The sequence below is a fragment of the Kogia breviceps genome, chromosome 1 (genome assembly GCF_026419965.1).
Source record: "Kogia breviceps isolate mKogBre1 chromosome 1, mKogBre1 haplotype 1, whole genome shotgun sequence".
NCBI lineage: Eukaryota > Metazoa > Chordata > Mammalia > Artiodactyla > Physeteridae > Kogia > Kogia breviceps.
The window spans coordinates 127945152-128003984 of NC_081310.1; the positions used below are offsets into that span (position 1 = coordinate 127945152).

Sequence of the window (58833 nt, forward strand, 5' to 3'; positions counted from 1 at the left end):
TCACGGGCTTAGTTGCTCCGCGGCATGTGGGATCTTCCCGGACCAGGGCACGAACCCGTGTCTCCTGCATCGGCAGGCGGATTCTCAACCACTGCGCCACCAGGGAAGCCCGCCTATTGATGTTTAAAAAGGAGAATCCCTAAGATACAAAATACCTTTCAAAATGTACTTTTCTTCTAGGATCCACTGGTACTCATAGCAATGTAATCTAGACCACAAGTGTGAGGATCTGGTGGAAACTATTGATGCTCACACATCATATTTCTGTAGTGAAATGCAGTGCTCTACATGAATCTATAATCCACAAGTTCCAACCAGTGGACTACTGTCTTTCAAGTTACTTTATTTTTTTGCTGTGAGATCACAAATCATACTTAACTGGATATATGGTAACATAAATATATTATCCCAACTAATTTATAGTTTTCTGACAACCTGTTTTGAGACTTGGAAAAGAATGTCCTTAAGTGTATCAGACCCAATAAATTTTAAATTTTAAAAAGAAAATGTGAGTGTATAGAAATGCCACTGATTTTTGTATGTTGATTTTGTATCCTATAGCTTTACTTAATTCTTTTATTAGTTCTAACAGTTTTTTTTGTGGAGTCTTTGGGGTTTTCTGTATGTAAGGTCATGTCATCTGCTAACAGAGATAATTTGGCTTCTTTTTGATTTGTATGCTGTTCCTTTTTCTTGCCTAACTGCAGTTTTAATTTACTTATATCTTTTAACACCTCTTTCCGTAATGTTTTATACTTTTCTAGGTAGAGGTCTTGCACAATTTTGATAGATTTATTCATGGATATTTGATATTTCATGTTTCTAAAAAGAAATGAGCTATTAAGCCATGAAAAGACATGGAATAATCTTAAATGCATATTGCTAAGTGAAAAAAGTCAACCTGATAGGGTATATACTGCAGGATTCCAACTATATGACATTTTGGAAAAGGCAAAACTATGAAGATAGTAAAAAAGATTAGTAGTTGCCAGGGGTTAGGGAGGAATGCAGGATGAATGGGAAGATTTTTCGGTCAGTAAAACGACTCTGTATTATACAATGGAGAGTACATGTCATTATAATTGCCAAAACCCATAGAATGTACAGCACCAAGAATAAACCCTAATGTAAGCTAGGTGATAATAATGTGTCAATGTAGGTTCATTGATTACAACAAATGTACCACTCTGGTATGGGATGTTGATATTTGGGGAGGCTCTGCATGTGTAGGGACAGGGAGTATATGGAACTCTGTATTTTCTGCTCAATTTTTCTGCAAACATAAAACTACTCTAAAAATGTTATATTCATTAAATATTTTGCTTTTATATTTTAATATAAAATGTTGACTATTTTAGAATAAAAATAACTTTTTAGAAGCATAAAAATTTTAAATTTTTGTTTAACATTGACTTTAATCTACTTTTTAAATATATATATTAAAATTTCATGTGCTCTGAATACAACTTACTACACTTATTTTGAATCTTTAAGATCATTACTCTCAACAGAACAGAAATTATGTGAAAATCTTGATTATAATAGCATGATTTTGCTGAAATAAAGACAAGATAAACAAATTTGATGGAATAATAAAAAACACAAAAAATCCAAACAAATCATTAACGTCTTTGTAATAATAAGTGTAATCATCTTAATAGTTCGTTGCTATTCAGTTATAAAAACTATAGCCTCGGACTTCCCTGGTTGCCAGTGCAGGGAACCTGGTCTGGGAAGATCTTGCTGCGGAGCAACTGGGCCTGTGTGCTGCAACTGCTGAGCCCGTGTGCCTAGAGCCCGTGCTGCGCAACAAGAGAAGCCATCGCAACGAGAACCCCGAGCACCGCAACGAAGAGTAGACCCCTCTCGCTGCAATGGGAGAAAGCCACACTCAGCAATGAAGACCCAATGCAACCAAAAATAAATAAATAAATAAATAAATAAATAAACTCAAAACTATAGCCTTACACACACACAGAGATACATTTATCTATTTAGTCACTATGAAGTATATTTTTCAAGATAGAGAAGAATTTGTTGGCTTGGTTATAACTTTGAAATATTTAGACTTGGACGAGGGTGAAGTCTGGGATCCCTGGTCTGGGGTCCTGGTTAGGAGGGTTCAGGCCTGGCTTCTGGGATCCGGGTTTCCAGCAGGAAGGTGGCCCGGGGACTAGGCTAGGAGTTGGTATGCCACTCTGGGGGCTTGAAAATGCCACCAACAACTTCACCCCTGCTAAGGGACTTCTCACTGCATTTCTAAGCCGCTTTTCCAGAGCTTCTCCTCTGAGGATCTTCTGCTCGCGTGGGAGGTGAGGAGCCCAGAAGAACCAAAGCGGGTTCCAGTAACCCAGCTTCTAAAGCCCTGGTGTCGCAGACGCTTGTGCTAGGGAGCGTCTGGCGGTTTATAAATCACTTAGGAGTGCTTTCAAAATATCGTGTGTGCTGTGCGACAGCCCTGTGAAGTATTCAGAACAGGTATTAAGTCCGTTTAGAGACCTCCCATCACCCTTGGCCAAGAGGGCTTAATGGACTTGCCCAAGGTCACATGGCTGACTTGTGATAGAGCTGCGACTACAAGGGCCATTCTTTCATACTTAGTTTTATACTTTGGGCCATTAGGAAAAAGTAGGTTAGGGTCAGATTGCTGAAAATGGCAGATTTAGGATTGTTCGGAAGTAAAACCGGCCACTAGTTCCCCATCCCCCACCCTCTTCCTTTAACAAAGAGATGTGCCCATTATTAAAGGAAAACAGAAAAGACCCGTTCATCCATTTCATAAACTGCAGGAATCGCAATGCCTGAGGGTTGAGGCAGGTAGAGTAAATGTGGTGGAAGACTTTCAGGGTGGTAAGGAACGGGAAATCATAGAGCGTGTGTAAAGAGAGTAGCTGATTCTCAAATCCAGCCTGCTTTCCCCCTGTATGAATACAGGCCCACTGTGGCCAAAGGTTCCATTTCTTAAGAGAAGCCAGAAATCTGGATGTTTTTAATAATACGGCATTTCCCAAATTTCTAAAGTGTAGGCCAAATAAATTTACCTGTGGGACTCCAGTATGCACCTTCTATCAAAGTAGATGATGTGGTTCTATCCCCACCCCTATTCCTTTATCCAGCTTTTAATGAAATGTAGGCAGAAACATTAGAAAATATGCTTTAGGCAAAAGACTTTGGGCTTAAAATCTTCCATTTTTTTTTCTTCCTGTCTGCTATTTCAAGAGAAGCTATTTCTGTCAACATTAAAACAGTGCTCTGGGTTTGGGCATTTTTGTTGCATAACCCACTAAGCTAAAATTCTTTGTCCGGAGACCTGATCTTTTTTTTTGGCGGTACGCGGGCCTCTCACCGTTGTGGCCTCTCCCGTTGCGGAGCACAGGCTTCGGATGCACAGGCTCAGCGGCTATGGCTCACAGGCCCAGCCACTCCGCGGCATGTGGGATCTTCCCAGACCGGGGCACGAACCCGTGTCCCCTGCATCGGCAGGCGGACTCTCAAGCACTGCGCCACCAGGGAAGCCCCAGAGACTTGATCTTTAAAGCACATTCCAGCTCAGTGGAAGTCAGATTATATGTCAGACCATTGATGTAGTGTGACAACTGGGGATTTCCATTTCGAAATAAGTGGACCATTCTCCTTAGTGTGGGGATTCACCGTGGAGTCTCATTTATACAATATTTGAATTGTATTTTTTCAAGCTAAATAACTGAGAAATGTAGTCATTTCATACAATTCAAAACTGCAATCAGCCTAACATACAAACTTGGGGCCTAATACATCTTCACCTCATGACAACACAGGAATAAATGAAGTCTCTTGTGATCAGTTTGGGAGCCAATTTACCACAATTGCTGTGGGTTAAAAAAAAAAAATCACTTCTGTGTACCCAAATAACCTGACGTGATATGGAAGTTGTTAATTAGTTGAAAGCATAGGCTTCCTCTCAAAAATTATGTGTAACACTAAGCAATGTGTTCTTTAATTTTTCACCAGCACATAATAAAAATTTGAGTATTGTTTGATCTTCTCAGAATGTTAACTCTACAATATTCTATGACAAACATATTACTAATAAGAATGCAAAAACATTGTATTACTAATAACGAGAATGCCAAGCATTTACAAACACTACCAAAAGATGTTGATATTAACTGTCAGATTGTATCCTCCCAGCAACTTCATGAGTTAAAACTTAGTGTCCTTAAACCGATTTGTAGGCAGAAAATGAGATACTGATCAGTGGAAAACTATATTGAGACTTCTAGTCTCAGTTTTGCACTCATTTCACTTTGGCTTCCTGTTGAAAAATAAAATCTCTAGGAAAAAAAAAAATTAAACTTCAGGTGTGTGGACTTCCATTTGTGCCCTGCCCTGGGTCCTGCAAATGTTAGGGGAGGCTCTGGAGATGTCAGGAAGCCTGTGATGTTGGAAACCATCTTTGCATCATAAGGAGAAAATCTACCCGATAACAGAGCCAACTCAGAGAAAAGCAGAGGCAAGAAATGGAGAACGAGACTGAGAATTAGTGATATGATTAACGTCTCTGGGTCCTGAAGATCTACCCATGAAAGTTCAGTTCCTTACGATAGTAGATTCCCACTTTTTTTTGCTCGAGTTTTCTGTCATTGGTATCAAGTGTCATCCTGATTTGGTTCAGGAAAATTTGATACTTTAATATGCAGAGTTAGCAGCAGGAGTGACAAGATAGCAGTAGGTAAGGAGAATGAGAAGGAGCTGAACTGAGGTTTTGAAAAATGGGGCATGAGTGAATTGTGGCAGTAAAAGAAATATGAATGCCTCTCCAGGAATGTAAATGTAAAATATCACTTCTTAGCCTTATACCTAAGAGCAACCTAGTAGTCCACAGATAAACTAAAAACTGGTTCACAACATTTGTATGAATATGTATATGCTGTTTTCTGGAGAGAGATTTCATAGCTATTCACAGATCCTCAAAAACAAAACAAAACAAAACTGAGCTCCCATAATAAGAAATACTGCCCTACTAAATGGGGAAGGCTTCTGAAATAGTGGTGGGATGTAAAATCGAAAAGCTGTACTTTAGAGAGATTATAAAATCACTAATTATGGCAGTGACTCTCAGATTACATACCACAACCACCTGCATCACAGTCACCTGGGGCTCTTGTTTCTAATTCACATTCACAGCCCCCATCCAGACTCAGTGAACCAGAATCTCTGGGGGCAGGGCCTACAACACTCCATTTGGAGTGTATGATAGGTCAATATTTTGAAATTTTACATGACTTTCCCACTTGATTGATAATTCTGCAGAATTTTATGTGGAAAGCATATTCTTTCAGAATTTCAAACGCATTGTTTCATTGTCTCTGAGCTTTAGATGTTGCTGTTGAGAAATCTGATGACACTCTGATTCCTGATACTTTGTGATTTTTTTTCTCTCTGGAAGCTCTTAGGATCTATTCTTTGCCCTTTCCTTCTGAAAACTCCTGTCCTTCATTCCTGGAATTTTTCTTGAATTACTTAATTGATGATTTCTTCCCATCTGGACTGCTCTTCCAATTTTCTTTCTTTTTGAAGAGTATTTTTGTGTTACTTTGCTCAAATCTTCTGTGATTTTTCCCTCATTTCTGTGATCTTCTTTCTAATTTCCAAGAACTCTTTCTAGTACCACCCTGCTTTTAAAAAAATTTCATCCTGTTGTGGCTTCATCTTCTCTTGCCTTTCTGGGGATATTACTGAGAGGTTGGTTTTTTTTTTTTGTTTTTTTTTTTAAATGTCCTCCCTACAGTGTTTGTTTCCTCCATATTCCTTTTTCTGTTGTTCCTTTTATATTATTCAATTGTTTGTTGTCCATGATTAAAAGTAAGAGATAAAAAGTAAAGAGGGAGCTCTGAGTGGGTGCCTGGTGTTTCTGATTTTAAATTTTGCTATAGGATGATCTCTGGGGGCATGTTGCCAATATCTTTGGTCAGGCACAAAGTCAGTTATATCCTATTTTAGGTATGGTACCCCGAGCAAGTACCAGAGAATTCACCCTCCCCAGAGCATTAAACTTCCAAACTTCAGCTTGGGTGGGAGAGGGGCAGCTGCCCAGAGACAAAAGGCTGGAGAAAGGATCTAGAGATTTCACTGCTTCTCAAGCAGCTTTCACCTATTCCCCTTTATTTTCGGACATCCTAACCTCCATCTCCCCTTCACCCCTAATTCCTGAGGCACCTCTTGTAGTTCCGGAACCTTTTGAAGATTCTGTGGTTCAAACTGCGTTGTATCTCAAGTTTCCGCACTGGTGGGTCCTGGGGCACTAACCCCTCATACTTGTGCTTTCAAGCTTCCAAAATGTTGCTGTCATCTCCCTTCCCTTGTGGGTTGATGTTTTCACTGGAGTTTAAGCATGGGAGGAGGCGAAATTAGAGGCCATATTCGAACCGCTATCTTAATTCAACAGATATCCGTATCTTCAAAATCTTTGGGCGAGGGCTTCCCTGGTGGCGCAGTGGTTGAGAGTCCGCCTGCCGAGGCAGGGGACATGGGCTTGTGCCCCGGTCCGGGAAGATCCCACATGCCGTGGAGCGGCTGGGCCCGTGAGCCATGGCTGCTGAGCCTGCGCATCCGGAGCCTGTGCTCCGCAACGGGAGAGGCCACAACAGTGAGAGGCCCGCGTAAAGAAAAAAAAAAAAAAAAAAAAAAATCTTTGGGCCATTCCAACCATGTAGCACAGTCATCCCTTCCAAGGCGTTCTACTTCTCCATTTTGAGGACTCCCTCCAGTTTCAGACTCCACAAGGAGGACACAAACAACTATGACACAGAGCCAAAGAGGCACATAGATGGTAGGCGATATACACTTGAGCCAACTGTCTGACGGGCACCGAGGCCCCGGCTCCCTGGGCTCGACGTGCTAGGGGCACTGCGGCCTCTGTCCCTTTCTCCCGAAGCCCCAGATCCCCCGGACTTGGCGACCGCTCAGCTCCTCCCCTGCCCAGCCAGGGAGCTCGGCCCGGCCCCTCCCCTCCCCTCCGTAAAGCAGGCACTGCCCGGGAATCCGGGACAGCGCTGCTGATTGGTGAGCCGCTAGCATGGCCTGGCCGCAGCTCCGGAGCCGGGGCCCCGTTTTCTCGCTGCACGGGGCCCCGGGGCTCGCTCCTCTTCTGCTGCCGCTGCTCCTGGCGCTGCGCGTCGGGCTCGGGGTGACTGCCAGTGCCAGGCCCCAGCGCTGTGCCGTCCCATCACCCATCGCCCCGACTTCGAGGTCAGTGGCCTCTCTCTCCTCTGACGCTCCGGGTCTGGTCCTCAATGCCCTAAGAGGAGTTACAGTAGAATAACCGAGCCCGAGAAAGAGGTGTTGGGGGCACAAAGCCAGCTTTGACCGCTCGCGGAGGGGCCTTTCTGTCCACGGATTTCCTTCAGCCTTAAAGATGAGGAAATTTGGGCTCAGAGAGGTTGAGTAACTCCTCCCAGGTCTCACAGTAAGTATTCCAACCCAGATCCGACGCCAAGTGCAAGTTCCTTGCATTGCCCTGCTGTGCCTCTCCCCAGGCAGTCTGGCCAGACAAGCAAGGAGGCTGGTAAGGAGATACTCCCTAAGTAGCAAGACCCATAGGTTTCCAAGAGAATTGAGGATGAGTTTGAAAGAATCTCAGCACTCCCACGGTCCAGTGGAAGACTGAACGTTCTGCTTACTTTGCTTTTCTATACCTGCCACACAAGAAGGGGGATAAAAATAGGTCTTTAAGTAAAAATTCCGTCTACCCTCCTAAGAATTTATAAGGCCTTGGGCAGCTTTAAGCAAACACCCCTTTGGAGGTAATGTGAAGACCACTTGTCTGCCTAGAGTTTGATGACTGCACCAGGAACTGGACACATCAGGCAGGTGGAAAAGTTCAGTCCAAAAGAGCAATTCTTGTGTAAACATAGTGACAATTGCCAGTTCTTAATCTAGCAGATTACATCTGAGGCAGGGACATTTAAATGTCAGTTAAAAAAGTAATATAAATTGCTTAGAAAAAGTAAAAACTGTGGAAGTGTTTACGGAGAACCTGCCTAATGTGTAAGCCTAACATCTGAAAGACTTTCTGTAGCACCCAATACCTCTTAGTCGGTTAGGCGGCATCCGTGGGCATTTAGAAAACCAATTATGCAAAGAAGCCAAATTTTGTTCATTTGTATGCTGGTGGTTAATGGTCTTTTCTCTCTACTGACCTGTATTTTTCAAAGACAAAGACTAGACTGCATTACTTTTTCCCTTATATATTCAATTGGTTCATCAAGCTATTTTTTAGTATTTCTATTATATCACAAGCTCTCTGTATATTTTTAATATATTCAATTTTAGTTATCAGAACTGAAATAGGGGTAAGGTTTGTGACATAAATATGATTCTAAGAAGTCTAAAAACAATGGGCTGTTCAGTTTCACATTTTGTAATTTTTATTATTTCAGTGGGTAACTGCCTAGTAGAAAAGTGGGTTATGCACAGTTAATTCTGAAAAATAAACAAAAAACCAAAAAAGAAACAGAAAATTAGGAAAAGCCTGGTTTAATTTTTATAGCTAGCTCTCCCCACCCTCACCCATCCATTCTCCTCACAGTGGCCCAGTGATCATAGATATCGCTCTCTCTTTCTCTCTCCCCCCTCTCCCTGTATGTCTATCTGTCTCTCTCATGTTTTAATGTAAATCTTATGATCCTCTGCTTAAAATACTTTAATGCTTCCCATTCATCTCAGGAGAAAATAGAAACTCCTCAGTGGTCTACAAAGCCCTACGTGATCTTGCCACCACCTACCTCAGTAGTTTCATCTGTTTCCATGTACTTTCAGGATTTCTGTGCTTCAGCCTCACTGACCTTCTTTTGGCTCCAGAAATTCAGAATTCTCCTGAGGTATTGAGACCTTTGCCCTTTTTTGTTCCCTCTTCTGAGAATGCTCTTTTTTGTGTATTGGTACCCCTCCTCTGTCCTGTCTAGGTCATTGCCCAGATTTCAGTCCTCCCCTAAAGAGTGTAGCCCGCAGGTAAGTTTTCCTGCCCTACCAGGGTCGCAGGTCCCCTTTATATGCTGTCATGGTGCGCTGCATTTCCATGTAGCCCTTAACACTATTGCATTAAATAACCAATGGACCCGGTCTGTGTCACTAATGCCTAACAATATACTCTGCCTATACCTTATTGGGATTCAATAAATATTTGCTTAATCAATGAATTAACACCTTATTTGGGATAAAGTAAAAATGATCAGTGCTTCTAATATTAACTGTGGCGAAAAAAATACAGGAGAAACATAACATCAACCACCTTAGTATTTAACTTGAGTACTAGTCTAAGAAGTAAGGTTCACCAGAAATCATTCATAGCAAATGCAGTATCTTTGAGTCCATCTGCAGTGGCCAGAAACTTGAGTATTTTCAGCCTCCTCCCTTTCTGTAACCTTACTCATTCAGTGGGTCAGAGTCCTGTTAATTTTGCCTTCTTAGGATCTTCCAGATTTATTCATTTATCTCATAGTCTCCGCTGCTCCATAACTTTAGCTCCACAACTTTAGTTCACCATCATCTCTTGCCTGCATTCTTCCAAAGCTTTCCTATTAGATATTCTGCCTCCAGTTTTGCCTCTTTAAAACACTTCCCACTTCAGCTGAAGGGACTTTTCTAAAATGCATACCTAGGGCTTCCCTGGTGGCGCAGTGGTTGAGGGTCCGCCTGCCGATGCAGGGGATATGGGTTCGTGCCCCAGTCCGGGAAGATCCCACATGCCGCGGAGCAGCTGGGCCCGTGAGCCATGGCCGCTGAGCCTGTGCGTCCGGAGCCTGTGCTCCACAACGGGAGAGGGCACAACAGTGAGAGGCCCACATACAGAAAACAAACCAAAAAAAAAAAAAACAAAAATAAAATGCATGCCTAAAATATGTATATTCTCTTTTTAAAACCCTTTCCCTTGGGATAATTTCTCAAGAGGGTTTCAAGTGCTTTCATGATTTAACCCTGCCTACCACCCTTAGGTTCTTCACTGTTGTCTACCTCCCAATTTTAGGCGTCAGCCGTACAAACCTCCATGCTCTGCCTCCAGGCCTCGACACTTGCCACTATTTCTTCCTAGCCTACCCGTTCCTACTTTCCAGGCCTCACTAATTTCCTATGCCACCAATTAATTGGGACCCCTATGTCTTATTCACTGTTGTACTCTCAGTGCCTGGCATATGATCAATGTTTAATTGTTACTTTGGGTGGTCAGCATGATATTCTTCTTGGTTTAAGTGAGGGTGCTTATCCCTGTTGTTTTGGCAGGTCTTTGTGTTTGATGTTGGAAATAAAACTTGGAAATATTATGACTGGTCACAGATTACAACTGTGGTACTTTTTTCAAATTATGACTCAGAACTTACGTGCTATGCTCATTCAAAAGGAGCCAGAGTAGTGCTAAAAAGTAAGTTACAGTTTTTACCAGATGTATCTAAGCCAATTGGTAAGTTATACTTGCATCATTTGCTATCTTGAATTTCCAAAAAATTCTCTTTTCATGTTTATATTTTTTAGCATCCTACAATTAATCTTAGATACTGTTTAATTCATTTCTCAGGTAGAGATATTTTTAAAGAATTAAGTAAACTACTGTATGGTTTTGAGCAAAATATGAATCCTAATTAGCACGATGACCCTTAGCTAGCCATAGTCCATGATTTCTTCTTTTAATTTGAGAATATTACTAATTATTCATAATGGTTATTTAGAAGATTAATGACTAATGATTTTCTGTGATCTTGATATATTATTTCTTCATTTGGAAAACTTAAATTTGGGGCTTAGTACTCCAAAATTATGAGATGTTTTAAAGACATCTGGATCTCTTTGGAATGAGTTTGTGAAGTAAATTTTATTAAACTGTGAAAAGCATGTATGTACAAAAGATGTATATTTCTTCCATAGGAGATGTATCCATAAGGGATATCATTAATGCTACTTTCAGAGCATCCTGGATAGCTCAACAAGTTAAGCTGGCCAAAACACAATATATGGATGGAATTAATCTAGACAAGAAGTTGCTCGTTCATCACCTGAATATTATGCGTTAACTGCTTTAGTCAAAGAAACTGCAGACTCTTTCCATCCCATCGTGAAATTGAGGGATCACAGGTAAAAATTCATTTGTTATTTTTTGGAAACCCCTTATTTTTCCTATCAAAATGTATTCATGAAGGTATGACAAATAGAATCTCAGTTTTATTGAGTAGGAAGAGTTTCAGTACATCCTAAAAAATTTTCTGGAACTTTTGAGGTTCTTAACTAGAGAAGTTTTATAAAATTTTAAGGTGCCAAATCTGTTCTTTATTCACATCAGGATACAATACTGGAATTGCCCCACCTACTTGCCTTGCAGCAGAGTTAGAAATATTAGATAGGCAATGGGAATCAGGAAGGATTTAGCTGTCCAGGCTCTGCTTTCATCAGTGCAGGACAGAAACAGCTCTTGCCTAAGAGTAGAGGTAGTTCTGGGGAAATGTCTCACTTGCTCCATAGACTCTGAATTACTTTGCAAAGCACCCAAGGCCCAGTAAGTCTCAAAGCCTAATTCCATAGAATTTGTCAGTGCTATGAGAAAAGGCAGTATTCTTCCCCACTACCATAATGAGCATGATCAGAGAGAAGATCGCAACATAAGGCATCTTGCCAGGCAATGTGTGAGTAACAGAAGGACAGTGTGGCCCCAGATCAGTGATTGTCAAAACTGGTCATACACCAAGATAACCAGGAATCTTAAAAAAATTAAACACACACACCTACACTGGATCCCACTCCCAGAGATTCTTATTCAGAGAAATGCAAACCAAAACTACAATGAGCTGTCACCTCACACCAGTCAGAATGGCCATCATTAAAAAGTCTACAGGGCTTCCCTGGTGGCGCAGTTGTTGAGAATCTGCCTGCTAATGCAGGGGACACGGGTTCGAGCCCTGGTCTGGGAGGATCCCACATGCTGCGTAGCAACTAGGCCCGTGAGCCACAACTACTGAGCCTGCGCATCTGGAACCTGTGCTCTGCAACAAGAGAGGCCGCGATAGTGAGAGGCCCATGTACCGCGATGAAGAGTGGCTCCCACCTGCCACAACTAGAGAAAGCCCTCGCACAGAAACAAAGACCCAACACAGCAAAAATAAATAAATAAATTAATAAACTCCTACCCCCAACATCTTCTTAAAAAAAAAAAAAGTCTACAAATAATAAATGCTGGAGAGGGAGTGGAGAAAAAAGAACCCTCCTCCACTGTTGATTGGAATGTAAATTGGTGTAGCCACTATGGAGAATAGTATGGAGATTCCTTAAAAAACTAAAAATAGAGTTGCCATATGATCCTACAATCCCACTCCTGGGCATATACCCAGACAAAACTATAATTTGAAAAGATATATTCACCTCAGTGTTCATAGCAGCACTATTTACAATAGCCAACACATGGAAGCAACCTAAATGTCTGCTGACAGGTGACTGGATAAAGAAGATGTGGTGTATATACACAATGGAATATTACTCAGCCATAAAAAAGAATGAAATAGTGCCATTTGCAGCAACATGGATGGACCTAGAGATTATCATATTAAATGAAGTAAGTCAGACAGAGACACATATCATATGTTATCACTTATATGTGGAATCTAAAAAATGATACAAATAAACTTATTTACAAAACAGAAATAGACTCACAGACAAAGAAAACAAACTTATGATTACCAAAGGGGATAGTGGTGGGGGTGAGATAAATTAGTAGTTTGGGATTAACATATACACACTACTATATACAAAACAGATAAACAAAAAGGACCTACTGTACAGCACAGGGAACTATATTCAATATCTTGTAATAACCTATAATGGAAAAGAATCTGAAAAAGAATAGGTATATATATATGTACAACTGAATCACTTCACTGCACACCTGAAACTAACACAACACTGTAAATTAACTATGTCAATAAAAAGGTATATTACAGAAATTATAAAGGAACACATTAGGATGTTTCCTTCTTAAAAAAAAACTATACAATAATTTGTTAGTGGACACACATAAAAAATGATGTAAATTTTGACATCCAAAACATAAAATGTCGGGTGGTGGAGTATAAAAATGTAGAGCTTTTGTATGTGTTCTAAGTTGTTAACAGTTTAAAATAGACTGTTGTAACTATAAGATGTTTTAAAAAATTATTTTTTAAGGTGTACAGCATAATGATTTGATATTTGTATATATTGCAAAATGATCACCACAATAAGTCTAGTTAACATCCATCACCGTAAAGAGTTACAAATATTTTTTTAATGTAAGCCACATGATAACCACAAAGCAAAAACCTATATTAGATTTACAAAAGAAAATCAGAAAGGAATCAAGCATGCCACTACAGGAAATCACAAATCACAAAGGAAGAGAGCAAGAAAAGAAGAAAGGAAAAAAGGAATTAGAAAATAGCCAGAAAACAATTAACAAAATGGCAATATTATGTAGAAACCTATCAGTAATTACTTTAAATGGAAATGGACTACATTCTTGAATCAAAAGACACAGAGTGGCTGAATGGATTAAAAAAAACAACAATATCCAACTATACGCTGCCTATAAGAGACTCACTTCAGCTTTGAGGACACACATAGACTAAAAATGAAAGGATTGAAAAATTAGTTCCAGGCAAATGGAAACCAAAAGTGAGCAGGGGTGGCTATATTTATATCAGACAAAATAGACTTTAAGCCAAAAATGGTAACAAGAGACAAAGTTCATTATATAATTATAAACGGGTCAGTTTATCAAGAAGATATAACAATTGAAAATATATATTGTGGGTGCTTCACATCAGAGCACCCAAATATATTAAATAAACACTAAGATATCTGAAGGGAGAAACGGACAGCAATATAATAATAGTAGAGGACTTTAGTACTCCACTTTCAGCAATGGACAGGTTATTCAGACTGATAATCAATAGGGAAACATCCTTACTGATATAAGGAAACTGTAGTTAGATACAGTTAGGCTGGTAAAAGGTATAAACTTTGTTGTAAGATGAATAAGGTCTGAGGATTTAGTGCATAACATGATGACTATAGTTGATTGTACTGTATTGTATAATTTGAAATTTGCTGAGAGTAGAATTTTAGTGTTAATCACCACAATAAATTAAATAATAAACAAAAAATAAATAAATAAGGTGATGGCTATGTTAATTAACTTGATGGGAATACTTCTGCATATATATGCATATCATCATGTTGTACACTTAAAATATATTCCAATTTTACTTGTCTATTATACCTCAGTAAGGTGAGAAAAAACTGCTAGGCTAGACAGTGAGTTTTCTGAAGGCAGGGACCAGTTCTTTGATGTCTAACACAATGTTTAAAAATTACTTATTGAATATATGAATGATACCTGCCTTTCAAAATTTTAAATCTAGTTAAGTAGGATATACATAGTATAAACTAATGACTCTAAATCCATCTCAGAATCACCTGGGGGTGCTTGTTAAAAATATGCCCAGAAGTTGATTCTGGCATTGATTCTAGGAACTGTATTTTTACCAAGTGATAGGTGATTCTGGTGCAGTTGGTCAACATGAATTTGAGAATCACTGGAAAAATAAAAAATAATGTAACGATCAACATCTCTGTGGCTTTATACAAGTAGGGAAGGTTTGTCAGTATGGAATTCAGCTTTTCCGATGAGTACAATTTAGATCAAGAATAGCAAATACCTGGTATGCAGGCCACCATACTCCTCTCCTCACACATTTTGGTCTCAGAAACTTTTCCTTCATTCTCTAGATTGCTGTTGTTAATAGGGTAGAATTAATGTATGGGAACTTATTTGCTAGTCCTGATTAAGCTATAGTGAAAGAGCAAGGGGGAAGAGACTGAGCAAAGACTTTGCAGTAGGAATGTCTATTTCCATGTTTGAGGGGCCAGTAGAGCAATTTGGGCTACTATGTCAAGTTCATGTTAGTTAAGTTAGTGGGAAGTACAGTTGCCAAGATGAACCAGATTGTGGAAGATCCAGGATGTGACACTGAAGAGTATGCATTTTATTCTGTATGTAATGGGTAATGTGTATAGAAAGTATTTGGGGAAGATTATTTATGGTAGTACGTAAAAAAGTCTAGAGGAGAAAGAGACCTGTAAGGACTAACCCAGTAATCCAATAACTTGGAATTTATGGTTTGAATTGGGATGATGGCATAAACCTAACACTCAGCAAGTGTTCAATATTCATTGAATTAATTAATTAATGGAAAGGAATGGGCAGAACAACTATGAGAGGCCACCCAAAGGAAAATGTGAGAATAGTTATGGGGTGTGAGGGAAGAAGAGTCAGAAAATGGCCCAAAGGTTCTTAAACTGGTGACCAGAAAAAAATAACTAATATAGAGCCCCAGGAAGAAGAAATGAGTTTTTGGGAAAAGATGATAATTTAGGATTATAGAATTTGTGATCACAGAATTAAAGAGCTAGAAGTGCTCTTGAAGAATTCTTTCTACACCTTCATTGTTACATGTGGGAAAACAGATCAGATATTTAAAATGAAATAACCTAGTTATAAGGGAGCCAAGATAAGAACCAAAGTCTTTTGATTTCTTTTCTAATATACTAATGCTGCTTTCTCAAAAATATGAGATTAACCATGACAGGAAACCCAGGTGAAAATATTCTCACTGCTCAGGAGAGAGGTAAGGACTTACAAAATGGATTTGAAATTTACCTGCTTAGAGGTAATCACTTTCTCTATTACCTTATTATACTTCTATTTGTAAGAGAGGACAGCAATAAAACGAAGTCCAATATGTAAAAATTTCACTTTATAACCTGTTTTGCTGGAGAGCTTTGGGGAAAGCCTATACTTACAAAGCAGAGCTTCCTTTAGTGTTAATAGTAAAAAAATTATAGAGAGAATTTTGAGAAAGTCCTAAAAAGAGTTATAGTATTATAAATTAGCCAAAGTGTAAAAATTTAACTATACCTCAATTTTTTGTAATATTAATCAATACATTTATTGAGAGCCTAATTAAGAAAACTTTTTTTTTTCTTTTTTTTGCGGTACGCGGGCCTCTCACTGTTGTGGCCTCTCCCATTGCGGAGCACAGGCTCCGGACACGCAGGCTCAGCGGCCATGGCTCACGGGCCCAGCTGGTCCGCGGCATGTGGGATCTTCCCGGACCAGGGCACGAACCCATGCCCCTGCATCGGCAGGCGGATTCTCAACCACTGCGCCACCAGGGAAGCCCAATAAGAAAACTTTTAATGAAGCTTTAGAGTATTTGCAAATATATATTAATAAAATAAAGCTAATTAATATTCAGTTAAGGCAATAAATCTTTTTTTTTTACATTAGGTCTTGGAACTTATTTATTTTATAACTGAAAGTTTGACCCTTTGACCAACATCTTAAGGCAATAAATCTTTTAAAGAGATTCATCCTTATTGAGGACTGGCTCACTATTCAAAATGAAAGATAATTTAACACTAAAGTTTTATTTGAATATTTCCATAAAATAATACCATTTAAGTGATTTGTTCAAAATTTTGAGTTGATTAATTTATACTTGTAGCCATAAAACACCACTACTCTTTAACTATAATGTTGGACTAAACTTACCATGTAAAGTAATTGTAAATCAAGGGCTCAAACTGCCAACACAGTCCAGTAAGCTTGTGCCAAGAGATGACCTATTTAGCTTGCACGATATTGTTAAGAACTTTTGTATTTGAATTATTTTAGTGTGCTTTTACTCTCTAGTTGCGTCTGGGCCCTACCACACCCTACTGTGATTACACCAGTTTCCTTCAATCAGTCGAGCTGCTAGTCTGTCCTCTGAAGGCGTGTGACTTTAAAACTTCTCTTCTACACAGTGCCTGCTCCTGGTCATTGTATATGTCCAAATATGCCTGGGTCCAAATATATGTCCATTATCTAAATATATGTCCATATGTCCAAAACATTGTCCAAAATATATGTCTGGGTCAGTCCATGTAGGCAAAAAATATATTTCTTAGAATTGTTCTAGTTCCATACATGTCAAACCTTACGTCAGTGGTTCTTTTTGAGGGGGGGGAGTAATATGAGGCGAGAGAATATATAGTCAACAAAACATCTGCCATAATATGCATATTTGATCATGTTACATAAAATGGTTTTCTCACAGGTAACCTTTGATGTATCTTGGTCTCCAAACTACATAGGTAGGAGGTGCTAGAATTATACTGGAATTGCAGATGCTTGTGACTTTCTCTTTGTGATGTCTTATGGTGAACGAAATCTGGTCTGGTCACAATGTATTGCAGGAGCCAATTCTCCTTATACTAAGACATTAACTGCTAAGAATTCAAAAAACAATCATTTATCAGCAATATTAATTCTATAACCTCAAACATTAAGATATATTTTAGTATTTCTAAGTCATTTGTATACCTTTTCCATTTGTAACGCTTTCTTGAAACATATAAAAACCTCTTAATTTGAGAGCTTTAAAGTTTACAAAAAGTTTTAAAGTTCTGAAGTTTTCAATTACCTCTAAAAAATCTTGGGAGGTAGGTATATTATATTAACCCTCTATTATAGATAAGATGAAGGGTGTTAAGTTCTCATGATTGCACAGCTATTAAGTATTATATGGTTGGAACTCAAGCAGGTGTTCTAACTTCAAGTCAACACTCTTGTCAGAAAGTTACAAAGAAGGTATTTGCTTACTTAGAATTTGATAGAATATTTTTGTTGAAATAACCAATGTTAAATAATTTAATAGCAAAGGTAGCTATAATGTGAGTACCTATTATACATGATTGATAGGATTGGCTTTATCTTACTTGGCATTTACTATTAGTACCCATGCTACATTAAAAATTATATTCCTATTAGAATTAAGAGTACTTCTGATCTGTCATTCGTATGATGTGGCCTTTGCATTATCCTTTCCAAAGTTTGGATTGGTTTGTATCCGATCAACCCATTGAATTAAAGATTGCTTGCTATCTTTTGGACTTAAGTGAGATTTTCTGGGATAGTTAGCATAGATTTAAGTGTTGAGTAATACATAAAAATTATTTTCTTTTTCATATAGAGGTAAAATCATAGAACCTGGCCTCATTTTATCATGTCCTAATTGTCTGGATAGAATAGTCTAATAATAAGCATATACTATTTAAAATTTGAAAAATAATTTGTGTTATAATATAAAATAATTATTTAACGCAATGTTTGCCAACTGTGTTTATGAAAAAGATGATAATTATGTATATCAATAAAAGGTTCATTACCAAATATGTTTGGGAAATGATGCATACTCCACCCCTCTCTTGGATATTTAACAGTACACAGTAACTTTAAAGCCTCTGAAAAACAGCAAATTTACTCAACATTCTAGCTAATCTTGGAACATATCTTGGTGGAAAAACATCATTTGCAGCATGGGCAAGAAAGGGATTGATAGTACCAGTAATCTGTTCATTTTTCTCTTTGTTTCCTATAACTACAGATTATCTGCTACAGAATAAAGATGGGGTCATTTCTTATCCCAAGCTGTAATCCATGCTTATAGGATATTGATAAAATGTGGAACACTTGTGTGTTCTGTAAGTAATTGTGAGACCACACCTGCCATAAAGTTTAAGAGTTATAGAACTTTTTTAAAGCTTTAGAATTTAGAATATCAAATCCATGCCTTAGCAGTTAATAGACACAATTAGCATGCTTTCCTAAAATGTGTCATTGTTCCTAAAATTAAATTTTGTGAATTTTTTGCTTCAATTTGATCTAAATTGTTTTGAATGTTTTCTATTCAAAAAGAAATTGTTTAGAAAGTGATACCAAATTTATAGTTCTTAAGAGATGACTTTTATAATATATTCGAGAAACACCATATTAGTATTTTACAGAAGTGGTTACATACCTTGTATGAACACATTAGTAGACATATGAAGAGAAAAAATATGCTTTTTCTGTCCCTATTTGATTAGGATATGATGACTACATCAAGATAGGCATAAACCCTAAGAAACTTGTAATGGGTATTCCCTGGTATGGTTATGATTATACCTGCCAAAATCTATCAGCGGTAAGAACAGATAATTTCTTATGTAATTTTTTTCTCTTTCTATTATATTTTTTAGAGTCTTTTGTTTCCTCTATATAGACTTCATTTTATTTAGAATTTAGAAATTTCTCTCTATATAGAATACATACACTTTATTGAGAATTTATTTAATATAGTTTGAGACTAAAAAGTAGACAGTTTATTTTAAATAATTAAATCCCAAGTTTCTGATTATATTTCTATTTAATAATGAAATTTAACTTTTATTCCATATAGTCAGCTTATCTATAGTATATATTTTATGTGTAATAAATAATGTTATTATATTTTTGGATTTGCTTAATTGCTTAAGATTTGCATAATTGATAATCTATAACACGAACATTTTTGCATTTCTAGAATCATGTTTGTACCACTGCAAAATACCCTTGTAAAGATGCTGTATACCGTCAGGTGGCCTATCAAATGATCATGAAGCAAGTAAATAGTTCTACTTCTGGAAGACTGTGGGATAAAAATCAACAGTCTCCTTATTATCACTATCAAGTAAGACTTTTCACAAGTTATCAATCTTTAGTTTTCATAATTGCGTATTTTCATAATTATGTATTTGAAAGTAAGATTTTCTATCAGTTTTCTTATAGGGTAAACCATACAGACTGCTGTTTACATGAGTAGACTTGTCTTTGAATCTGTGTAATCAGGAACTTTACTTCCCTTGTGAGCAGTTCAAGTTATGCTAATAGTGGAACTGCTCCGCATGGGCCACTTGTCATTTTAGATGATATAATAAAAACATGTGTATCACAAACAGGATTTCCTTAAGAGTTGACAATTATAAACGATGTCTGTGGCTTTTGAAAGAGCTTTGGGCCAAAATAGGTTACTTGCTCTGAAAACCTCTATTTCAAAGTAGCCTCAAAATTCTGATGAGGCTGTTATATAAGGAGGAATGAGGCTGAGAACAGGAGATGTGTCATCAGGGACTTCACAATGGAAAATGGTATCATTTCAAATTTATTCCACAATTCAAACTATGTGATATTCAACAAAAATAAAAATTAGAGGCAGAAAAATATTACAAACAAACTTGAAGAAACAGTAAATAACCAGCAATTCTGTCAGGTAGTGTTTGATAAATAGGAATTGCCATACCAAAGGGAAAAAGAAAAGTTATCTTTTCCATATTTTACCTTTAGCCTAATAAAAACTTTTTCACACCTCAAAAATCTAAGTACAAACCATCTTTAATTTACCTTGAATTATGTTACTACAAAAGGAACCCTAAAATGATATGATGAACGTTAATTCCAGCAATAATTTATATTTCTTTCTAATGGTCTGGTACCCATTTACAAAAGGATGACTGCAAATATACATATTTAATAAATTATAATTGATATACATGTACATGCCTGTATATCAATTATGTAGAAAGCTTTAGTGTAGAGCTTTTTAAACTTTAGAATCTAAAGTATAAACATTAAACTAGGGTATACTGTTATCCTATCTTTACCAAACAGTATTTATAGAACTCTCTTCTGGGAACTGTTAATAACACATAGACACACAGACACCCACACACACTAGTGATTACCAGTGGGAAGAGTGGGGGCAATGGGCAAGATAGGGGTGGAGGAGTGGGAGGTACAAACTGTTGGGTATAAGATAGGCTCAAGGATGTTCAACACAGGGAATATAGCTAGTAGTTTGTAATAACTGTAAATGGAAAGTAACCTTTAAAATTATATATATATTTTTTCATTTTAAAGATTAAACTTAAAAAGAATATACTAAAAAAACACAAACACACACAAATACACATGCATGTGCCATGGCCAAATATATTTGGAAAACACTACAAACTGTTAAGTCTCTCTTGGAGATTTATAATGTATAACATTATATTCAAGGATTTAAGATGTACTACAGTACATAAAGCCATTTAATTGTTTAACATAGAACCCTGTTTCCTAGAACTCTTAGAAACATGCAGGGGAACAGTGTTCCATGGATATCAGTCTGGTAAAGGGTTTGTTTAACCAATTATACATAGTTTGGAAATACGTAATTTAGAAGAGTTTACCCTATGATGTACTGTTTTTTGTAATTCCGGACTTATTTTTTCCTTAATGCATAAGAAGACACATTCTTTAAGATTTTAGAACTACGGAAACATTTTGATGAGCCTTGAAAACCATTCATTTAATGGCACTTCAGACAACCATCTATTTATAACCAATTTGTTCTTCATTCATTGTAAAATTCCACAGCAACCCAAATCAAGTTTTTGTTTTAACTGAAGAGAATCATTCTGCTTTCTTATGCTGTCTCAGCAATAGCAGCTTCGTCTTGCACTAAATATTCTTGGAGGCAAACATTCCTTAACCAGACATCTGTCAAACTTACATATACTCAGTTTTTTATCCTTTTACCCTTCACTATTTGAGGCATTTGAAATTTCTTAACAGATCAAAAAGGCTTAAAGTACTGGCTAGAATGATGGCAAAATTCAAAGGTGCATGTCTTTGCTCCTGACTCTACAAAAATAAATCTTTCTATATTTAGGTACAGGTTTTGCAAGTTGCCTTTTAATATTGAATCACAATTGGAACTAGAGCATGTATAGCTTTTTCTAGTTCTAAAGATTTTAAAGAATGGAATATAAGATATAGTATGAGATATGCTTGTATGTAATGAATCTACTATATTTAAATATGCCATAGCTTATTCATTTACCAAGTGACTATTGTCCTTTAAAGGAGTCATCTTAGGAGATGATTCTAATTCTCGTGGTGCTACCATAAATAGAAATATTACTGGTATTCATTGAGAATTGTCTTTAAAGAGTTCCCCAGACGTATATAAAAATCAGTAAATTATTTTAAATCACAGATCATTCTATTTTTACTTCCTATCTTTTTCTCTTCCTTTACCCTTTTGTCTAATTCTGCTCCTTTCCTCTTTCTTTTATGCTTTATCCATGGCTGATATACCTTCTAAAAGAGACTGTGTTTAGTACTAGATAGAGGCAAGTGATGCTGGGGAGAAGGACTTTACAGGGCGGAAGGTGAGCATAAGACTAGTTTCTAGTTTGTGGTTCTTAGGTGTGTGCCTAAGTCACCCATGGTGTCCAGACCCAACAGGATCTTAGACTCAATTCTGTAAGACCCAGAAAAGGAGATGTTTTCTTTGTCCACTGCCATTCATCATAAACAAAATCACCTGTTGAGCTCCTAACTAGGCACATTTCCAGGAACTGTAAGGAAATCCAAAAAAGTATATAAGCTTGTTTTAGAGGACAAAAGCAGTGATTCTCCTTAATCTTGGCTATATATCAGAATCACCTAATGGAACATTAAAACATAACATAAAGAAACAAATAAATATGTTATAGCACTAGCCCTGGAAGATTTTGATTCAATAGGTTTCATGTGGTGTGGGTACCAAGAATCTGTTTCTAAAAGCCCTCACAAGTGATTCAGATGTGTACAGTACATCTTGGTTGATAATCATCAGATCAGAGCAAGGAAAGAATCTTAGGGCATGAGAAGGACTTTAAATCAGATATACTGGGAGGCTCATTTGTGTAATCTCTATTGTTGTAAAAGTGCCACAAGCAATGATATATAGAAAGTATTACATATAGAACCATGGAAAGTATTATGTATGCCCTAAAATTTTTATTATTTCATTGTATCCTTCTTGAATCATTGGATTTAAGAAACACCTTTCCCTCTTAATTGCACTGAATACTTTAAAGTTACATTTTAATTTATTTGTGTAGGATCAGCCTGGCCATTTTCATCAAGTGTGGTATGATGACCCTCAGAGCATTTCTCTAAAGGCAGTATATGTACAAAACCGTGGCTTACTTGGCATTGGCATGTGGCATGCAAACTGTCTTGACTACTTTGGAGATACTATAACCAAACAGCAAACTGAAGAAATGTGGAAAGCCTTAAAACCAAAGCTGTGACAGAGATGAACATCTTTTGTTAAACTATTAAGGTTTAGAAAAATGATCTGTTTAAACAGATCTAGTTTCTTGAAGAGATTAAAAAATATACGTTTTTTCAGATTGCTATATATTTTAGTTATTAGTATACTCAAAAACAGATAAAGAATAAAGAAATGCTTTGATTGTTTGAATTTGAAAAATACATACCTATTTATATCTTCAGTGTACAACATAAAGGTAAGAAACAAGTCAACCTACCATATCAAATATTCCTCTTTATGATGTTTAATATTATAGTTGGGAACAATTGCTTTCACAATTTTATTATGCTAAAATATCCCCCATATTAAAATATATGCTTATCAATCAATGCTAATTTCTAAAATATGTATAATTTGAAGTAGAAATTTTTTGCTTAGAAATAATACATTTAAAAAAATTTAGTCTTTGGGAATCAGTTTGCTCTATATTTATTAAATAAATCTAAATTTAAAACCTGCAGTTTTGTGTCTTTAGGTTCATTTGATGCAAATCATTTTTCTCCTTCCTGATTCCATATAGCACTCATGTTCTCTGAGTCACTTGAATTAAACTCACTTATGCTTCCGGGGGGGGGGAATAATGAATATAAAGGATCAAAATACTTAGAAAATACAAGAAGATAAATTAGTAGTAATATTTTGAATTAGTAGGTTAGAGCCACCTAATATTTTCCAACTAAATTATTTTTTTGAGGTTATATCTGAAATGTTTATGAAAAATTTGGTGTTGAACCCGATTCTATTCATTGTCATTTACCTTTCCAATTATTAATATTCCTTCATTTATGGACATCTATATTTCTTGGTTAGTTTTGTTTCCACGGTTAAATTTTTTCATTTTCTATATCTGCATTTTACTTTTAATTATCTAAAGACATTGGTTTCTCAACTGTTTTCTTCTTTCTAAAAGAGACATTTTGTGCAAAGAAATGTACAGAGGTCTCAGTTTCCTTTCTCAAGGCAATTAAGAAGAATATTGTGTAGAACTTATATTAGTTCCTATAAATACTTAGATTAGAAATCTGCACCTTTAAACTCTGGATTTACATAAATCCTGCCTTCCCTGTACATTTTCCCCTCTCCAAATTGTAATAAATGAAAATTCAGTCATCTGTTACGAGAATATTTCATTTCCTACTTGCACAATTATTTATGGCAAAGTAAAACCAACCATTTTTCATAGTACTTGCTGAATTACTATTGTCTCTGTATTTTTAAAATAAATTTAAAAAATTTAAATTCTTTGTACTAATCTCTACATAGCTGTAGATGCAAGTTAGATTCATATTTATTAAAATATATGATTTTTCATATTACAAGTCATTCTAGGTATTATATTTTAAGACTATTAAAAAATGAAAATAATGAAATATAATACTGTAAAATAATATGTAACACATCTGAAACCTTCAAAAATAGTCATAGACACCATTTTGCCTTTTTACATCTAATATTTCCTGAAACACTGTATAATAACCACATGAAAAGGGAAAAGATGTAAAACTTATAATTTATAAGAAAACAAGGAGAACAACGGTTAAACAAATCTGTTCAAGTAAGTTTTTTAACAAATAAAAAATTTAAGTTAACATACCTTATTGGGATTGAAAAGATGTATTAAATTTCTTCTGTGCCAGTTCAGCTTTCAATGTGCGTAAATCTGAAACTGCTTGTTTTCTCATCTATAAAAGAACAACTGACTTTCAAAAGTGAACTTTCATCTTTCCTTTCTTATATAATCATCACATAAATAAGGGTTTTTATAATGGCTTTCATGTCTTCTCTCATTTGCCTTCACTTGCACTGGCTTACTATGGTAAATGTGTAGTTCATAAGTCCCTTTGAATAAGCATGCTAAATATGCTATCAAATAATTTCATTTATTAGTATATAGGCATGATAAAATTAAATGTTTCTAAAAAAGTAGAGAATTTTATCTTTTGCTTATTTCAAAATCTGTTCTCATTGTGCAAAGAAAGTAGTAAAAACAAAAATAAAAAACCTCTGCCTTCCAAAAAACCTTAATTCCCAGGCCTTAGAAACTGAATAAGTACTTAAGAAATATAAGTGTGGCAAGCGCTCTTCTAAGTGTACTTTGATACTTTCAAATTTTTAATTGAAGCAGATACTGTTATTTCTCTCCATTTTACAGTTGAGGAAACTGAGATGTCTAGAAGTTAAGTAACTTGCTCAAGGCATAAAACTAGTAAGTGGCACAGCCAGGATTCAAACTTAAACCATCTGGTACCAGAGCTCTTACTATTCCAAGTATTGTCTGTGGACCAGCAGCATAAGCATCACCTGGGAGTTTGTTAGTACTGAAGACTTTCAGGCCTCCCCTCAGACCTATTGAGTCAGATCCTGCTAATTTTAACAGGATCCCCAGGTGACATTACATTGAACTTTGAGAAGCATTGATTGTGCTATATTATCTTGAACATGGTTGCAACAGTCAAGCTAGGTTTTCTGCCCCTTAGTTCTGGATCTTACGGGTAGTTTGCAGTAAATCATTCAGAAATCAATAATAGATTCTTATAATGTCTACTATGTGACAACTAGGCACAATGGTTAAATGTAGGATTATTTCTTCCAGTGTGTAAGCTGAAAACTTGCTTCTCTTTTTTTCCATTTGTCTTTCCTGTTTTTTCACTAATACTAATTTGGGTTCAAACCATTTATATGTAATATTTATAAAGTTAAAATATACAAAAATGGTAAGAACTAATTTGTATGCTTTCCAGAAGAAAAGAGCATTGAGAGAGTCATAAATGAAGGCGCTGGGGGTATTTTTATTACTCCCTTCTACCCATCCAACTATCCTTAAGTGGACAAGTTTCCACATTTGATTTCTCTCTTTTTTGAATGCACAGGAGTTTTCATTCACCGAACGAACTATTTTTTTGAGTGCAGACTGTATAAGAATGTTAAATAACTCCGTTTTTTGGTTTAAAATTAAGGTAATTACTTGAACCCATTTGGATTTTATATTAAATTGATCTAAAATAGTAAACTTTTATTCATAGAAACAGAAGAGGTTGGTGGCTCTGGCAGAAACATGAGGTGGGGATTAGGGGAAATGGGTGATGGTGGTCAAATGTATAAACTTGTAGATACAAGATAAGTAAGTTCTAGGGATGTAATATACAGCATGGCAATTATAGTTAACAATGCTGTACTGTATATTTGAAAGTTGCTAAGAGAGTAGATCTTAAAAGCTCTGATCACACACAAAAATAACTATGTGAGGTGATGGATGTTAACTAAACTTATTGTGGTGTCCATTTTACAACATAAACATATTTCTTAACATTATGTTTCTACTTTAAACTAATACAATGTTATGTCAATTATATCTCAATAAAACTGGGAAAAAAGTAAACTTTTAATATTTCATCATGTCTAAAGTTAAATCTATACTCAATCATAATTAACATATTATAAAATCTTTTTTGGATAAGTGGTATCAACAAACAACAATTAAACTGATAAATGGCCTCTGGAATTTGTTGTTCAATTATACAGTGGCATTACTCAACTAAAAAATAAACTTCATGTCTCTCATCTGTCAAGACTGAAGACTATCTCAAGAAAATGAATTGATCAAAATTTAATATAATTTATAATTTATTTAGAATATCACTACCTATATAGATTCTGTGGTTATCAAACTGCGCTTCCCACCCCCAACTGAAAGAAAAGAAATGTATCGCTCACTATTACTCCCTTGCCATACTTCATTAGGTGTTTCTCTCTTACCCATAGAATCTTGACCCTTTCCCCTGGTACAGAGGCAGATCCTAATTAGGCTAAGTCAGGATATAGCATTCCCTGGTAACTATGATCAATCCAGGGTAGGCTTGGTTGATCCCCAACCAGGCCAAAGGGAAAGTTTTATATAGTCCATGTGTCTGGAAGAGGTTGTCTCTTGTTTTGGAGGCATATATCCCTACTTGCCATTGGTAACTCTGTTGCTACCCTGAAGAAAAGCAGTCTTAGAATGAAGCCAACACTGAAAATAATAGGGAGGAAATATCAGAAGTACCTAGGCCCTTAAAGACATCATTAAGCAGATGATTGTATCTCCTCAGCACCCATTACACGAGATCATGAATTTATTTATTGTTTAAGCCAGGTTAAGCCGAGATTTTGTTACCTGTAGCCCAAATCATCCTAGATATGATCATACTAACAATTACAAAGCATGTATTTTAAATAGAACTTCTCTAACAGAATGTGAACATATTTAGTAGTACCTTAGAGTCTGTGATGGTTGCCAGATTCTTTGGTCTCATCTTGATCTCCCTGGCTTCAAGCTGAATGAGCAATTTTTTATAGTAAAGTTCCAAATCTTCTCGAAGTTTTGTTAAAACCTCCTCCAATGATGCTGTAACTTTCTTTGTTTCAAAGTACTTTTTCTTCCAAACATCACAGGCTATTAAAAAAAAAAAAAGCAAAGCTACAGTTTGTTTAAACTTTTCAACCTGCAAAGGACCCTAAAGTTAATTTAAACCATTCCTCTCTCCTCTCCTTCCTCTCTTATATTCTGAGGAAATTAGAGTTAAAAGTAAAATGTTTATTGGATAATAAAAGGACTTGCTTATAAATATAGTAAAACATTGATAAATCCAGGAACCAAAATCAAGTTCTTCTTTAAGCTTGTTATTTGTTTAGAATATTTCTTCAAAATACTACCTATAGCAAGAAGTGTATACTTTTTATTTCAATTACTTTTATCTATAATCTGATTTGAATTCACTATTTATACAATTAAAGCTATGAAAGAAAAGGCAAAATATATTTTTTCAGATTTTCCTTATTTTTCAACCCCCAAATGACTTGTTTTGTGAAATCAGCTGATTTTGATTCATCATTTATGAACATTATTCCAAGTATATCCCCAAAATTCTGTAGGGCAGAATTTCTTAAACCTGAGACTTCTGGTTTAGAAAATTAGAAATTAAACTCTGCCAGTTTAGGGAATCACTTTGACACCAATGAGATTCTAAATATAAACTTAACTGGAATCCAAACTGCATGCTAGTATACCAGAATATGCTTATGTTTCTTTTTTTAAGATTATCAAAGAAACGAAAACACCAAATTTTAAAATTCTATATTATAAAGTGATTTAATTAAAAATATAAAACTATATGGAACTTTTTTTTTTTTTTTTGCAGTACGCGGGCCTCTCACTGTCGTGGCCTCTCCCGTTGCAGAGCAGAGGCTCTGGACGCGCAGGCTTAGCAGCCATGGCTCACGGGCCCAGCTGCTCCGCGGCATGTGGGATCTTCCCGAACCGGGGCACGAACCCGTGTCCCCTGCATCGGCAGGCGGACTCTCAACCACTGCGCCACCAGGGAAGCCCTATATGGAACTTTTAACTCAAGATTTTAACTATCTTCCTCAGCCCTATATCCAATCCCTCTGCAAGTTTTACTGGTACCACTGCCAAAATACTTTGAGCATCTGCCACATTCTCCCTTCTTCAATGCTACATTCCTAGGCAATCCACTATATTTTGAAAGCTGTATTATCTTTCTAACAGTCTCTCTGCTTCCATTCTTGCCCCTCTACAGGCTATTCCATACTGCAGTCATCCTGATCTTTCTAAGATGTTTTAAAAATCACATAAATCCCTAGTTTAAAGATCCTCTGATGTCTTCCCATATTACTTGTATTGATAATAAAATCCAAACTCCTTGAATTGGCCTATCTATTCCTTGCTGATATTTTGATTTTCTCCCTCTACATTCCTCCTTATTTATCACACTCCAGCCGTACTGGTCTTAGTTCAGGTCCTTAATTCTGCAAGCTTATTTCTATTTCTGTACCTTGATATTTAGTGTTCCTCCTGTTTGAACTCTTTTTACCCTGTCTCTTCACATGCTTACCATTTTATTAATCAAATCTTAGTGATATCTCCTCAAAGAAGCCTCCCTTGAAAACCCTAGCTAAACCATCTCTCCTGCCCCACCACTCTTTACTGCACTCTTTTAATTGACTTTTCAGCTCTAATCAGTAGCTGACATTGTCTTACTTATTCATTGTCGGTCTCCTCCCATTAGAGGCAAGCTCCTTAAAGGCAGGGCCATGTTTGTCGTTTTTACTGCTGTATCCTAAGTATTTAAAACAATGCTGAGAACTGAGGTATATAGTAAGCTCAATAAATATTTGACGGCTGATACATACCTTTTATCTTGAAACACTCCTGTTGAAATAGAAAGTGACTGATGATTCTCATTTTATAAATAGAAGGAGTGAGGCACAAAAAGGAGAAATAACTTGCCTAAGTATAAGATTATTCTAGTATTAGAATCCTTGTACTGTGATTTCTAATCCATTGCTCAAATCTGTCTGATAAAATTGCTCTTTTAACAGCACAACAAGGCCAAATCATTGCCACCACTTCTGGGATAACACTTTAATATTATGAGGTAGAACATTAAGAAATACCTCCTGACACTGTCTATAACCTCTAGTCAGATCTAGTACTGAAGCAATAATTTTGCTGTAAATTGAGAATCCTAAAGGCAGTTAATTCCATATATACCTTTTACCCTTTTTATCCTCAAATACAACCCAAAATGCAGGCCTCTCAAATTATTTAACATCTCTCAAACCATTATCCTATACTTTCTCCACCCTGGCTCATTTTTCCATTTCTACCAGTTCTAACAACATTGTTTCTAATTCTATTGCAAGGAAACTGTCTATTTTTCCTACTTCATTTCTCTCATTCATTCACTCATCCAGTCAGTTTAGCAAAGCAGACACACACACATACCAAAAAAATTGAGCAACTAGGGGACACTAAGGGACTCAAAGAAGGCTTCAAGAGTGGTATCTTAGCTGAGATTGAATGACTGGTAGGAAATAATCAGGAACTGGGAAGAATGGGGTAGAAGGAGAAGATAGGAAAAGAAGATTTAGGTGGCAGAGGGGAAAGAATGCCTGAAGGCCTACAGCCAAGAGGAGGCACACTTCAGATTCTAGTACATCTACCACTTTTCCTGCAAGCCTTTCTTGACCTCTTCCATCTAATTTAGGTGTCCTTCCTCTGTACTCGTATGCATAGAATTTGTAATTCCTTTATCATAGCAGTCATCAGTATGTATCACTACTGCTTAACTTGATCATCATTTCCCCACTTGGACCATAAGCACTTTGAAGGCAGGGACAAGATTATGTTGGCCTGTTAGTATTACCTCAGCCCCTGGAACAGTGACTAAGTTCAGTAGGCCCTTAATAAATACTTATTTAATAAATGAATGTTGAAATGAATAAACAAATGTCCATTTAAAAAAATAATTGAATTTTAATAAAAAACATGTTGCATTTATTGTATAGAGTTGAACAACGATTTCATCTTTCCTATAGTGAATTTATATAATTAGTGTACCACTTAAACTACAACAGTAAAGTAGTAAATATTATCATTTTATCATTTATTCCAAAGGCATAAATTCTATAAAACTTGAGTTTCCTTTATAGTGATAAAAGATATGTAATAAACTTTACCATGATATCACTTTAATTTGCCTTGTTCCAATAGCCTTTCAACTTTTTAAATTAGTTCTTCTCTAATTCTTTCTAGATATCTTTCTTCCTTTACTTTTTCATTTTTTCAATAATATTCTCTCCTAGAAGTTTATAACCCATACTCATCAATGTCTAAAAGCTAAAAGATGGCTCATATCCTAAAATATAGAGTATAAAACTAAAAAATGCTTACAACAGCAAGTATGAATTTTACCCCAAACTCTGGTTTCCTGGCTGCAGTACAGTATGTGCCACGATGGAAAACACTGAGGAGTCATTTCAGTATCTATAGGGGATTTATATATATGTAAACAATACAGTATGTCTCTTCTGCATTTATATACATGTAGAGAAACTAGGCAAAGCTCATGTAGTTATACCTCTTGTTTTAATTCTTTAAATTTATCTTGGGACCGAAGTTATTGTACTTAAATCTTACATGGAAAAATGTATATTTTAGAGTACATATTTAAAAAGCAGAAATAATATTAGTGACACACATACGCAGTAATCAACATGACAGTCATAGACTTTAAAATACTTTAACTTCTTGTGGTAAAACATACATAATTGACCATTTTAACCATATTTAAATGTACAGTTCAATGGCACTGCATGCATTCATAATGTTCCACAACAACCACCACCCCTTTGTCGCCAAAACTTTATCTTCCCAAACTGAAACTCTGTATGCATTAAACAATTAACTCCTCATTAACATTATTTAACTTTACCTCACAGAATCATCTGTACTTACATCTGTACTTATGGTATCATCATACTTACTCTCAATCTGTAATAACGATATATCAGTTATTCCTGGAGAAAGAGCAGGCTGACAAGGAACTGAAGGAAAATCAATAAGGTCTGGTAGGCTGATGTACTCTTTTTTACCTAGCTGTAAGCAAACATGAAAATCAGTAAGATCTGGTAGGGTTACACATTGTTTTTCACCTATTTGTAAACATCTGGTAATGCACAACAGTAATGCATTTTTTTACTTGTATGGTGATGAACTCCCAAATCTGTCTTTATAACTATAGACCCTCTCTTGTGCTCTAGCTTCTCCATTCCACTGGACATTACTTGGACATTATACCACAGGAGCTTCAAACTTCAAAAAGAAGAAAAAAAATAATCCATATTCCTTTCTAAACATGATTTCCTTCTAAGATTTCTGATTTCAGTTACTTGTTATGGCTATTGAATTTTTTTAAATTTTGAGCCAATTTTGATCATGTATATTTGCTTAGAAAATTGGAGATCCTAGCACATTTTCAAATTTTAGCATACATTTTATTCTCATAAATATTATCACCTCTGTATTTGTGTTATATTGCCTTCATCTCACTTAATTTTTGTGTTTCTACCCTTTTTTTTGATAAACTACCTCAAGCCTTACCAATGTTAATGTTTCTGCCACTACCACTTTATAGACCTTGAATTGTTTTCAATTCTACCAGGCCTTTAACTTCTGTAACTTATTAGCTTCTACTTTTATCTTCATTAATCCCTTACCCCCTAATTTGTTTGTTTTATTATTCTTTTTCTATTTTATTGCATTGACCTTAACTTACAATGTCAGGTTCCCACAGGATAATGGCAGCCACTAAAATCTCTCCACACATGCTCTCAACTACTATAAAAAGAAAGCAAATACAATCACCCATAATTTATGTCTGTAGAATAACTAGGACACAGAATCCTCTAATTTACATATACTTTAATTTACATGTAAGTGGGGAAATAAACACCCTAGACCAGCAGAGTGTGCTTAGGAGCTCACACCTGAGCAGAGTCTGATGGGAACTATGCATTAAAGAGCAAAATACACAGATAACACAGTAAACATCAACCACAATTTAGTCTTAAAGGAGAAGGTCCTGCATGTGGTGGAAGAATACTGAGTAAGGGTACCAAATGGTAAATCAAAGCTCTTTCTATGAGGAATCTAAAGGAAGGGGCTTTTAAAATGTAGGGGGCCAGAGGTGGTAATTATGGGAAAACACAGCTACTGGGTGAGAGGAAAATTCTTTGGAAGCAAGAGATGTTCGTCAGGGCTAGGTGGTAAGAGAAAAGAAGGTGGTCAAGTTAAGAGCTCTGTTGAATTAAATTAGCAGGAAAAAATACAAAGAAAAAAGATCACTTCCCTAAAGGCCCCATTTATTTAAAAATACATAAATAAATAACTGCATTTCACTATAACAACAGGAGAGAGCTTTCTTAATCTATTGATACAAGCTAAAATAAACCACCAGAACATCTGTTTCTCTATAAGAACTCCTGTTACTGATTCAGAAAAATACAACACAAACAAACATAGACAAAATCTACAACATAATATAGCATCCATACAAAGTTACTTTTTGAAAACCCTCAAAACTGAGAACTAAAACAAAACAAAACCAGCAGCCAAGAAGCAGAGAAAAAATTAACAATATTCCCAACATAGATTAAATTAAATCAAATCATTTTAGGTATTAATGAACACCACAAATCACAAATTTAGAAACTCAGAATAAAAACGGAAAAATAACAGGAAGATGTAAAATGGAAATTGACCAAACTGAAGAAAGAAATTAAAGAAAAAACAAAACTGTCTCAGAAATGAATAACAGGTATCCAAAAAGGAACAGATATGACCAAAAATACAGTAAGCATAATAGAGAACAGAAATAAAAGGAGTAAAGAAAATTAAACATAAAGAAAATAGTAAACTAGATCAGAAAGTAGTAGAGATAAAAGGTAAAGAAGAACTAGGATAAGACCAATTGAGGTCCCTGAAAAAAAACCAAAAAAACCCAAGAATCCATGGAATGGATCTGCTATTTATATTGTTTTCTAGAGTTATAATTTCTTGAAATAAAAGAAATCCTGATTTTCTTACTGAAAGGGCCCACTGGGTACCCATAAAAACCAGACCTAGAACTCTCAACTGAAATATAGCCTGATAAAACTACTACACATTAAAGGAATCCTCTGGCCTTCCAGGCAAAAATAACCAAGCCAGTTTACAAAGAAAAGAAAATCAATTTGGCATCATACTTCTTAACAGTAACATATAAAACAAAACAGCAGTAGAGCAACATTTTAATAAACTCAAGGAAAAATTGTGTAAGCCAAGGATGTTACAGCCAATCTAGCTATCCTTCAAGTATCAAGGCTCTAAAGCAGGGATGAGCAAACTTCTTTTGTTAAAGGCCTCAGAGTAAATAATTTAGGTTTTGTGGGACACATACGGTATTTGTCATAATTCTTTTTTTTCAACTTTAAAAAATGTAAACAACATTTTTAGGTCCCATGCTTCACAAAACAAGCTGTGGGCCTTGTCTGCCTATTCCTGCTCTAGACAAAATTTTAAATATGTAAGAAGTAAGGGAATATTGTACCTGGGAGCTTTTTTTTAATAAGTGGAGCTTTACCCAACGAAGAAATGATTGAAAAATCTTGTGTAAAAGAACTGGCAGTAAGTGTTGAGCATATTTAATTATAGATCTAAGTCTAAAACAAAGGTGAGGAGGATAAGACAAGAAGCACAGCCCATAAGTGTTCTGTTCTTTAACAAAGTAGAAATAACACAACTAAAAGTACATGAGAGGAGAAAGGAGGGGGAAAGATGACTTTTTAATTGCCTTGAATTTAAAGATAGGAGTCAGAGGATAATTTTAGAGGTAACAAATCAGAATCAGAAGCATACATTTTTAAAAAAAGGAAAAAGGAGGGCTAGGAAAACTGGCATAAATTTGTATCAGTATAAAGGTAAACACTAAAATGAGATTCAGATTTCCTAAATACCAGGGTGGTGGGGGGAAATAAATAAATAACCACATAATAACACATAGGAACTATAACATAGTTATAGTTAAAAACTGGTTTTTACTTTATGTTATAGTTACTATGTGTTACTATGTGCTTTATAAATAAACCACATAGTAACACATAGTAACTATAACATAAAGTAAAATGAGAAATCTGAGGTCAAATATATCAGTCCTATCAAAAACATAAATGGACATAACTCATCTACTAAATGAAAATGACTTTCAGACTGGCTTACAAAGGGAAACCCAACTCTAGTATGTCTGTTAAAGACATACCTAAAACAAAGCAATTCAGAAAAGCTGGGGAAAAAAGTAGGGGAGGAGTATAGGGGTATACCAAATAAATGTAAACAAAAAGAAAGGAGAGGTTAGTATCTTGATATGCAGTAAGGGAGAATTCAGGTCAAAAATGCATTTAATGAGTCAAAGAAAGGCACTTCATAATGCAAAAGTGATAATATTACTATTTGCATGAGAACTTTGTGCCAAATAATACATAGAAATCTAAATAAATCAAAAACCACAGGAGACATAAAGATAAACAGTAACATACTAATAACAGAAGATTCTAATATACTATTCTCAGTCCAAGACATAGAAAGAAAAATGTAGAAAAAAATAAGGATATGGAACACTTAAACAACATATTAAACAACGCAGATTATAGACAAGGCACAGAGTAGGGGAAGATATTTGCAATGCACATAAGCATCAAAGGACTACCCTCCAAAGTATATTAAAAATTCCTACTAATCAGAAATATATGGCAGACAACACAATAGAAATATTTGAAAAGGTAGTTCTCCAAAAAGTTATCAAAATGGAGTCTATAAAATATAAAAATATCATCAACTGTATGGGTAATCTGGGAAATGAAAATTCAAACCATAGTGAAATAGCATTAAGTACCCACCAGCTGGAAAAATTTTAAAGTGTGAAGACAGAATATTTTATTAATATCTAGCAACAATAAAATAATTATTTGCTGAATATGGCATGCTTCTGCTCCAAAACTCAAAAGGCTCTGAGCTGTGATTCTCCTATCAGGATTTGTCTCAGACTCCATTCAGCATTCCAATCAACATATCATATATAACCAACAACCAACATATGTATTCTAACATATCAAGCATCACTGGACCAGATGGATATTCGCACACAACTGGCAGCACTGCTTGCTGTGCCTCTTGGATCACCTTGTGAGCCTTCTCTTGCTTTGGGCCCACTCAAAGTTGGCAGTCTTTTAGATTACTTGATTAAAAAAAAAAAAAGATTGGAGCCATGCATCCAAATGCAGTAAATCTCCAAATTCCAAAGAGGTCTATCAAGTGACTCATTCTTCATGGTAGCTGGGGCAAGATACAAAAACCTAGTTTTTACTTTAAAGGGCATACCTCAACATGTCCCAGATCATGAAACTCCCAGAAATTTCACTGAATTGGCAGGCTCCTGAATTTTGAGGTTTATCTCCCCTACTCTAACATTTAAGGTTAGAAAACTTAAGACATTTTAATCTGCAGTTCCATTTCAATTTCAGTATAAATATTATGGTACAACACCACATCTAAAAAAATGCAGCACTATTTACAATAGCCAGGTCATGGAAGCAACCTAAATGCCCATCAACAGACAAATGGATAAAGAAGATGTGGTACATGTATACAATGGAATATTACTCAGCCATAAAAAAGAATGAAAATTGGGTCATTTGTAGAGATGTGGATGGACCTACAGACTGTCATACAGAGTGAAGTAAGTCAGAAAGAGAAACACAAATATCGTATATTAATGCATATATGTGGAATCTAGAAAAATGGTACAGATGAACTGGTTTGTAAGGCAGAAATAGAGACACAGATGTAGAGAACAAATGTATGGACACAAAAGAGGGAAAGCGGTGGGGGGGGGGTGAGGGTGGTAGTGGGATGAATTGGGAGAATGGGATTGACATATATACACTAATATGTATAAAATAGCTAACTAATAAGAACCTGCTGTATAAAAAAATAAAAATTTTTTAAAAATTTAAAAATCATACCTGATTTTCCTCTCTTCTAATGATATTAGTTCTATCATCTTCATTTTTCCAAAGAAACTGACCTAAAGGGGAATGACAGATTTGAAAGTCATATTAAAAAATGATTCCATGAATATTAACTTTTCATGTTTTTTATTTAATATTCTATAAATACAAATATAACATTAAAAAATTTTAAAGTCTGCTTGAAACCATTATATTATCTTTCAAACTCATTAATGATCAACATAAACTATATTTAGCATGAGTTATAAAATAATATTTCATATTATAGCTAAATTCAAATCATAGTCCAATGTCTATAGCAAGGTAAAATTACTAGAAATTTTGTAAACATACTTTGCTTATAGCTCTTTTGTGAATTGTTTATAAAATTCCTTATCTTAATTTCAGAAGACTATATGCAAAACTGTTGTCTAAGTACTATAATTTTGAATGAAATGATACCAATATGAAACTCAAGCATGATTAGTTTACTCAAAACCAGGAATATAAAAGAGGCAGAAAAAGTAATTCTAAGAAAGGCAAATGAAGACACAAATTTTTCTGTCATTAGGTTGCCCCTGATGACAAAAGGATTACAACAGAATAAATTTAAGCAATAAATTATCCCTCATTATGTTGGAAGGGAATATTAGTATATAACAGTAAACATCAGAATCAAGGTAATTTTAATTAAAAATGTCACTAACTTCACTCATATCTTTGTTCTATGCCGCCAGCCGCGGCGGGTCCTCAAAGTGCAGCAACAATCGACGAGAGGGGGTAGGGAACTGAACGCACCAAGGTATGGGATCAGAAGGGCACAAGCAACTGATGGTTGCAAGGCAAGTTTAACAACAAAGCATAGCCATATATATACCCCTAAAGCAGGGAATTTGCTTAGTCATCATCTTATCGGCATCAGCTGGTTGATTGGCTTCTCGGCTTAGTCACGCCTTATCGGCATCAGCTGGTTGATTGGCTTCTCGGCTTCTCCCTCAAAGGCACCAATTTCCTCTCCAGGGTTGCTTTTCCTAGCTTTAGGGAACAACCAGGGACTCCCAGTAACTGAGCAGGTCCCTGGAGCGATTTGGCCAAAGGCCATCTCCTTTTTTACGTTCATACCATAAAGTCCAGGATGCATACCAAGGAGAGTACAATCGGGCCCTGAGGCTTATGAGGGTCTTAATGGCGCCTTCCTCACAGGGCAATGCTCGCCACAGTTCTAATTAGAAGTCTTTATAACAGTACCCTGGATATCTTACTCTTTTTCTTATCATCTAGATTATGACATGTAGAATCAACATCCATACTAATTACCTTTTTTGCCGCTAAAATAATCATTATCTGAATCTTCCTGTGAACCTGGCAATTCAGAATTTCCAATTTGATTATTTCCAGTCTGATTTTCATTTGGAGTGGAGTTTCCCCCAGCTGATGTTGATGCCCATCCATAGCAAAGAAAGTTCATAATATTAAAAAAACACAAAAATAAAATTTTGTTTTTTTATGTACATACTATATACTCTTGTCCCATGTTTCAGAATCTTTATGAACTTTACTCTTCCAAACTGAATTTCATGAAACTTTAGTTTATGCAAAAGGAGAATTCTTTGGTAAATTCAGTTTGGGAAAAATTGGAGTAAGCAATCCTAACAGAACACAAATCCCCCCCACCCCCCCCACACCCCTATTGCAGGACTTCTCTGTTTTTATGTACAATATGGATCTGCAAGAGGGGGTAAGTTGGGTTTTATTCAAACTTTGTTGTCTTCATAAAGCTTTTGCCAAAAGCATCTTTAAAAATAGTATTCTGAGGATCCTTCTCTGGAAAGTGCTGGGTATAAATACAGAGCATATAATGCCATTTGTTATTTCACATACATTTTCATTTATAAAATCACCCTTCATTTCAACAGAATTTCTCCATATAAGAAAACCACACAATGTCTGTAAAACATTAACACTAATGTTCCACACGATCTACATGAACAAGAGATCCGTGAACCTGGTAGTGTTAATGCAAATTTTTTTTCCCTTGGGGAAATCAATTTTTTTTAATTTAGAAAAAATTGGAGTCATATTAGTGTTTGAAAAGTCATTTTACAAGAGTTGCCACAGTATTTTGCAACCTGAAGCCCATATTGGTTTAGTTTTAGTCAGGTTGCTACCACTTATTTCCTATCTGGCACTGGACTTAGTCATTTAAAGACAACAAATAGGGATTTTCTAAAAGATATATTAAAGGCAAAGGAACAAAAAATAGATATATCAGCTGTTTAAAACTGATAGTAAAATACCACTCCTCCCATCTGCCCCCAAAAAGAAACAACGGAAAATTCAGTAGATTCTGAGTGACATTTTGATAGGAATATATGACATGTATCTCTTATTCCTAATAACAGATTAGAGAATGATGCAATGCACCATTCAATACCTATGCAACTTAATAAGAAAGCAGGCCTATTTACTTTTGAAAAAACATAGTGTTTTGAGAGCTAGAGTAGATGTACATATAAAATGTTATAGATTCACAGAAACAGGAGTGATAACTGTGAAACTATGTTTTTAACTGTGAGATGTTTGCCTGGCAAAGAAGAGACAAAGAGGAATTTAAGCAAAGAAAATGGCATTTGCAAGACAAAGTATTGTACTAATGTATATAGCATTTTTGACAATAGTGAAAAGTTCAGTATTACTCTATAACAGTGTTGTAAAGCATGGGCTTCAGTCAAACACACAAGAGTTCAGGTCCTGGCATTATCACAGCAGGTGTGACCTCAGGTAAGTTATTTCTCTCACTTCAGTTTCCTTATCTCTAAAATGGCATAGTGCATGTAAAACACTTTCAGCACAGTACCCAATCCTTAGAAGTCTCTAGACTTCAAGTTCTGATTTCCATTCCATTGCATTTCCTAATTCAGGTCTTTATTACCTCAGTCTAGTGTCCATATTGTCACCTACATTGTTTCTCTAGAACTGAAATCCAATCAAGCCGCTCCTGTTAAAAACTTCAGATGGCTTCCCATTGCCTACTTTTTTTTTTTAGCTTTGCAAACAAGGATCTTGCAGTTAAATCCCTACCTACCTCCAGTTGTACTACCTGGTACTTCTTCTTCCCCCTCTTACCACCAAACTATAATAATAATAGTACTATTACAAATAACAGATAGAAATTATTGAACCAGCTACCACATTGAGCAAATCCTGAAAGCTCCATTCATATCATAATCTACGTGAAGAAAGCCTTCTGGAGTTAGGCAGTGAACAACATACATGTCCCAACATTTACAACTCTGGGTTTGAAGTCAGAGTATGAAGAGTTAGTTCTCTATGCCATCTTAAGGATGTGGGCTTTAAGTAGTAATCAGTGAATCTTTCAAGGGTTTCTAAGTAGGGAGATAAATAATCTAATTTGTAACAAGAAGAATGATGCTGACGGCACTCTAGAGGACAGATTAGAAAAAATATAAGCAAGGAGGCTACTTGAGGTGGTTTTTAAGGTTCTTTTAACCTAAGAATCTATCATTCTATTATACAATAAGGAAATTTTCAAAGCTTGAAGTCTGAACACCTGGAAGAATGATGAAACCAAAGAAATAAGTCAAGAAAGTATACTGGTTTGGAGGCAACAACAGAGTCAAGGATTAAACATGTTAAAGTTGAGGCATGTCAAAAATGTAGACATGTGTAGCACTGGGAAAGAACAAAAGATAACTAATGAAAGGGACTATCAATTTTAATACATAAAAATAAGTAACACAATACTTCTTTTCTTCTTCATTAAAGGACTTGTAAAACATACTGTGCATATTTTTACCAGTCATATTTGATAATATCACAATGTTAGAGCTCAGATATTTTATATTTTCATGCACTACTAAAGAGCAATCTGACAATTTTAAGAAACTACACAACTGTCATCAATAAATGGTAGTGTACATATGGAAAAAATTAAGGAACTCTATCTCGCATCACACATAAAAATTAATTTCTTGTATATTAATGAACTAAATGTGAAAAGCTAACCATAACATATTTGTAATATAATACAGGGCCCTATTTTCATGATCTCAGGATAGAAAAGGGATTTTTAAAGAAGACATAAATAGCACTAACCCTAAAAGAAAATGCCAGCAAACTTGACAATATTAAAGAACTACAGTTCTACTTTTGCTGAGGATGTAGGAAGACAAAACAGTGCACCCACCCAAACAAAGAGAAAAACATAAATAATCTATAAAATAATAATTCTTCTTGAACTCATCAGAGAGTTGAGGTTACAAGGAATCAGATTCCAATTCCCTTCAAGGAGAAAATAAACTAATTGTTTCATCTTCGGCAGAGCACAGGAGGAAGAGGTAACTCCATTAAAAGAAGTAAGAAGAAAACACCTAAAATTGTAAGGAATTCTAAAGGCTAATGTGGGCTACCAAGATAGTCTGGAATCTCTAGGATCCCCAGACACAAAAGGCAGTCAATACTTAACAGCAAGCTCCTTTCCATGTACCTGTATCATATGCTCTCAAGAAAGACTGGGGTACTCTTGCTTTGATATGAAATTATATGACTCCAACATACTGTATTTGAGGGGGTGGGAACCAGCTATTCTCTATTGAATACTCCTATTTGTAGCTTGAGTGGCAGGATTATCTAAATAGAGTTTTCCAAGTTGAAATTCTCAATCCAGCAAACCATTAGATTTCAAAGCTTCTGTTTTCTAGTGTTTATATAAGGTTTATTTCTTTAATCAAGATTTTTCCATATTTAAACCCTTTAAAATATATTCCTATTCTATGCTAGTTAACATATGGTTATTATGTATTTGCTTATGCGATTATTTGTTTAACATAACTCTGTCATTAGACTGTGTGAGCAGGGACTTTATATTATTCACTACTGTATTTACAACCAGTGCCTAACAAGGTGTTTAGCACTTAGAGGCATTTAAATGTTTATTGAAAAAAATTAAATAATGAATGATAATGGGAAAAAAAAAGCAAGAGTCAGAACTGAAACTCAAATCATTTGCTCCTCCATATGTATGTAATGTGACATTTAAAATTTACTCTTGCTTTGCCTTCACCTGGAAATAAATGAGGAAATAATTAAAGCTTCTGTAACATTTTTCAATTACTTTTACCCTTACTTTTTTGCAGATGGCATATTTCTTTTTTTTTTTTTTCCTCTTACTCCCTGTCCCCCCATTCACAATACAGACCAGGCAAAGGGCCTGGGCTGAGGTGTATATGGGGTGCGTTTACTCTGCCTCCTCTTTCTATACAGTCAGTGTAAGAACACAGCCTGTGGTAAGCACCAGGAGGCCTGCAGATGGCATATTTCTGTGACATAAAGATCAAATCAAAAAGCTAGTAACTGGGCTTCCCTGGTGGCGCAGTGGTTGAGAATCCGCCTGCCGATGCAGGGGACGTGGGTTCACGCCCCGGTCCGGGAGGATCCCACGTGCCGCGGAGCGGCTGGGCCCGTGAGCCATGGCCGCTGAGCCTGCGCGTCCGGAGCCTGTGATCTGCAACGGGAGAGGCCACAACAGTGAGAGGCCCGCATACCACACACACAAGAAAAAAATAAAATAAATAAACAAAAAGCTAGTAACTAAGGCTATATTCTAGAAAACGTAGAATATAATCCTATTTCTATTCACTGTACTAAACATAATAGAAATTCTATGTCATTTAATAATAATAATTATGGCTATCACTTGCATGGACTTACTATGTGCCAGGCACTATTCTAAATGCTTTACATATAAAGCTCAGTTAATCCTCACAATTCCATGTGATAGGCACACATATTGTCTGTAGTTCACAGACAAGAATGAGGCAAAGAGAGGTTAAGCATCTTGCCCAAGATTTTATAAATAGGAAGTTTTCAAGTTGGGATTCAAAACCAGGTAATCTGGTTCTAGAATCCAACTTTGTAAACTTTACTTCCTAAATATTCAGCCCATAGAGTTAATTTGTATTCATACATTCTTTCAACAAATATTGAGGTATACTATGTGTCAGGTAGTGTTCTACATGGTGGGGATACAATTCTAAACAATGTAAAGTCCCTGCTCTCATGTAGCTTATATTCTACTTGGGAGAGCGGATGTTAAATAAATGTGGTTTAAGATAGTGATATGTGATCTATGAAAATAAAACAGGGTGATGTAATAAAGAGGAATTCAGAGAAAGAATATCTGAAAACTAAGTGGTCAGATAAGGCCATTTTTGAAAGATAATAATTGAGCTGAGAACTGAATTATGAAAACAAGAAGCAAGCTATTTGAAAATCGGGGGAAGTGATTTCCAGGCAAATACAAAGATGATAAAATAGAAATGAGTTTGCTGTATGTGAGGACCAAAGGAAGATTTTTGTGGCTAAAGTGTAGAACCAAGGAGAAAATAGTAGTAGATGAAATCTGAGAGGCAGCCTGTTCCTGAGACTCTCCTTATCTCTTGCCTAACCACTGCAAAAGTCTCCTGGTTACAATTCCTGTCTCTAGTTTCTTAAGGCTCTCATCATGTCATCTTTTGCTCAAAAACTCCAAAGCTTCAGAAAAAAAAATCCAAATTCATTAATCTGGCATTCAAGACCTTCAATAAACAACTTTTACAACTTGTGGTCTACTATTCCCTTTCACACAGTCAATGCTCTAGTAAAAACCGAACCACTCACTTTTCCCTAGAGTTGCCTCCTTTGCCACTTCTGTGCTCATTCTATTTTCTCTGCTCAGAAAGCTTCTCCCACCTAACATCTTTGCAAGATCAAATTTTTTTTTTTTTTTTTTTTTTTAATTTTTGTGGTACGTGGGCTTCTCACTGTTGTGGCCTCTCCCGTTGCAGAGCACAGGCTCCGGACGCGCAGGCTCAGCGGCCATGGCTCACGGGCCCAGCCGCTCCGCGGCACGTGGGATCTTCCCGGACCGGGGCACGAACCCGCGTCCCCTGCATCGGCAGGGGGATTCTCAACCACTGCGCCACCAGGGAAGCCCAAAATCAAATATTTATCTGTCAAAATCTAAACTGACAATCACTTTTTCCTTAAAGTTCTCCATCTTCCCTCTTGTCCTGCTGGAAGCAGTATCTTTTTCTTCTAAATATACAGAATATGCTATTTTAATTATTTATGTATTTTATCTTCACCACTACACTGAATATTCTTTAAGAGCAAGATCCATAGTCAATTCTTTTTTCTCATTTTGTATACAGAAAACATCAATAAATATTTGTTGAAAATATTATAATAAAATATTGATATTAGAAGCATTTTAGAAGTTGGCTTAAATTGCCATTAGGTCCCTTCCAATCTAGAATTCTGTGATTGGTATTTTGCAATTTTACTTATCATGAAAAAGAACAAAAAGTTATGAGGGTTGTTCCTTTCCTTCCCTGATTAAGGAAAACTAACTTAATGATCAGTAAATTAATATTCTGCTATACTAAACAGAACTCTAATGACAAAAACTTTAAATCTACCTACTGAGCCCAAGAATTCCACATAGCAAATTCCTTTATAGTTCTACTTTGGGGGAAAATGTTTTTTTTTTCCCCATTATCATTCATTATTTAATTTTTTTCAATAAACATTTAAATGCCTCCAAGTGCTAAACACCTTGTTAGGCACTGGTTGTAAATACAGTAGTGAATAATATAAAGTCCCTGCTCACACAGTCTAATGACAGTTATGTTAAACAAATAATTGCATAAGCAAATACATAATAATCATATGTTAACTAGCATAGAATAGGAATATATTTTAAAGGGTTTAAATATGGAAAAATCTTGATTAAAGAAATAAACCTTATATAAACACGAGAAAACAGAAGCTTTGAAATCTAATGGTTTGCTGGATTGAGAATTTCAGCTTGGAAAACTCTCTAGATAATCCTGCCACTCAAGCTACAAATAGGAGTATTCAATAGAGAATAGCTGGTTCCCACCCCCTCAAATACAGTATGTTGGAGTCATATAATTTCATATCAAATAAGGCTAGTTGTGACCTCAATGAGAATCCTTTTTTTCCCACAACCTAAGTACTTGTTTAAAAAGCTTTTAAATGCTATTATTTAAATTTAAAAATATATGATCACATTTAAAATTAATCTTTCTTTTCTTCCCAAGGAAATTCACACAAAAAAATACTCACATATTTTAGTGCCCCATAATATGCCAGAAAGGACCATCTTTTCTTGATGACCTGTGTGCTTAATGATATTTCCATTTCATTATGATTGAGATCACATATTGCACAGTATGTTAAAGAGTTGAGTTGATAAGCATTTAAGAAACAAAATTTGTTAAGGTATGCTTTTCTTTAATCAAAAGGAAAAAAATTAAGAAAACTTACTACAGCTAGATTATTTCCAATGCATTTCAGAAATAAAAATTTTTCTGCAACAGGATCTTCACCAAGGAACTCACCCAGTTGCTCCCTCAACGCTTGTAAAGTAAGGTGAGGAGATACTCTGAAATATCATGACATTGCCTTATAATGTAAAATGAAATAGGTTTCAGCTGTACTAAAGATTTAATAACTTTAGTCACCCATGGTGAACTAAGACTAATTTTATGTATCATATATAACTTAATATATTGTGTTTCTACATTGCCTGGTATTTTGTAGGCCTGAAGGCTGTAAATATTTTTCAAAATAAATGACTAAAAGTCATTTAATCAATAAAATCATTACGTTTTAAAATTATGCAAATGAACAGTTTATAAAAGTCCTTTTTGTATTAAAAAGGAAAATGCTTGTCTACTTTTCTCATCTACCTTCAAATTTTTTGTTAAAATAAAACTTTGCAATGAAATTTACATGATTTTATACATATATTTAAGAAGGATTTAGCCACAGATATTTTGGAAGTTTGACGGGATTAGCTAGTGCTTAAAATTTCCTTTGATGATCAAATGTTGTCAGATTCCACATCTTTGCTCACTGGGGATACGTCATTCCTCAACATCTAAAATTTAAAGCCATCACTTATGCTCTTGTTCTGAGTTCTTATTTTTCTAGGATCTTATGGGAATATTATATAATTAATTCATTCAATTAACAAATATATATTGAGCCCCTCTTTGTGTCAGACATTGTTCTAAGGGCTGGGGATAAGGCAATCAACAAAACAAATATCTTTGCCCTTACAGACCATACAATCTAATGGTGGGAGTGAAAAATTAACAAAATAAGTAAGAAAAAATTTAATTCATAAGACACGGCTAAGTACTATAGAGAAACATAAAGCAGGGAAGGGAGAGTACCTGCAACTTAAAATACACTGATCAGAGAAGATATAAACAAAAAAGTAATATTGGAGCAAAGACGTGAAGGAGATGAGATAGCATATGTAAAGGCAAAAAAAGCATTTTAGACAAAATAAACAGGAAGTACAAGGGTTCTGAGGTAGGACCATGTCTAATGTGTTCCAGAACAGAAAGGAGGTTAGTGTGCTTGAAGAAAATTATGGGGAAGATTAAGAAGATTGAGGTGTCCTCAAGAAAAATAACAACAGGCAGTTAGATCACATAGTGTCATGTGTGTTTCTGTGAATGTGAGAAAAAAAATATATATATATATACACACGTGTGTGTGTGTGTGTGTGTGTGTGTGTCTGTGTATTCTGTTTCTATTTTTAAAAAGTTCAGTGAAAAAGTCATTGTAGATATACTGGTTTAATCGCTATTCACAGTTCTTCAACAGGTTTCTAATTTCAGATAATTTCTCTCTTAATTCTCTTTGGGTATAGCCATAGTAATACACAGATTATACTCTGTTTTCTAGGTGGCAGTACTATGGCTAAGTGACATCTGTTCCTATAGTACTTTTAAACTGTTATATAGCACTACCTATTGATAGTATTCATTAAGTCAGGGACTGGATCCATCACATGAATAAGATATATTTCACTTAGAATTTTTGAATTTCCAGAACGCATTTTTCTCTGCAGAAAAAAAAAAAAGATTCCTTTTTCAGGCACATTGTAACATGACTACAAAATACTTGCCTTATAAATCCAGCTAAAATTAATTTGTTAACAACTTCTATTGAAATGGTATTTAACTGATAGTTCCAAGATCCTTCAGGGACATAAAAAACATGAAGTTCCACCAACTGAATAAATTGAGAATAAAATCAGTTAAAATATTTTTAAAGTGAAAAAAATCATCTGATGTCTTCTAGAATTTTAAGTTTAAGAAACATAATTGAAATAAACATGGAACACATGTATCCTTCTGAACAAAAACAAAAAAACAAAATGAAGAGCCAAAAATTTGTTAGGTTGGCTACTTGGCACTTGGAGCATGTTTTCCCTTGGAAACAATGTCATAGCTATGGTCCTAGAGTTCCTTAACATACCGACATACAATGCTTGTTTTGTGGCTTGCAGTAAAGATACCAGATTTCCAAGATCAGTTTTCTTATTACCAAGCTTTCCCCCTTCCCTGACCTCTACCTACAGTTTCATTGGTGTTATCTTGTGGAATCCTTATCCTTTACATATTGTCTCCCTAACACAGCTGTGATGAGTGCTAGTTCTCAGCACCTGCTAAAGTGTGACTACTAGGGCTTGGGGAATATTTCTGTTTCCCAGAATTCAAGGAAGAACCTATTTCTGACCAGTGATGCAGAAAGGAATGGTTGTTTTCACATAGGGCATGTCTGTAAGCTTAGCTTGTCTGTGCTTATATGTACTATCTTTTTTCCTATTAGTGTTTTATGACCTCAATTAGAATTCATCTATTGAGAAGAATATTTATATTACTACAACAGAACAATTACAGTAAATAAAGGCTTATCTTTTAGTCTGATGAAAGTTTGCTACTCATGTATATTAAAAGTCAAAGCACTGAAATGATTATACTCTATGATATTAAGTGAGAAAAATTTTAAGTAAATATGACCTTATATTAATATTAATAATTTTTATAGGAAATGACAATGGCTCTTGAACTGAGTATTTTGCTCAAGTTGTTTTTATAGACCAAGCAGATTACTTGTGTAGTTCTGATGTCAGAATATTAACCAACAGTTTAAGATGTTTGAATAGATGGAATAGTGGTTTCCTATATGCTGTATTTTGAGTATTAGGGCATTTAAAAGATTATTCTCTAACTATACCATCCTATTAACAGCTAAAGTTATACTATATATTAATACTATAATATTAAATATTAAAGCTATACTATTAAATATTTGTAAAACCTTCAGAAACCTGAAGTAAATATGGCCTTGCCCATTATATAAATGTATTAATATTTTACAGGACAAAAAATATTTCTTTAAACATTTTACTCTGCTTTCATAGACAAAGTAATTACTTCTATATTTTATAACAATTCATGAATTATAATTCAAAGTGTATAGACTTTAATTCTATAATTGAAAGAGGAAGCAATACAAAGAAAATATAGTTGTCAAAACATTTCCTGACCTTTGAAACATGTTTTGGTTTTGTTTTTTTTTTTTTGCGGTACGCGGGCCTCTCACCATTGTGGCCTCTCCCGTTGCGGAGCACAGGCTCCGGATGCGCAGGCTCAGTGGCCATGGCTCACGGGTCCAGCCGCTCTGCGGCATGTGGATCCTCCTGGACCGGGGCACGAACCCGCGTCCCCTGCATCGGCAGGTGGACTCTCAACCAATGCGCCACCAGGGAAGCCCCAGCCTTTGAAACATTTTGTGAAGTAAATTAATTTATTGGGAATTTGGATTTATTCATTCATTCAACAAATATGCCTACTATGTGTCAGCACTGTTCTAGGTACTACAAATATGTAGTGAATAAAACAAAGATCCTTGCCTGCACGCAGCTGAGATTCTAATGAGGTATCAGGACAAGAAGAAGGGTGAGGGAAGTGAAGCACTCACCTCAGGTACAAAATTTAAAGGGGTACCAAAACCTCAGTAATCAAGATAAATAATATTAAAAAAAATCTATTCAGGGACTTCCCTGGTGGCACAGCAGCTGGGAATCCGCCTGTTAACACAGGGGACATGGGTTCGAGCCCTGGCCCGGGAAGATCCCACATGCCGTGGAGCAGATGAGCCCGCGTGCCACTACTGGGCCTGTGCTCTGGAGCCCGCGAACTACAACTACTGAGCCCGTGTGCCGCGACTGCTGAAGCCCACATGCCTAGAGCCTGTGCTCCACAGCAGGAGGGGTCAGCGCAATGAGAAGCCCGCACACCACAAAGGAGAGTAGCAGAGTAGCTCCCGCTCACAGCAACTGGGGAGGGCCCATGTGCAGCAACGAAGACCCAATACAGCCAAAAATTAAATAAATAAATAAATAAATAAATCTATTCAATGCAAAAAATTCATGATGAATAAAATATCATAAATTTAAAGACAGAATGGTACTATTAGAGCCTGAGTAGAAAGGAAAAATATGAACTGCTATATACATGTTTTTTTAAAAAATACATTTCTTAATGGTTAAGTTTTTCCAGAACAACATAGTTGAAATAATATTGAAAATTTTGAAAGCCTGTATTAAAACTCACAACATCATTTTAAGGTTAAACATTCTATTTATATCAAAACCCAACTTTATCCTGGCTTTAATGGAAGTAAATTCATCAATAATATTCTTATTAAAACTATTATTTTAAAAACACATTAAATAGGACAGGGAACTATAGTCAATATTATACAATAACCTATAAGAGAAAAGAATCTGAAAAAGAATATATATATATATATATGAATCCCTGTGCTATATACCTGAAACTTACATGATATTGTAAATTAACTATACTTTGATTTAAAAAAACTTTTAAAATAAGTAAAAATAACTATTTTACAATAAATAAATAAATAATAAAAATACATTAAAAGGTATACAGACGGGCACATATTTTGCCTTTTGCCTCAGGCTCCAAAATGGCTAGGCATAGCATTATTAGATCCTGTTTCTATTTAAAATGTTGATATCTTGTTTGTCACAGGTTTTTGCATTAATTTTTCATTTAAAAATCTTTTATTAAAATATTTATCTTAATTACTTAATTTTTTGGTGCCTGCTTAAGTTTTGCACCAAAGGCAAGTGACTCATTTTCCTCAGACTAGTCTCAGTCCTGTGAGGGACATAAACAATAAACATTAAATATAAAACACTGGTAAGTGATATAGCAAATCAGCAAGTGGGTAGTACTGGGAAAAGAGAATAAGTAGAGCAGGGCAAGGAAATTGGGAAGATAAAAGAGGGAGTAGTTTTCAGTTTTAAATAGAATAGTCCGGATACAAATCTAAGAAAATTAACAATTCCTTAATGTCAACTAATATCTAGTCCATATACAAATTTCGCCAATTGTCCAACTGTCCTCAGAATGTTTTTTCAATCTAGAATTCAATCAAGGATAACATATTGCATTTGGTTGTTACGTCTTTTTTTTTAATTGAAGTATAGTTGATTTACAATTTGTGTTAGTTTCGGGTATACAGCAAAGTGATTCAGTTATTTTCTTTCAGATTATATTCCATTATAGGCTATTATAAGACATTGAATATAATTCCCTGTGCTATACAGTAATCCTTGTTGCTTATTTATCTTATGTATACTACTGTGTATCTATTAATCCCATACTCCTAATTTGTCCTCCCCTCTCTCCTTCTCCCCTCTGTCACAATTTTTAAAAAGCTTAATTTGGAAGAGTTTTCCAGACCTGCTTTTTTTTCTCTTCATGGCACTTTTTAAAGAGACTGGATCAATTGTTTAACAGGCTGTTCTGCATTCTGAATTTACCTTATTAACTCCTAAGGTGTCATTTAACTTATTTCTCCAATCCTTCTCTCTCCTGTAAACAGTTGACTTTATAGCCCTCAAATGACACATGTTAATCAACTGGGGTAAGAACACTTCATAATACCCTGTATTACATATTACTTCACATTTGGGCATACATCATGCTCTACTTCCAAATATTTGTATATTTAATAATTATTAAAGGGATAATAGAACAGACTATAAGGGACAAGAAAATGGAACCTGTTATAAAGTTATTTGAATAATTAAAGTGTGAGGTGATAGTGGCTCAGACTAACATGCTAGCAATATAGGTGATGGGAAGTGGTCAGATTTTGTATATAATTTGAAGCTAGAGTCCAAGAAGTGAAGTTTGAGTAAGGTGTGATGTATGACTCCAAGGTGTTTGGCCTCAGATATCGAAAGGATGGATTTGCCATCAACTGAGATGGGTAAGGTCATGGTTAGTACGGGTTTGGGCTGGGGGGAGAACTGTAGTTCAGTTTCAGATATACTGAATTTCAGCTGTCTATTGGTTATCCAAGCGGAGATTTCAAGTAGTCAGCTGAAACTATCAATCTGGAGTATGGGAAAGAGGGCTGGGATGCGGATATAAATTTGAGAATACTTAGCATAAAGTTGGTATTTAAAGCCACTAGACTGGATGAGATCACAATGAGTGCAAACAGAGAAGAGAACAAAGAGCTGACCCCTGAAATTCCCCAATATCAAGAGATCAGGAAGAAGAAAAAGACACAAAAAAGAAGACTGAAAATGAATAACAAGGAATGCAGAAGGAAAACCAAGATAATGTGTATGCTAAAAGCCAAGTGAAGGAATTATGTCAAGGAAGACAGTGATCAACAGTGTCAACTACTGTGCACACACAGATCAAGCATATGTGGAATAAGAATTAAGCAATAGATTTAGTAATGTAAAGGTGAATTTAACAGAGCAGTTTTGGTTGGCATAGTGAAAGCTTGACTGGAGTTGATTTAAAGTGAAAATGAGAAGAAGGTATTGGGGGTTTGAGAAGGTATGAAATAGTTATCTAGAATAGTGGAAGAGTGAATGAGTGAGTGGGAGATAGTCTTATTGCCCACTAGCAAAAAGTTCCACTTGAGATTCATGGTCATTAATTTAAAATGAGAATAGTCCTATGCTGGTATATTTTTCTCCAGCCATGTTCCACTGTAGGTATATGTGAAGAATAGGTGAAGAAGATTAAGCAGGGTTTTTGTTTCGGCAAGGAGTACAATAAAATGAGGGGGCAAGAAGTCACACATATGTGTAAGAGAGTGATCAAGAATGCTCCGTGAGTTTGCAGGGCAGAAACAGAGACACAGATGTAGTGAACAAAGGTAAGGGACACCAAGGGGGAAAGTGGCAGGGGGTGGGGTGGGGGTAGGATGAACTGGGAGATTGGGATTGACATGTATACCCTAATATGTATAAAACAGATAACTAATAAGAACCTGCTGTATAAAAAATAAAATTCAAAAATTCCAAAAAAATAAAGAGTGCTCCGTGATATTTAAGCTAGCCATGGAAAGCATCCTAAGAGACGAATAAACAAACAAACAAGGGCTTCCCTGGTGGCGCAGTGGTTGAGAGTCCGCCTGCCGATGCAGGAGACACGGGTTCGTGCCCTGGTCCGGGAAGATCCCACATGCCGCGGAGCAACTAAGCCCGTAAGCCATGGCCGCTAGGCCTGCGCGTCCAGAGCCTGTGCTCCGCAACGGGAGAGGCCACAACAGTGAGAGGCCTGCGTACCGCAAAAAAAAAAACAAACAAACAAACAAAAAAAAAACCAAACAAAAAAGGTGATAGGATCAATGCATTGGAGTTCCCAGTATAATTGGGGTCCTTAGAGATACAAAAACTGTAATCAAGTACTGGGATACACAAAGTTGGGTTCACAGTGGAGTTGGTATCTAATACTTTATATAATCCATATTTTTGCTTTATCAAAACCAATGATAAGCTGGTTTTTCTTATATTTTAGTGTAAAAAAGATTTTCTTACCTCTGATGAGGAAGGTCGACTTGGACTGAGGGACATATTCACCAACGTCTGAATGGGGTAATTATCAGTTGGAATTTTGTAGGGTTTTTTTAATCTTTCTTCATTGAAGTAGTATTTAATAAAGGTTATAACAGATTTTTGGCTTGTTTAAGATAGCATTCCACTCATTTCTGGTCTTTGATTCATTCAAAAAATAAACAGAAAAACACAAAAGGCTTTAGACTCAAAATGAAAACTTGATAAGTATACAATTATACTACTAGTAAGTAGGGCTGGTAACTGCAATGAAATGAACATATATCCCATACAACTAAGTAAAGTGGTAAATTATAATAGACTTGTGACTAGAACCTTTTTTACTAGTCTAAACAATTCATTTTCTCTTGGTCAAAAATTAAGGTTAAATATATATAGTATTTTACACAAAGTAGAAATATACTTTTGGAAGTAGAAAGACTAAACTTATACAAATGGCTGTAGAATGATGAAAATTGTTTTACTCTTTGCATTTCTTCCTGGCCTTGGATACCTCAATAATAATAAATGTGAACAATTATTCCAGATGAAAATATCAGTCTTTAAGTATATCAAGTTTGTGTACCTACGTTTGTGTATTATTTCTTGTGTTTTTCCTCAGAAAATGTATGACAGTTTACAAGAATACACAATAAAATTTAAAGTATATAAATACATAATAAAAGTTAAAAAATAAGGTAGCAGAATTATTACTCTAAAAAAGAATTATCGGGCTTCCCTGGTGGCGCAGCGGTTGAGAGTCCGCCTGCCAATGCAGGGCACACGGGTTCATGTCCTGGTCTGGGAATATTCCACATGCAGCGGAGCGGCTGGGCCCGTGAGCCATGGCCGCTGAGCCTGCGCGTCCGGAGCCTGTGCTCCGCAACGGGAGAGGCCACAGCGGTGAGAGGCCCGCATACTGCTAAATAAATAAATAAATAAATAAATAAAATAAAGTAATAATTGTGAATTATATTTCCAAGTCTTTTGTGAGGTTTGATGTGGCCAAGTGACAAGTTCTGGATAGTGGAATGTTAGCAAAAAGAATTATCAAAGTGGGACAATCCTTAGGGATATACTATAATACCAATAGCAGAGAAGTTTTTTCAAGATTCCAAAGCTTTGCTTTATATTAAGATAGTGATTTAAATCTGACAAAACTTAAAATTCAAGCTGAGGGTGCCTGCAGGATAGGAATGGAATGGAGAAAAAAAGAAAATTGTCTGGCTACCTTTAAAAATGAGATCATATGAGGCTGTAGGCAAGCCTCCTCCGATCAAAGGCCTGAGGGCTATAATTAAAAATTTTCTTAAACCCAGGGAGGATCCCCAAAAGTGTTGTAAATAGCGTACCAAAATGGGAAGCCACTGGTCTAAGCTAACCGTACCTGATAGAAATTTTGGGGGAGGCGTTCTCCCCTAAGCTAAATGAGGAAAGTAAAACATTCCAACATAGGTTAATAGGTATAATAACGGTCCTTCAGTATCATTGAGGTAGCCACGCATTTATTTAAAAAAAGAAAAAAAAACCCAAAACTATCCTTGTTTTACAAATCTGGTCTCTACAGGATCAGAGGTATGGCTCCAAAAATAATCCAAAGCCCACCAATCCTTTTATCACTCCCCAAAGCTTCCCTATTTATTTTAAGAGACTTGTAAGTATTTAAGGAGAAACAGAGTCATCCTAGGAGGAACTTGCCTGTGCCTTTGAGGTGCAAATATCCGACCTGGTTTTCTCCAGGAACCCTAATCTCTGTCATCTTTTTAAAATGCAGATTTTGAAAAAGGGGGTAAATTGGAACTTGTCAGGGACAAATAAAAATCTTAAGCATCTTTTCCATAAATACTATTAACAAGGGTGTAGCCATCTAGACAAGTGAGTTTGATTTGTTACATCTGCCAGAAACCCTATTTTAATCCAACCTCTTTTGCAGACTGATGGGTATTACATTGCTGTACCTGGCTCATGGCTGAAATTCTGGAATGGGAACAATGAGGCCTCTGTGTTTGTGTGTTCGTTTGTATCTATGTGTGTCATAGATGTATGGTATTGCCAAAAAGTAATTAGTAAAAGAGCTCTATTTCACTGACTTAAAGGAAATTAGCGCTTATATACTCAGAAATAGAAAATAATCTGGCCAGAATGAATTCCACCTGGTGGCGCAGTGGTTATGAACCCGTCTGCCAAGGCAGGGAACACAAGTTTGAGCCCTGGTCTGGGAAGATCCCACATGCCGAGGAGCAACTAAGCCCATGCACCGCAACTACTGAGCCTGTGCTCTAGAGCCCACGAGCCACAACTACTGAAGCCCGCGCGCCTACAGCCTGTGCTCTGCAACAAGAAAAGCCACCGCAATGAGAAGCCCGTGCACTGCAACAAAGAGTAGCCCCAGTAGTACTGGAAAATATTCAGTACTAAACTGATATCTGGTATTGAAGGTGGCTTAAGCTTGTTGGCTTGGTTAATATAGACACGTCTTTAGAGTCATCAATGTTAAGTATAATATTGTACAATATTTCTGTTGTACTTAGGTTTACTAGACTTTATTATATCTATTGCAAATTTGTCAGTAAGAAAAGTAATCCAATGTGGAAAAATTTTTAAGCAAAGTTAGATATGTGTCTTCAGTAAAAGAAGGCATGAGGATGAAAAAATACTGGAGTTACGCACGATCGGGATTTTCTACGCATGATCGGGATTTTCTAAGATTGGATTGAATTTAGGTGGGTAAATGGATTTTGCTGGGAGTAAGCTAAGACTTGGATTTGGTTTCTCTTTCCATTAAAAGAACAAGGTTTTCTTTACCTTTTTTAAAAAAAAAAAATTATTTATTTATTTATTTATTTTGGGTTGCATTGGGTCTTCATTGCTGCACGTGGGCTTTCTCCAGTTGCACTGAGCCGGGGCTACTTTTTGTTGTGGTGCACAGGCTTCTCTTGCTGTGGAGCATGGGCTCTAGGCACACGGGCTCAGTAGTTGCGGCTTAGTTGCTCCGCAGCATGTGGGATCTTCCCAGACCAGGGCATTGGACCCATGTCCCCTGCATTGGCAGGCAGATTCTCAACAACTGAGCCACCAGGGAAGTCCCGAGAACAAGGTTTTCTTGGAATACTGTTTTTTTATATAAATTTATTTAGTTTATGTATTTATTTTTGGCTGCATTGGGTCTTCATTGCTGCACGTGGGCTTTCTCTAGTTGCAGCGAGCAGGGGCTAGTCGCTGTTGCAGTGCGCGGGCTTCTCATTGTGGTGGCTTCTCTTGTTGCAGGGCACAGGCTCTGGGTGTGTGGGCTTTAGTAATTGCGGTGTGTGGACTCAGTAGTTGTGGCTCGTGGGCTCTAGAGCGCAGGCTCAGTAGTTGTGGCGCGTGAGCTTAGTTGCTCCACGGCATGTGGGATCTTCCCATACCAGGGCTCAAACTCGTGCCCCCTGCATTGGCAGATGGATTCTTAACCACTGTGCCACCAGGGAAGTCCCTGGAATGCCGTTTCTGATAACATATTGTGTGACTTTCTTTGCCTTTAAATGATCTGGGGCTTCCCTGGTGGCGCAGTGGTTGAGAGTCCGCCTGCCGATGCAGGGGATACGGGTTTGTGCCCCGGTCCGAGAAGATCCCACATGCCGCGGAGCGGCTGGGCCCGTGAGCCATGGCTGCTGAGCCTGCGCGTCCAGAGCCTGTGCTCCGCAAAGGGAGAGGCCACAACAGTGAGAGGCCCGCGTACTGCAAAAAAAAAAAAAATTTAAAAAAAAAAAAAAGATCTGTATTTGCTTTTGAGATCTCTTGTAACTTTGGTTAACAAATAAGTATTGTCTCACAGTGACCAATGACCTTATTTGATCAAGTGTTGAAACTTTTTGAGAAACTTCCCAAATATCAAATTTTAATCAAAGTTCTTTTGACTTACAGCTAACATTGGAATGCTTTGGAGGGCCCCTGAGGCATCTCAGAGAGAAATATTTAACCAGTATTATTTGGTATGTTAAATTACATAGAGAGCATTATCACATGAGTGATTAACCTACTTAAGATATACTGTATAGATGAATGTTATTAACACAGACATTCTAAAAATTATATAGTTTCTGGAATTTGGATATGTCCTGGTATAATGCTACAGTTCTAGTTGTCATCGTAAAATGTTGTCTGTCACTTCTTTATGGATTACACTGTAATCAGATGTTTAACCATGCCTTTTAAGTCTTGTCATTTATAGACAGTTATTGTTGTACTCGATGCTGTTACAAAAGTACTTCCTCTTCAAGAAGATTGGGTCATTTGTAGAGACGTGGATGAATCTAGAGACTGTCATACAGAGTGAAGTAAGTCAGAAAGAGAAAAACAAATACCGTATATTAACACATATATGTGGAACCTAGAAAAATGGTACAGAGGAACCGGTTTGCAGGATAGAAATTGAGACACAGATGTAGAGAACAAACGTATGGACACCAAGGGGTGAAAGTGGTGGTGTGTGTGTGTGTGTGTGTGTGTGTGTGTGTGTGTGTGTGTGAGAGAGATGAATTGGGAGATTGGGATTGACATATATACACTGATGTGTATAAAATGGATGACTAATAAGAACCTGCTGTATGAAAAAATAAATTAAATACAATTCAAAAATTCAAAAAAAAAAAAGAAGATTCACAGGAAGGCTACAGAAGTAGTTACAACACTCCCACATAAGATGACTGCAAGGATTCCAATCCATACCAACTCAAAACAAGAAGCTGTCCTGCCCTCTGGGGTCTCTAGATCAGGCATCCAGAAATTTTTACTCCCTGACAGGCAGGGTTGACGCCCCTGCTCAGCCCTGAAGCAGCTACAGAAGACCATCACCCCTCTGCTTCCCATAAGATTATGGGAGTAAAATCTCTGAGCGCGGAATGAGACAGGAAGAGGGCAGGGCACGACCTTTAAAAAGAATGACATAGCTGAAGGACAGGACATAAACTCATTAGAACCAAATAGGTCCAAGGTGGTGGATGAGTTGACTTCCACTGTAACACATCAGCAAGCTAAATGACACACCCACAGGCGCCATGACAGTTCCTAGGCTGACCATAAAGGTCAAAAAGTGGGCCATGGCCCAATTCCTGGAAATCCTCACCCCTCCCCCCAAACAGCTAGAATACTCCTCCCACTCATTAGCCTACGAAATTACCCACCCCTATAAAAGCTGACAACCCCCATACCCTGGTGCCTTTCACCTTCTGAGATGGCCCACACTGTCTATGGAGTGTGTATCTCCCTGAATAAACCTTCTTTCTCTTAAAAAAAAAAAATTCCAAAGCTGTGCTTTATGTTAAGATAGTGATTTAAATCTGACAGAACTTAAAATTCCTGTGATCTAGTACTGATTACATCTCTATGAAATCCCATCAGACTCCACTAATTGTTCTAATGGTATCAAAATTAAAAGATTATATTCTGGGACACACAATCTTTCAAATCAAATTATTTCCACATATTACTTCCTATATAAATTTTTTACAACAATTAAACCAAAATGTGATTTGTCATTTTAACCATCTCAAACGCTATTTTAAATACATTAGTACTTTAAGGAAACATTAAGATATTTCTATTTCTGTATCTATCCAAAGGCTCTTTCTGACATTGTACTACTATTAGTCTCAATTATGAACCTAACAAAGCACAACTCAACTTCTTTATTAGATAAGAATTAATGGTAATAATCTATATTAAATACAGCATACTGGCATTCATCAACTAGCATGCCAACTGGGAGACTACAACTTTCAACTTTTCTGGATGCATTAAAAACTTGATATTCTAACTCAGAACAAATTTTTAATTAAGTCAACTCAAGATAGAGCAATCAAGACCTGCTTTACTATTATCCTAAGTTAAACTGCCTCCCTATAGTATTCCTTCTAAAGGAACAGCAAACAAGTCGTGTTTTGAGCTACAATTCCTTTTGTCATTACTGACTGTATCAATACTAAAGACCAAATCCTGGCTGGCCAGAGACAAAGTGTCCTGGCATGAAAAGATGAGCCCTTAGGAATTAGAATTGGGAGAACTCAAGATTCAAGTATGTAGTTAGTAGATATTGAAGCAAAATTAATGTATAAAGGGAAGTCATGAAGCAGTATCATATCCATGAAGCAAGCCCATGTTATGAGAAAGCTGTAATTATTTGTAAACCACAATAGAAAAAGAGATAAAGACTAGAGAGAATGATTGATTGAACCAGTAGTGAGATGCCAGCTGAGGAGATACATAGGTGATTCATGTTTATAGCTAAGCACTAGAGAGAAGAGTCAAAATTTTTTTGCTGTTGAGGTCCCTAACCTGGCATCTACTCCTATTGGGGTCCGACGATGGGGAAGCGGGCTGCGGATGGGTCTCCCGTTGGACAAACTCGGGTCACTTAGGGATGCGTCTCTAAGGGGACAGGGTGCCAGTGACTCAAGCCCGTATTTCTAGCTCCTACGCCTCAGTAAGGTTCTCCCCTTCCCTTCCCTCAACCTCTGCCGCCAACTCCGTCAGGAAAACAGGAACCGCCTCGTTGTCCCGCCACCAGGCCTTTTACAAAGTCCCTCAATATCTGACTTCTCTCAGCGGTCCCCTCGGGTCTTGGAGGATAACGACAAGCTC

At 36.2% G+C, this 58833-nt stretch overlaps 2 protein-coding genes and 1 non-coding gene across 3 annotated transcripts; 1 reads left to right on the forward strand and 2 right to left on the reverse strand.

Moving 5' to 3' along the window:
* The first annotated feature begins 7057 nt into the window (after positions 1–7057).
* Positions 7058–23031, forward strand: CTBS (chitobiase). Its single transcript, XM_067025650.1, is given in 10 exon segments — positions 7058–7166; positions 7169–7230; positions 10261–10399; positions 10900–11004; positions 11007–11077; positions 11080–11106; positions 17157–17326; positions 18965–19064; positions 19443–19589; positions 22831–23031. Coding segments are annotated over 10 exon segments (1131 nt in total).
* A 1609-nt stretch (positions 23032–24640) lies between these two features.
* On the reverse strand, positions 24641–52248 carry SPATA1 (spermatogenesis associated 1). Its single transcript, XM_067025659.1, is given in 11 exon segments — positions 24641–24727; positions 27299–27477; positions 30564–30659; positions 30662–30685; positions 31371–31482; positions 36444–36505; positions 37746–37859; positions 39510–39561; positions 44778–44895; positions 46435–46541; positions 52198–52248. Coding segments are annotated over 11 exon segments (987 nt in total). The 5' UTR covers positions 52234–52248.
* Positions 41620–41751, reverse strand: LOC131747128 (small nucleolar RNA SNORA51). Its single transcript, XR_009332765.1, has one exon. It is a non-coding gene; the product is annotated as a small nucleolar RNA SNORA51 (small nucleolar RNA).
* Positions 52249–58833: the final 6585 nt, after the last annotated feature.